Below are 72,089 nucleotides of genomic sequence, written 5' to 3'. Positions count from 1 at the left end.
CCAATAATGAACGGCAGCGAGCAATATCCACATCCAGAGCCTCGACCATCAAGCGACTGTCACTGACTTGTGTGTCGGCCAAGCGCAAATCTTGATCAGCTTCATGAACTCGCTTAATAATTGTCTGAATGATCTTATCGTCGGCCCCAGCCCCTTGGGCAAGTGAAAGGGTGTCCTCATGTTCATCATATTCTCTGCGTGTTTTATTTAGAACTAGCAGACGAGCTAGTTCGTCCTCAATGTAAGGATGAGGTTCAAGCAAAGTGGTCGTTGTTAATACCAAAGTGTGACCGAGGAGTGGACGCATCACTCGGTTGGAAATCCATAGGCGACAATCTGAAATAGCCCGGTATATTGGTGCAGCCACCATCGCCAGGGAATCTGCATACAACTGATTAGACGCGCCATGTGCAGTAGCATCATCATCGAGAGCGCGTTGAGTCTCTGACGACACACGACCCGAAGATTCCGTGTTTATCGCGGTTTGATAAGCTTCAGACACTTCCTTAAACTTAGTATTCGCGCAATGTATGTTAGTAATTCTCCGCTCCCGTAGCGCTTCAATTTCAGCCTTCACGAGCATCAAACGCTTCACTTCATCATGCTTGAACATCACAGAGGTTAATGCAGGGATAGGCGCTAAGACTAGCACGTACCCATGAAGAGAGTCAGCCATGCGAGTCGAGTAGCTCACAAAAGGAAAAGGGAAGAAGAAAAAATCAATAAATAAGATGAGAAGATACCAGTTGTACATATATACATATATATATAGTACATATATAAGAGAGACACCATTCACGAGGCAGTAACCGACGATCTTCTCCATGCGCATAGAAATGCGTATGCTGACTCGACCGTATAAGTATGACTATAAGGTTATCTTACGACTAACCTCATAGTCAGGGGACTAATGTTGATACATGAAAAATATTTTCCCTTAACCAGGTTAGGGTGCCCAAAATAAGGGAAAGGTCACACATGGAACATGGGGGCTTGGGGACTAAGGCCCAAGTCCACCAAAGAAGTATCCATGAGGTGGAAGGGACAATGAAGAAATTAACAAGGAAGAAGGAGGTTATATTAGACAAGGGATGGCATTAGTAGTAATTAAGGAGGTTTAGGACACATGGAAAGATGCCATAAAAAGAAGGGGCTTTTGGAAAGTCTATATAAGGGAGGAGAAGGTACAATGGAAGAAAAACTCTCTCTCATACTATTCTAAGAAAAGTGAGGTCATCTTGGTACACTAGGAAGGGTAGAACCTAATGAGAATTCCGGTATTAACAATTACGACCCAAAGTCGAAGACTTGATAAACAAATCTGCATCACACAAAAAAGTCTATTAAATATATAAGTCCGTCTCACACAGAAATACCTACGAGTTTTGTTCCGTATTTTGATAAATCAAGGTGAACAGGAACCAATTGATAAACCGGACTTATATTCCCGAATAACAGCCTAGTATTATCAATCACCTCACAATAATATTAATCGATTAATGAAACAAGATATTGTGGAATCACAAACGATGAGACGAAGGTGTTTGTGACTACTTTTTAATCTTTCCCAGCTGAGATAAAATCTCGAGCAAATCTTAAAGAAGATAGTACTCAATCACGATAGAAAACAGCAAGATCAGAACACGCAGCTACAAAGAAAATAGTTGGGTCTGGCTTCACAATCCCAATGAAGTCTTCAAGTCGTTAACCTAAAGGGTTTCGTGAAAAACCTAAGGTTAAAGGAGAACCGACTCTAGCTTATGCAACTAGTATCACACATGAGGTGTGGGAATTAGGTTTCCCAGTTGCTAGAGTTCTCCTTTATATAAATTTCAAATCAAGGTTTGCAATCTAGGTTACCTTGGTAACAAAGCATTCAATATTCGTCGTTAGATGAAAACCTGATTAGATCCAAGCTAATATCTTTCAACCGTTAGATCGAACTTAACTTGTTATACACAAATGAAATTTACCTTTATTTGGGTTTGAGTAACCGTACCTAAACTTGTACACTTAGTCGGTTCAACAATAGTTAACCAATGGTTAGCCATATGAGCACTTTCATATCAACCTTATTCATCTTCACCATAACTAGTTCAAATGACTCAAATGAAACTAGTTATAGAGTTGTTCAATTACTTAGATCTTATAGAAATATACAAGACATAATTGAAGCAAAATCGATTTTGATTCACTCGAATCAATTCATGAACATCATAGCCAGGGTTTGCAAAAGATTGCATTCCTTATTATATAAATGTTTTAGTTCATGAATAAACCGATTTTAGAACATAACCTACTTAAGTATGCAAACAGGTACGCATACCTAAGTAGCCGGACCGAGTTTGGTTACGCCAGTACGCGTACGTGTACGCATACCAATTCACAGTTCCAAACTCCAGGAGAAATTCACGGAACCCAAACTTCCGCCAGTACGCGTACGGGTACGCATACCTTTGTTCCGGACTTCCAACAACTAACCAGTACGCGTTCGGGTACGCATACTCAGGTTCGCGGTTTTGGATTTTACACAAATGTGAATACACACTATGTTTATATCCAATCATGTTTTATTATTCTAAACTCTCATTTCAATCATTAAAACTTTCTTAGAGGATGGAAATAGTTGTTATCCACAAAATATTAGCATAAAAGCGATTTTAAAGTTATTGAAATAATCAATATGACTTTCGTCAAGAGTAAAGATGAACTTGGTTAAAGCGAAAGCTTACCAACACATATTTCGAGAAATAGATAAGTGAGTTAAATTCAGCTCGAAATAACAAATGTGTATAATTGAAGTCTATATAGCAATACGATTTTTGTCTAAAAATAAGAGATAGAATAAATAGACTTTTGAGTGATAGATAAGTTCAAGTCTCCACATACCTTTTGTTGATGAAGTTCCATAAGTTCACTTGAGTAGTTCTTTGTCTTTATTTGATGAACTCCGTGGAGTCTAAAGCTCAACTACACTTACTATCCTAATCCGAGACTTAGCTATAAGTATACTAGAAATCAAAACTTATAATTTTGGAAACTAAACTTGGCAAACAAGCTTGAGATAACAACGCTTGCGAGTTCGACCGAGCAGTGCTCTAACAGCTTTAACCATGTTCATCATTATTCTTGACGGAAGTCAAAATATGATCATGTGAAAATCACCTGGTAACATCTTACATTATTTTTGTGAGACAGTCATTTGATGTAGGCTCAGAATGTTTCGTATTGATCATTTGATCACTTGAAAATTGCTTATAAGCTAATAATTTGTGTGAGACAATTATTTTCATTTTCTAAGAAAGTTTCAGTGATTGAAATGGGAGTTAAGATCTAAAACTCATGTCTGGATACATTAGGGTTTGTGTACTTAGTATACGAACTGTTTTGACGGAATTCAGGACCGTAAGTTTGCATACTCGTTCGTGAGTTTCCTTAGTTTGTGCCCTGTCAATCCGCTTGTCGAGGTCATTCCGATAAGTTGCATGAGTTTCCTCGGTTTGTGCCCCACTATTCAAATAAACATACACTTGTTTATAAAATTATATTATCATACATCATATATCATAATATTCCCAACATCATCAACAAATTGTGACTTTATAACAATTCTCAATTGAGCAATCATACTATCATTTCACATAAGAAACTATAAATTCGTATAATACAATGTACAAACCTGATTAAGGTTTAACATACAAAAGTTTATCATACAAAACCAGTGGCTCAAACCATAGTTATTCAATTTACAATGGAATCCTTAAAACTGGGCAGCTTACATCATATTACCAAAATATTCACCTTAAATTCATATTAACCTGGAATTGATCAAATTCAAAGCACAGTGAAAGCTATTATACATATTTACAACCTTTGTTTAAATTATAAATCATTTTAACATCATTAAAGTTATCAAAATCAAACAAAAACATGTCAAAATGAAATTGTCCAGAAATTTCATAAATATCACCCAGACTAAAACAAACATTCAACGGTGAAATTTACGATGGATTGTTCTCAAATTTTGAACAAGATTTCTTAAGCACCTTATCTATCAATATTACAAGGCTGATCATCAATCAAATACATATAATTATACGGATAAGTTTGAGAAACCTAACTATATAAGATTAACGAAATCAAAATCAAATATAACAAGGTATGATGGAGGACTGTCTCTTTCATGTGACTTTGTCCGTCTAGTTTTGACTGGTGATTTTCATACTTCACAATGAATTCTCTTCGTCTCTTTTTGTTTGAGTTCTGAAAACAAAAAGAAGAACTAAAGGTTTTGGAAAGGTTCAGGGGATTCTCAAATTGGATCTTGTTTCTTATTATGTCAGTAGAGTGATTATCATATAAGATTGTTTATGCAGTGGAGGGTTTATCTAATCCAATACAAAAGTGATCCAGAAGATTCTATCAAGCTATTTTTCTTGTTGAGGTTTTATCAAACAATAATGGAATTTTTATGAAGATTTCGAAGACTGAACCTTCTAAAGATTCGAGATCCCGTTTTGTTTGTGTTTCCTGTGGTGATAGGGGTTCAATTTGGAAGATGTTTCACAGTTTTTGAATACATCAAATTGGCATAATGAGAAAATAGAGTTTCAGGGCTCGGATTTTCCACCTTTACCATCTATGCAAATTAAGGTTTCTGATTCACCCAAGATAAAACTTGTCTTCTTCTTCATATTATTTACTCAAGAGGGGTTGATGTTGAAGTTATAAATTTTCACAATGGTTGGTTTGGAATTGCAAAAGCAATATTGAAACACTTCAATTGGCCTAGTGAGTTAGGGCTTCGACCAATTAATGGTAAAAAAAACTTTTTCTGAGTCCCGGTGGATGGAGAAGTATAGTTTTTTGCATCAACCATTGATCTTAAAAGTAGGTAAATCAAAAGTTTTATTACGGCAATGGAAGGAATCTGATTCCTGTTATGATCAGTTGTTGGATAACAAAGCTAGTCACTGGATTGGTATTTGTGGATTGCCTCTACACTTATGAAGGAAGGATATCCTTCAAAGGATTTATGCATCTTGGGGTGTTCTTGTGGAAGTTCATTTTGATACAGAGAATCTTTTAAAACTGAATAGATGTAAGATTAGGGTTGAATGTGATTTGTTGAATGTGCCGACAGTGACTCGGTATTTAAACTGGTGGCTTTCAGTGGAATGGATATCTGAGTTATATCCAAGCAGGAAAGTGCATTTTGATCAAGTCCGTAAGAAAGTGTCTTATTGAAAACGCGGGGGTACCAAAATACACCACTAGCTTAATTAATCTCAATCAAGGAATAATATTCAGAGTTATATCTCTTTCTCTCACAATCAGAAAGTTTACAGAGACAAGTCTGTGAACCTGATTTGCAGGTGAGAGTACTTGGTGATTCCAAATATCAATTTCCAAGTATCAATCGAAGTCTAAGACGAAGACATAAGTTTTATCTTGATTCTTCCAAAGCTATCTTAGCTTTGAATATTATTCCTTGATTGAGAAAATTCTTCAAGGAATATTACAGGTGGAAAAGGTGTCAATATTTTTCCTTGATTTGCATACAGGTGGAAAAGCTATCTTAGCTTTTGAATACATCAAATTGGCACAAGAATGATATTCCTTGATTGGATATTATTCCTTGACATAAGTTTTATCTTGATTCTTCCAAAGCTATCTTAGCTTTGAATATTATTCCTTGATTGAGAAAATTCTTCAAGGAATATCACAGGTGGAAAAGGTGTCAATATTTTTCCTTGATTTGCACACAGGTGGAAAAGCTATCTTAGATTTTGAATACATCAAATTGGCACAGGAATAATATTCCTTGATTGGATATTATTCCTTGACATAAGTTTTATCTTGATTTTTCCAAAGCTATCTTATTTTATCTTGTCTGTGTTATTTCTTTTTCCGCATTAAATTATTTATCTTTATAACTGAAATATCACAAGTTGTACGTTAATCAATCAACGTAGATACATCCATTTTTGTTTGTTGGATACGACTTGATTGATACTTGGAAATTGATCTTTGGAATCACGAAGTACTCTCACCCGCAAATCAGGTTCACGGACTTGTCTTTGTAAACTTTCCGATTGTGAGAGAAAGAGATATAACTCTGAATATTATTCCTTGATTGATATTCATTAAGTTGAACTGCCGAAATTATATTTAAGTTTGTTAATACATGTTTCCTAAGAAAAAGTTGGTGGTGTATTATGCTATCCCCGCATTTTCAATTGGTATCAGAGCATGAAAACACGTTTGAAAAAGCGTGGGTCTAAAAACCACATCCAATATTTCACTTAGCAATCTGTATGGACTAACTCCAATATACTTTCAAGAGAATCAACTAGACATTTAGACTCAATCTTAAGAAAATTATATCCAAGAGTTATATCTCTATTTCTCAATTCAATCTGCAATCAAACAAATAGGAATTTGCGAGCCCGATTGAATATAAGAATAACTTGGACGGTATCAAAAATCAATATCCAAGTGTCAGTCAATTTAATCAACAACCAAAGGTTGGATTCACAATTGATTGAACTTACGCACAACCTGTGATATTTCAATTATATAGAAAATATAATGCGGAAAAGAAATTACACAGACTCCAGAAATTTTGTTAACGAGGAAACTACAAATGTGGGAAAACCCCGGGACCTAGTCCATATTTGAACGCCACATTGTATTAAGCCGCTACAGACACTAGCCTACTCCAAGTTAACTTCGTACTGGAATGTAGTTGTGCCCTAACCAATCTCACACTGATCAAGGTACAATCAAATTTCTTATGCCTCTAGAACCATGCCGGATTCTGCGCACTTGATTATCTTAGTTGATCTCACCCACAACTAAGAGTTGCTACGACCCAAAGTCGAAGACTTGATAAACCAATCTGTCTCACACAGAAAAGTCTATTGAATAGATAAATCTATCTCCCACAGATATACCTATAATTTTTATTCCGTATTTTGATAAATCAAGGTGAAAATGACCAATTGATAAACCAGACTTAAATTCCCGAAGAACAACCTAGTAATATTAATAACCTCACAATAATATTAATCGTATGGTAGCGAAACAAGATATTGTGGAATCACAAACGATGAAACGAAGATGTTTGTGACTACTTTTTATCGTGCCTATCGGAGATTAAATCTCGAGCAAATCTTAGAGAAGATAGTACTCAATCACGATAGAAACAACAAGATCAACACACGCAACTACAGAGAAAATAGTTGGGTCTGGCTTCACAATCCCAATGAAGTCTTCAAGTCGTTAACCTACTCGGTTTTGGAAAAACCTAAGGTTAAAGGAGAATCGACTCTAGTTGCAACTAGTATCACACAGGAGGTGTGGGGATTAGGTTTCCCAGTTGCTATAGTTCTCCCTTATATAGTCTTCAAATCATGCTTTGCAATCAATGTTACCTTGGTGACAAAGCATTCAATATTCAGCGTTAGATGAAACTTGATTAGACTCAAGCTAATATCTATCAACCGTTAGATCGAACTTAGCTTGTTATACACAAATGAAAAGTGACTTCATTTATATATGGATAACTGTACCTAAACGTGTACGCCTTTGTTGGCTCAACAATAGTTAACCGAAGTTATCCATATGAACACTTTCATATCAATCATATTCATCTTAACCATAACTAGTTCAAATAACTTGCAACAGTTTGACCGAATTCTATTAAAGCTAAAATTTGTCCGAACATTCGATGAGCAAATTGAACTGACCTCCCTGAAAGAATTCATAGGGTGAGTACTAAAACCAATAGGTTTAGACATCCGAATGTCAGTTACACCTTTGAGTATTAAATCTAAGGTGTGTTGAAGATGAAAAATATAATTGTCATTCAACCTAGATTTGCTTTTTCGTTCAACATTTCCTTTTGAATCACAAAAGAGACACACTTTCTTATCAACTGAGTGATTAGAGTGAACAGACTTAACATCATAGTTATGAGATTTCTTCCTTCCAAGCGATGTAAATTTTCCTTTATTAGAGGAAGATACAAGCACATCTTTTCAAATCGGAAGGGATTGCGATTTAGCTTCTGGAGCCGAATTTACAGTTGGGTCAGAAGCGATTGGTATAGTGGACTATTTAGAACATCCTCGAATAGAGAGTTTACTCAAAAAATGTTCAATTTCCAAGGCATCCTTTTTGAGTTTCGCCTCGAGTAAGGTTCGTGAGGAGTAGACTTCGGCGTTTTCCTCGCTAAGAGCCTTTAATTTAGAGTCACGATCTTTTATTATACCGATAAGAGCATTGACGTTGTGTTTCAACCGATTGATTCTATCAGTTTGGAATCTAACAAGATTTAGAATCACTTCACTTTCTTTGGAAGCTTCCCTTTCTTCAACAGAGTCAGACTCGTTCGAAAGGTAATCGGGGTAACACTTATCAGTGCAATCCTGTTTCGTTGGAACATAATGTTCATCTAAATTCGAGATAAACGAATATTTCTCTTTAATAGATTTCATGAAAACAGAACTTTTATTTTTGATGATGCGTTTATCTGAGATAGCACTACTGTCCATAGAGTCAGATTGCTACAAACACAGACCTATGAGGTCTTAAACGTATTTTCCTACTCTGATACCAATTGAAAAGGCGGGGGTCTAACAACCACACCCAATATTTCTCTTAGCAATCTGTATGGACCAACTCCAATATACTTTCAAGAGAATCAACTAGACAGTTAGACTCAATCTTAAGAAAAGTATATCCAATAGTTGTATCTCTATTTTTTAATTCAATATGTAATCAAACAAATAGGAATTTACGAGCCCGATTGAATATAAGAAATAACTTGGACGATATCAAAAACCAATATCCAAGTGTCAATCAATTTAATAAACAACCAGAGGTTGGATCCACAATTGATTGAACTTACGCAAAACCTGTGATATTTCAATTATATAGAAAATATAATGCGGAAAAGAAATAACACCGACTCCAGAAATTTTGTTAACGAGGAAATTACAAATGTGGGAAAACCCCGGGACCTAGTCCATATTTGAACACCACACTGTATTAAGCCTCTACATACACTAGCCTACACCAAGTTAACTTTGGATTGGAATATAGTTGAGACCTAACCAATCTCACACTGATCAAGGTACAGTCGAATTCATTATGCCTCTAGAACCATGCCGGATTCTGCGCACTTGATTCTCTTAGCTAATCTCACCCACAACTAAGAGTTGCTTCGACCCAAAGTCGAAGACTTGATAAACCAATCTGTCTCACACAGAAAAGCCTACTGAATAGATAAATCTATCTCCTACAGATATACCTATAATTTTTGTTCCGTCTTTTGATTAATCAAGGTGAAAATGACCAATTGATAAATCAGACTTAAATTCCCGAAGAACAACATAGTAATATTGATAACCTCACAATAATATTAATCGTATGGTAGCGAAACAAGATATTGTGGAATCACAAACGATGAGACGAAGATGTTTGTGACTACTTTTTATCGTGCCTATCAGAGATTAAATCTCGAGAAAATCTTAGAGAAGATAGTACTCAATCAAGATAGAAAACAACAAGATTAGAACACGCAACTACAGAGAAAATAGTTGGGTCTGGCTTCACAATCCTAATGAAGTCTTCAAGTCGTTAACCTACTCGGTTTTGGAAAAACCTAAGGTTAAAGGAGAATCGACTCTAGTCGCAACTAGTATCACACAGGAGGTGTGGGAATTAGGTTTCCCAGTTGCTAGAGTTCTCCCTTATATAGTCTTCAAATCATGGTTTGCAATCAATGTTACCTTGGGAACAAAGCATTCAATATTCAGCGTTAGATGAAAACTTGATTAGACTCAAGCTAGTATCTTTCAACCGTTAGATCGAACTTAGATTGTTACACACAAATGAAAAGTGACTTCATTTAGATATGGATAACCGTACCTAAACATGTATTCCTTTGTTGGCTCAACAATAGTTAACCAAAGTTATCCATATGAACACTTTCATATCAACCATATTCATCATAACCATAACTAGTTCAAATAACTCAAATGAAACTAGTTCTAGAGTTTTTCAATTGTTTATATTCTCATGGAAGTATATAAGACACAATTGAAGCAAAATCTATTTTGATTCACTCGAATCAATTCATGAACATCATAGACACGGTTTACAAGATATTGCATTCCTTATTATATAAATGTATTAGTTCATGAATAAACTGATTTTAAAACATAACATACTCAAGTATGCAAACGGGTACGCATACCTAAGTGGCCAGACTAAGTTTGGGTTCGCTAGTATGCAAACGGGTACGCATACCTTCCAAACTCGGTTGAATATCTGGAACTTGAAACTCACGCCAGTACGCATACCAGTATGCATACTAAGTTCCCAGACTTTCATTAACCAACCAGTACGCGTACGTGTATGCATACTATGGTTCCCGGACTTGGAATAACTTGCAACAGTTTAGCATACAAGTACGGATACTGTGTTATATCCAATCATGGTTAATTTTTCTAAAATCCCATTTCAATCATTCAAACATTCTTAGAAGACGACAATAGCTGTCTCGTAAAAACTATTAGCTTCAAAGCAATTTTCAAGTGATCGAATGATCAATACGAAACATTCCGAATCTACATCAAATGATTGTCTCATACAAATCATGTAAGATGTTGCAAGGCGATTTTCACATGATCATCTTTTGACTTTCGTCAAGAATATAAGATGAACTTAGTTAAAGCGAAAGCTTACTAACACATATTTCAAGAAATATGTAAGCGAGTTAAACTCAGCTCGAAATATCAAATGTGTATAATCAAAGTCTCTATAGTTATACGACTTTTGTCTCAAATAGGAGATAGAGTAGATAGACTTTGATAGATGAGTTCAAGTCTCCACATACCTTTTGTTGATGAAGTTCCACAAGCTCTCTTTTCGTATTCAATAGATGAACGCCGCGAAGTCTAATGCTCAAATACACTTACTATCCTAATCTAAGATTTATCTATAAGTAGACTAGAAATCAAGACTTATAGTTTTGACAACTAAACTTGACAAACAAGCTTGAGATAACAACGCTTGAGAGTTCGACCGAGCAGTGCTCTAACAATCTCCCCCCTTTTCAATTTTACTGACAAAACTATCAATGCATATGGATTACAAAATAAATAAACTTTGTAGATTCTCATCCAAATGCTTGATTTCCTTGGTTCTTCAACATTACTCGAAATCTTCGTCACTTCCAAATACTCCAGTGATTATGAACGTGTTCAACTTAGCATCATAGTTGTTGAAGATCCGTAGCTATAAAAATAAGAAAACAATAGCTCCTAATCATTGTTATACAGTGTCATCGTATTATTACACAACATCAAAGTCCAATTGTACCACAACTTTGTCAACAATACTATGGTGATATGTATTACTCTCCCTTAGTCAATACTTTATCTCACAATGAAAACCACTCCCCCTTACATAATGATCCGTAAACCATATGTATTTGTATTATAAATTACACATTAATTCTCCCTCTTTTTGTCAATATAAATTGGCAAATGTACAAAAACTAGTGGGATCATAATGAAATTCTCATAGAGATACTTCATGAGTAAAAAAGAACATATCAACTTTGTTTCGATGATTTCACATAGTCGTAACTTAGTGTATTCATCAAGGAGTTCATAAATATACAAGAAAACTCCTACAATATTCCACAACCGCACTCCCCACAAATATTGGCAATTAAGCACAAGTTAAAAAGAACTTTCCCCTATAAAATGTCATTCCCGAAAGAACAACAAGAGCGACCTTACTTTTGCAAGAAAAGAATGATTTCTTTGGACATTAATAAATTATATGAATTTGTATCCAGAAAACTCAATTAAATTAATCACAAGAGAACTCGTGACTAATTTAATCGGAAATGCTCAACATACGAGAACTTACGGAGCCACGCAGTACTTTCACATAGAAGTGGATCAGGGAAAGATCAATACTATGGAATATACAAATATTCATTCTATTTTTCATTAATATTTGCATAAAGACATATAATAGTATTTGCATAATGACACAATAGGCATAACTTTTGACATATATGGGACAATCATAGTTTATGGACGTGAACACACATATCCCATAACAATTTTTGCAATATATAAAACCAAGAAAGATTAATGCTGCAAAATCTTCTTCCGAATAAACTTTAATATTTAAATAAATAAACCTAAAAACATTGCAAGATGAAAAACATTGGCAATAGCTATGTGTACTCACACTAATTGTTATTCCAAACCCTAGTTATCCTTCTTAAAATACAATAATTAATTCTCATAAGAAGTTTTCTAGACATTAAGAAAGACAACAAACAAAAATCAAAAGAATCCTAAACCAACAACACCGATCATGAACGAAAATCAGAGATTACTTCCTGAACCCCCACGAGTCTTGAGTCCTTTGAGCTTGTGATGACAGCAGCAGAAACCATATCCTCATTCTCAACATCCTAATGAGTATAGGCATAGTATCATGAGGCATCAAGATTTTGATCTTCATCTTCTACTAGGGTTCTTTTCTTCCCCCTTTGGACTCGAAACCAATACCTTTATCAAGAAAACCTCTGATGAGTGCTAAAAAGTGCATATTTCTATATCTTTTTCTTGGAAATTAACTCATCTTTTGTGCTCTAATTCTCCATTTTAACCCATATTCTGTATTTTCATTGTTTTCAAGAATAAATACTTTTCTTAATTAATTTTGCATTTTTAGGTTCTAAATAAAGCTTGGATGGAATTGCGGAGCGAAAAGAGCTGGAAAGTGGTGGAAAGTCGATAGGAATCCCGCAAGAAGGCCGCGAAGAATGTTGTGCACAAGACTCAAAGGCTAGAAATGGGCTTGGAAGGAAGAATTTGTTCTTAAAGAAGAAGTGGACTTAGAATTGTCTAAGCCCAAACCCTAACCTAAGTCCAAGACCAAGCCCAAATCCTTCCTAAGCTCGTAGCCGTCAGATTGGATCCACAGATGCATCCAACGGTCGCTTCATCACAGTGCATCAAACTCTGAAGCTCCTGTCAAACATCATAGCACCTAACTCTCATCTGGATCGTCAGAATTGTTGTATCAAGAATCTAACGGTCGCTCAAGATCTGCCTCCGTCTCGCCGTTAGATCGATCCATCATCTTCGCATCCAACGTCTCATCCTTGCTGTGCATCAACATTTGCTACACCCGCTCAACACCCGAGTACCAAACACCTATACCCCGCACCAAACAACCCCTTCTCCTATTCTCCATCGAACCCATCTTCTTCTCCGTCTGCAACTCCACTGCCTCTTCTCAACCACCACCACAACCACCATCTCTTCGTCGCCAACCACCACCAAAATCCATCATGGCTATCACCTACTAATGCCTACCTATTTCCCCCTTCTTTCTAGCCAGCTATCATACCAATTTCTCTCCTAGGGTTTCAGAGACAGGAAAGAAGAGAAATTGATAAAATAGCTCGAGCTAGAGGAGCAGTTGGAACAGGAGATGGAGAAGGAAGAGCAGAGGAATGATGGGTCGAAGACATGGGAACGAATCATCCCATCAAATTAGGTAAATCAGTAACCCTAATTTCTGCTGATTTGGGGATTTGGGGAAAAACATTGTATGAACCCTAATTGGGATTCTGGGTATAAATAGAATGTGGGTGTGATGTTGTGGGTATGCCTGGGCTAGCCAGTGCTTCACCCAAGAGGACTGGAATAGCCAGTGCCTCAAGGGTTAGTTCTTAGTTTAAATTGTTTTGTAAATTTCAGTTCATTTTAGAATTTAATTTCAGTTCAAGTTTAGTTCAATGTTTTAAACAATTTCAATTCCATTGTCATTTAATTTCATTATGTTCTAACTCCATTTGCTAGGGGTTAGATGATACTCTTGAATTGTAAGCTAGGATAGTCCTTGTTCATGTCACTGTTCTTGTAGTGCTGAAACTAAGTAGGATTGATAATTGGCTAGTTGAGTGAATGCACCTGTGATCAGCTGTGCTGTAAGAAGACATCTGATTCTAGGGGTGTAAGAGTGAGAGTAGCTAAGGATTCAGTCCATTTGAAGGACTGTGCTTAATTGAAGTAGGGAAGTTAGTAAACTTAGTGATCAAATGCACCTGTGATTGAGTGTGCTGTAAGAAGACACTCAATGCTAGGGGTGAACTAGAGAACTTAGGGGATTAACCTTCCACTAATGCGGATTGCTAGATAACTGGTTGAGCAAACAAGCCTGTGATCAGCTGTACTGTGAGAAGACAGTTGATGCTAGGGGTAAGTTAGTAAGGTTAGTTAAATCATCCATAATCTTCCCTGAGATGAAACAAGAACATGATTTGATTAGGATCTGCCTTAGTTTAGGATCAAGATGTGGATTCAAAAGCCCTACCATGTTCCTGTTTACTTGCTTTACATGCTACTGTTTTTCAGTTCTGTCACTGCCCTTGGCTTACAGCCTTGGTTTGTTTGTCTTTGTTTCACTGTTTCTTATTCACTACCACTGATTTTTCTTGTTCACTGTCACCTGTTTCATCACTTCAATTCACACCCAAGTCTCTGTGGTTCGACCCTGCACTGCACACTCACTACAACAGACCATGTGCACTTGCAGGTATCAGTTTGTGACTCTTTTAGAGAGCCACCAACCTCTTGCAAAACCACCAGTGCGAAAAGATGAAGACATTCTTGACAAAAATACAATAACCTAGAGCATGCGTACGTGACTCAATAGGTTTGGTATTTAAATGGTTTCTTAGGGACGATAACTTTTAGGGTTTCTAAAGACAGTTCGTAACAAGTAAGTCATGGGTACCAGTACGAACACAATCCGAACCCAAAAGAAAAAAACAAAACAAAACGAAACGTACCTTTTTACAAGGTAAGACAAAACAATATAATTTTGCTAGGTGAAGATTTTCTTCCACAAATTTTTGGCTCAATAAATTTTATATATCCACAGAGAAAAAATTTAGAGCACAAGAGTAGCAAGCAACATAGTTGCAATAAAACCTTTTTTGAAACTAAAACAAGAAAGAAAAACAAATAGATTCTTGAGACACAAACAATACTTAGGAAGTGATGTCTGTAGACAATAGTTTAGCTATGGACGATAAGAAAATAACTCAACTAATCAGAAAGCATTTTGCCAAAAGTAAACCTGATTATTGACAAATCTTACTCAACAAGAATTTGTATGAATAAGCATTCAACCCTTGTGATTAATTAGCACAAGTATGGGCCCTAAGCTCATTAAATGAATGATGTTCACGGTTGAGTCTCTCTTCTTATTTTTTTTTCCAATTCTAGGAAAATCCTTTTTGATGTGAAAAATTATTATAAAACTTGTTGTCATCAAAATACGAGACTAAGTTCGAGTCCTTACCAGAAGAAGTTTGTTTGAAGGATTTTGATATCCTGTTGATGAGATCCTTGAATCCTTCAATTATCAGATTAAGGTTGTCCTTCCTAACTCCACTGTTGCTTCAATTTACATGAACCTTTTTCACATCTTGAACATCATTCTTCTCATTAGGTTAAGAGGAACCTTTCTGAAATCTCCTTGACTGAATTGTATTAAAGCTACAATTTGTCCGAACATTCGATGAGCAAAAACTGACCTCCCTGAAAAAATTCACAGGATGAGTACTAAAACCACAGGTTCAGACATCCGAATGTCAGTTACACCTTTGAGTATTAAATCAAAGGTGTGTTGAAGACGAACAATATAATTGTCATTCAACCTAGATTTGCTTTTTCGTTCAAAATGTCCTTTTGAATCACAAAAGAGACACACTTTCTTATCAACTGAGTGATTAGAGTGAACGGACTTAACATCATAGTTAGGAGATTTCTTCCTTCCAAGCGATGTGAAGTTTCCTTGATTAGAGGAAGATACAAGCACATCTTTACAAATCGTAAGGGATTATGATTTAGCTTCTGGAACCGAATTTACAGTTGGGTCAGAAGCGATTGGTACAATGGACTCTTTAGAACATCCTCGAATAGAGAGTTTACTCAAAAAATGTTCAATTTCCAAGGCATCCTTTTTGAGTTTCGCCTCGAGTAAGGTTCGTGAGGAGTAGACTTCGGCGTTTTCCTCGTTAAGAGCCTTTAATTTAGAGTCACGATATTTTACTATACCGATAAGAGCATTGACGTTGTGTTTCAACCGATTGATTCTATCAGTTTGGATTCTAAGAAGATTTAGAATCATTTCACTTTCTTTGGCTGCTTCCCTTTCTTCAACAGAGTCAGACTCGTTCGAAAGGTAATCGGGGTAACACTTATCAGTGCAATCCTGTTTCGTTGGAACACAATGTTCATCTAAATTCGAGATAAATTAATCTTTCTCTTTAATAGATTTCATGGAAACAAAACTTTTATTTCTGATGATGCGTTTATCTGAGATAACACTACTGTCCATAGAGTCAGATTGCTACAAACACAAACTTATGAGGTTTTAAACGTGTTTGCCTGATCTGACACCAATTGAAAAGGTGGGGGTCTAACAACCACACCCAATATTTCGCTTAGCAATCTATATGGACGAACTCCAATATACTTTCAAGAGAATCAACTAGACAGTCAGACTCAATCTTAAGAAAAGTATATCCAATAGTTATATCTCTATTTCTTAATTAAATCTGCAATCAAACAAATAGGAATTTGCGAGCCCGATTGAATATAAGAAATAACTTGGACGGTATCAAAAACCAATATCTATGTGTCAATCAATTTAATCAACAACCAAAGATTGAATTCACAATTGATTGAACTTACGCACAACCTGTGATATTTCAATTATATAGAAAATATAATGCGGAAAAGAAATAACACAGACACCATAAATTTTGTTAACGAGGAAACCACAAATGCAGAAAAACCCAGGGACCTAGTCCAGATTTGAACACCACACTGTATTAAGCCGCTACAGATACTAGCCTACTCCAAGTCAACTTCGGACTGGAATGTAGTTGAGCCATAACCAATCTCATACTGATCAAGGTACAATCGCGTTCCTTACGCCTATAGAACCACGCCGGATTCTGCGCACTTGATTCCCTTAACTGATAAGAGTTGCTACGAGCCAAAGTCAAAGACTTGATAAACCAAGCCGTCTCACACAGAAAAATCTATTGAATAGATAAATTTGTCTCCCACAGATATACCTATGAGTTGTGTTCCGTCTATTGATAAATCAAGGTGAACATGAACCAATTGATAAACCGGATATATATTCCCGAAGAACAACCTAGTAATATCAATCACCTCACAATAATCTTAATCATATGGTAGCGAAACAAGATATCGTAGAATCACAAATGATAAGATATGTTTGTGACTACTTTTTATCTTGCCAATCGGAGATTAAATCTCGAGAAAATCTTAGAGAAGATAGTACTCTATCACGATAGAAAATAGCAAGATCAAAACACGCAACTACAGAGAAAATAGTTGGGTCTGGATTCACAATCCCAATGAAATCTTCAAGTCGTTAACCTACTGGGTTTTGGAAAAACCTAAGGTTAAAGGAGAATCGACTCTAGTCGCAACTAGTATCACACAGGAGGTGTGGGGATTAGGTTTCCCAGTTTATAGAGTTTTCCCTTATATAGTCTTTAAATCAGGGTTTGTAATCAATGCTACCTTGGTAACAAAGCATCCAAAATTCACCGTTAGATGAAAACGTGATTAGACTCAAACTAATATCTTTCAACCGTCAGATCGAACTTAGCTTGTTACACACAAATGAAAAGTGACTTCATTTATATATGAATAACTGTACCTAAATATGTGCACCTTGGTGGCTCAATAATAGTTAACCGAAGTTAGCTATATGAACACTTACATATCAACCTTATTCATCTTAACCATAATTAGTTCAAATGACTCAAATGAAACTAGTTCTAGAGTTGTTCAATTGTTTATATTCTCATATAAGTATACAAGACACAACTGAAGCAAAATCTATTTTTGATTCACTCGAATCTGTTTATGGAAATTATAGTCATGGTTTGCAAAAGATTGCATTCCTTAATATATAAATGTATTAGTTCATGGATAAACCTATTTTAGAACACAATCTACTCAAGTATGCAAACGGGTATGCGTATCTAAGTGGCCAGACTAAGTTTGGGTTCGCTAGTATGCGAACGGGTACGCATACCTTCCAAACTCAGTTGGCCGGAACTTGAAACTTATGCCAGTACGCATACGAGTGTGCATACTAAGTTCCCAGACTTTCATTAACCAACCAGTACGCATACGGGTATGCATACTATGGTTCCCGAACTTGGAATAACTTGCAACAGCTTAGCATACAAGTACGCATACTGTGTTATATCCAATCATGGTTAATTGTTCTAAACTCCCATTTCAATCATTGAAACATTCTTAGAAGACGACAGTAGCTGTCTCACACAAACTATTAGCTTCAAAGAAATTTTCAAGTGATCGAATGATCAATACGAAACATTCCGAGTCTACATCAAATGATTGTCTCACACAAATCATGTAAGATGTTACAAGGAGATTTTCACATGGTCATCTTTTGACTTTCGTCAAGAATATAAGATGAACTTGGTTAAAGCGAACGCTTACCAACACATATTTCGAGAAATATGTAAGCGAGTTAAACTCAGATCGAAATATAAAATGTGTATAATTGAAGTCTATATAGCTATACGACTTTTGTCTCAAATATGAGATAGAGTAGATAGACTTTTGAGTGATAGATGATTTCAAGTCTCCACATACCTTTTTTTGATGAAGTTCCACAAGCTCCCCTTAGTAGTTCTTCGTTTTCAATCGATGAACGCCGTGAAGTCTAATGCTCAACTACACTTACTATCCTAATCGGACACTTAGCTATAAGTATACTAGAAATCAAGACTATAGTTTTGGCAACTAAACTTAACAAACAAGCTTGAGATAACAATGCTTGCGATTTCGACCGAGCAGTGCTCTAACTGCAGGAACTAACTCTTTCATTGATGGACCATATGTTCCTATGCCAGTCGTTGATAAGAATTTTGGAGATGATAATTTTTTTTTAAAGATTTTAAATACTAGGAAACTTCTTGTTTTTACTTTTGAGAAGGATAACTAGGGATTGGTATAACAAAAATTGTGATTACACAAGCTATTTCCAACGATTTTCATCTTGCATGTTTTTAGATTTATTTATTTAAACTCTAGAGTTGTTGGAAGAAGAACTTGCAGTATGTAATCATTATTGGTTTAATTATTGCAAAAGTCTTATGAAATATTTATGCCTTTACGTTTTTCGTGAATCGAGCTAATATTTCATATATGCTCAGAAGTTAAATCTATTATGTTTTTATAAACGGAAAATAGAACAAACTCTTTGAGATTTTTCTCGCAGTCTTGATCTATTCGTGATCACACTTTTGTGTTTTTACTGCTTGACACACTGTGTAAGATTTTCTTATGTTGAGTCATATCGATCAAAATTATCTTTTTGTCCGTAACTGGCGTTAAGATTATTTTAAATCGATTTTCAGACACGGGTCCATGTGGTTTGTTAATGTCCAACAAAATCTTTCTTTTTAAATAAAGGTCACTCATGTTGTTCTCTTTGGAATGACATCAAATGGGAGAGAGTTCCTAAATGAATTTGTGCTTAATTGTTATATTCTCGTAGGGAGTGTGGCTGTATAATTTGAAAGGGGATGCTTGTATCTTAAATCTCCTAGATAAGCGCTAAGTAATTCTTACTATGTGATATCATCTAAAAACTTGATATTAGGAGTTGCATTTTAACTATGTTATAATGTGGAATCTCAAAACTTCCTTAAAACTTGACATATCTTTTGATTGTATTCATTATGATCCCACGATTTTCGTACCTTTGTTAATTTTATTGACAAAAAGGGGGAGAATCATTTAGTAGTTTCATACTACATATATATGGTTTACATATCATTATGTAAGGGGGAGTGAATCTATAATCTACAGGTTTCACCTATTATGCAAAAGATGTAAGTATTGATTAAGGGGGGGGGGGGGACATATCACTGTAGTATTACTTCAGAGTTGGGATACAATTGAACTTTGGAGAACTAAAATAGTATTATGTTTCTGTATAATGACGATTGAGAATATTTGTTTTCAAAAATTGTTATCGTCGTGGATACAGTTCTTCAACAACAACGATGATGAGTTGAACACGTTCAAAATCACTGCATCTTGAAATTACGAAGAGTTCAAGGAGTTGAAGAAGCCAAGAAATCAAGATATGATGGATTCGAGAAGTTGTCAAAGATTTATTTTTTATCCATATGTATTGATAGTTGTCACTAAAATTGACAAATGGGGAGATTGTTAGAGCATTGCTGTGTCGAACTCACAAGTGTTGCTATCTCAAGCTTGTTGTCAAATTTAGTTTCCAAAACTATATCTTGATTTCTAGTCTACAATCGGAGTAGGATAAAAATGTAGTTGAGAAATAGATAATCACGACAGTCATCATTGTGTTCTACCATTTGAAGGCGAAGATCAACCGAAGCATTTGGAGTCCTTCATCAACAAAAGGTAAGTGAAGACCCTATTTCTCAATTTATATTCATTTTTCTATCACTGAGACGATGTCGGATAAATAATTAAACTATTATGCATAAACAAGAATTTAGAGTCAAGTTTATCTTGATAATTATCTCTCGAAATATAATGACTAAGCTTAATGAATATTTGTTCATACTTGATGAATTTCGGTTAAGGACAATTTAATGTTCGGAATCAAAATCATGATTCAAGTTTTATTATTCGAAAAGAGCCCGGAACAGTGATATGTGTCATTGATGTTATTCGGGAATGTTTCAAATTGATTTAGAGAGAAATATAGAATTACTATAGATTTGGATACAAGACAGTGTTATCAGTCTTACAAACTGGAAAAGCTGTTATAAGTCTAAACCCGTATTACATGTATTCGTACACGTACCGGGGTACCTATTGCAAATTTGTGGTGCGCATATTCTTATGTATATCATGTGAAAATATGTTCAGCTCGTGAACCGGATCGGTATGCATACTCGTATGAAAAATATTTAGGAACTGTGGTTACAGAACCAGGTTAGTTTACAAACCGGTACACACACCAAAATAGTTATGTGTTCCCGAAATCGGTTTAGTACGCAAACTGGTACGCAAACCAAGATAGTTCTGTGTGCTCCGGAACCGTCCATAGTCTTAAGGTGTCCAAACCGGTACGCATACATTGACTCCGGAACTTGGTTTGGTTAAATATTTACAAACCAGTACACGTACTATGACTGACCTGAGTCACGAACGGCTATGTATTTGTACTTCGTGCATTTACTAACTATGTCGATTATTCTCAAGTGCAATTAAATTATTTCTACGAGATAATTAACATTTTATTAATTCTATAAAAACACTAGACTTATTTGATCACATGATTGTGATTCAAGTTTAATGTCTTGAGTGTTCATGAAAATGAGTATTAAGCTTTTAAGTTCAAATCGGCTAGTTTCGGCTAACCACGTTGAACATAGTCTTTGTACACGGTTAGGTTACGGTTTCACCTAACCAGAGTGTATATCTTGCTTATGTAAATCATATTCAAAGATTCATCTAACGGTGTATATTGATTGCTTGGTTCCAAAGCTATCTTAGCTTGTTAGAGCATTGCTCGGTTAAACCCACTAGCGTTGGTATGTCATGTTAGTTGTCTATTTTAGTTTCCAAAATGCATTCTTGATTAAGTATACTAAAGATAGTTTCAGACTAGATTAAGTCTAAGAAGTAGAATCGAAGCTATCCTTGAAGGATGAAGTTTGAAGACTACAAGAAGACATCAACAAGGAATTCATCAACAAAGGTATGTGGTAATTGATTTCATTTGGATTCTTGTTCAATTCTACCTTTCTAATCTATCGAAATAAATGCTCACTCTATGAAACAATTCCTATAACGGTAAATATACATTTATGTATATATACTCGAGGTTATTTGAGCCACGACTTTTGTGACAATAACCTTTATCTCTGGAAAGGTTCTCATTATAGTGAATGAGTTACGATTTCAACGAGCCAAAAATCACTCAATTCCGAGTTATAACGATGAAGTTATGAGTGATTTATTAAAGTAACAATTATAAGTGTTGCTGTAATTGTTACAGTTCGTTAGTAGGAAACAATCCATGAACTGTTTGTAACGGTTTACGGACTTGAGCCCAATTACGTGACTAGAATCCGTTTTTGGTCATGTTTTTGATGTTTCCTTATCTAGGCAAGATAGCTATTACTCCAAACATATTTGATTACCATATTAAAGTGTTTGTGATTCTTTCCTAAGTTAAAATGTGATTTATTCACATAAATACAATATTTGCTAATTAATTATTTATTTATTTAATTATTTTGGCAAGAGTTGTAACTTAGGAAAGACTCCCAAAATTAGGAGAGTTGGAAAAGGAAATAGCTTTGCGTATCTTTCAAGTTACCTTTCACTATAAATAAAGGGTTCGTGAGTGCTACAGGTTTTCATCTCTTTTGAAAAAATTGTGTAAGCTTCATAAGGTTGTTTTCCATGTCTTCTGTTCTTCGTGAACAAGAATGATATAAAAGTCTTTGTATTGGGGATCACAAAGCCGAGTTGAATTTAATCTTCGTGATTGATTTTACAACTAGTAATCTAGGTTTTCCACCTCTTGTCTATTCTAAGGTTTTCTCCTCTGATATAAAACCATTAAAGAGTTGTTGATCATAAACTCTAGGTTTTGATAGATTTCAGTTTCCGATCGTATACCAACACTTGTTAGTCGAAATCGGAAGCTAGAAATAAAACTTCGATTAAGGTATCTCATAAAAATCCTTAAGAAGTTTTAAACAAGATATCTCTAGATTTATTCTAGTTTTTCTTGTTGTAGAATTATTAGGATTTTCTTAACTTGGAAATTGATCTTTGGAATCGCCCAAGTTCACTTACAAAAATCAGGTTCACGGACTCCTTGTGTGTACACATACTGATTGTAAGTTAAAACCCTAATCTACAAGTTTGTTTCGGTATCTCTATTTTTATCTGGTAGTTGTTCGAAACAAACACAAGATTTCCAAAACCTTGATTTACATCTAAAGGGAAATCAAATCGGTGTTTTGTGAAAACAAAAGATCGAAAAATATCAACCGTGTTGTTGTATCTTTTGAAGAGAACTTTGTCCTGCCAAAATATTTTCGGGAATAACTTCTAAAGAGAATTTGTGTTTGTTTGAGGGTGAAAACAGTTTCTGCTGGTTTCGGTAATTTCGTGTAATGTGGGTGAGAAACAAATCTAAACCCTAAACAATGTACTGCAAGGGAGTACTTTAGATTCGAGAGATCAATCTGTACAAGTCCGGCCTAAACCAAGAAATGGTTGTTCCAGACTTGCTTCGGTCACAAAGTGGAGGAGAAGGGTTGGTTTTGGGGAGGGAAGCGAAGAGACTGTTGAGACCATAATAGTTGATTCCAGAAGAGAAGTTGTTTTGTGACTTGTATCAGAAAGTGCGAAACTAACAGATGGGAAAGCTAGCAAACATTTTCTGATTGTTGTATGCTCCTGACCAGAACTTGTTGTTCGGTGGAAATAGGTAATGCCTATTTATACAAGTCGAAGTGGAACGTACTCTAGTCTCATTAAGAAATGGAAAACGGGTGAGTAAATGGGAGGAGATGGTAATCGGTAACGCTTGGAATTGAAGTTCCATAAAAGAAAGCGTTTCACCATTACTCCCTGTATTTACTGACCGCCTCATCCTTATGACACTTTATAATAACGAGCGTAGTGTACGCCGCACGCTGTAAACTGCCAAACCAATACCCAATGAGCATCCCCCAGTTTGTGACATGTGTTGATGTCTCGAGTGTTTTCATGGAAAACATGTAGCATGTTGTTGTTGTCTGTCAAGTTGAGATTGGGAGACTTGCCGGCTCGGTGGTGACCTTCAACAGTCGAGATTTTGCATCTTAAGAGGAAGGTAGCCATTGATTATTGAACCTTTCGTTTGGTAGCCAGTGGCATGAAAGTATGATTAATATGGATTTAATATGTCCCAGTTTAGGCACGGCCAAAAGTCAGGGTTTTGGATTTATTTAGGCGCGACCAAACTAGGGCCAAAGTTTTCCATGCGTTAGCTGGTAACCTTGGACGGCTAAGATCTGCATCTTAGATGAAAAAATGGTCGTTGATTGTTGCAGCCCTTCGTTTTGGTATCCGCATAGGGAAGACCGGCATGGTATGGCGCGAAAGGTGGTTGGCATGCCATTGGCACATGTGGCATGGCATGCCTTGGCGCGGTTTGGCGTGGCCAAAACTAGGGTTTTGGGCCAAAAGTTACCATGCTTTTTTTTGGCGACCTTGGACGACTAGGATTTGCATCTAGGATGGAAGGGTGGCCGCTGATCGTCGCACGCCTTCGTTTTGATAGCCGTATCGGGAAGGACGGCATGGTATGGCGAGACAAGGTGGTTGGCATGCCATTGGCACATGTATCATGGCATGCCTTGGCGCGGTTTGGCGTGGCCAAAACTAGGGTTTTGGGAAAAAGGTTACCATGCGTTGTTTGGCGACCTTGGACTCTAGGATTTGCATCTAGGATGGAAGGATGGCCGTTGATCGTCGCACGCCTTCGTTTTGGTAGCCGCATAAGGAAGGCCGGCATGGTGGGGCCAAGGCCAATGACGCGGATGGCTTGGCATAATGGGGACAAGGGTTTGGTACGGACGGCTTGGCATGGCGGGGCCAAGGCAAGGTGCGGTTGGCTTGGCATGGTGGGGCCAAGAGTTTGGCATGCCATTGGCGCATGGTGCGGCTAGCATGGTTGGGGCCAAGGCAAGGCGCGGTTGGCTTGGCATGCCATTAGCGCATGGTGCGGCTAGCATGGTTGGGGCCAAGGCAAGGTGTGGTTGGCTTGGCATGGTGGGGCCAAGGGTTTGGCATGCTTTTGCGCATGGTGCGGATAGCATGGTTGGGGCCAAGGAAAGGGGTTGGCTTGACATGGTGGGGACAAGGGTTTGGCATTCCATTGGCGCATGGTGTGGCTAGCATGGTTGGCATGCCTTGGCGCGGTAGACGTGGCTGGTATGGTTTGCCATTGGCACAGTGGTGCGGTTGGCATGGTTGGCATGCCTTGGCGCGAAGATGTGTCTGGCATGGTTTGCCATTGACACAGTGGTGCGGATGGCATGGTTAGCATGCCTTGGCGTGGAGATGTGGCTGACATGGTTTGCCATTGGCACAGTGGTGTGGATGGCATGGTTGTCATGCCTTGGCGTGGTAGCATGAGAATTAGGGTTTGGTATGTACGAAGATGATGTCGGTCAATACTAAGGGTTATGTCGTGGAACATGACACATGTATATAAAAAAGGTACCCTGGTAATTCTTACGTAGGTATGTTGAATGATTCAATAAATGTGCTAGTTGTTGTAGTGACGTCATGTCAGATGTAAGGTTTTACGATTTTAACCCTAAGATAAAAACCACCATCAACATTAAGTCCCCTGCTTAGCTCGGAACAGGAGCATTGTTGCGAGGTAAGCATAAGATGGTGACATTCCAGGACAAAATCGAAATGGAAAATCATGAAAAGATGGTCAGGAAGACCCGACTAACCTTTTTCGAGAGGTAAAGAGAATTCGTGATTCTTTTGTTGGCGGCCTTGCGTAAATTCTACTCGTGGTGTTGCAGACTAGACCTTGAAATGGTAGAGGCGGTTGCTGGTTGAGATGCAGACTGTCGGCCTGGTTTGGTCACGCGTCATATTGGCTGGGCTAGGGAACGCGGAGGTGCTGGATTAACGAGTTGTCGGTGTTGGTGCGGCTTGAGCGGAGCCGCTGGCGTTAGTCGGCTTGGAATGGGAGCCACAAGCATTGGTGGATTGGAATGGGAGACGCAGGCGTTGGTCGTCTTGGAATGGGAGCCGCAGGCGTTGGTCGGTTTAGAAAAGAGCCGCAGGCATTGGTCGGCTTGGAATGAGAGCCGCAGGCGTTGGTCGGCTTGGAATTGGAGACGCAAGCATTGGTCGTCTTGAAATGGAGCTGCTTGCGTTGCTCGGCTTGGAGTGGAGATAGCTTGAGTTCCTTGGAAGGATGACTACTGGCTTCAGTTCCGTGGAAGGATGACGACCGACTTTAGTTTCATGGGATGATGACAACTTTGTCTGAATTAGGGTTTGGCATCCCGAAACCCTAATTAGCACCCTTTACTAGAATCGATGTAGAATTCTCGTATGAACACGGATTTTGACGGCCCGTCCCTCCATTCTGAACAGAAAAGAATTTCCTATCTCCCATTTCGGGAATATTTAGGTTTTGAGCTCGTTCGGGAGGTGAAAACAGCTCGACAATAAAATTCAGGAAGAATTGCGGACCCGTGGAATGATGGCAGCTTACTTTAGTTCCGTGGTAAGATGATGACTTGCTTTGGGAAGATAACAACTTGCTTCAGTTCCCTTGGAAGGTGATGACTGGCTTCGGGAAGATAACAACTTGCTTCAGTTCCCTGGGAAGGTGATGACAGGCTTCGGGAAGGTAACAACTTGCTTCAGTTCCCTGGGAAGGTGACGACTGGCTTCGGGAAGGTAACAACTTGCTTCAGTTTTTAGCATGCTACAACCCTAATTAGCGCCCCTTACTAGAATCGCTGTAGAATTCTCGTACGAACTCGGATTTTGACGATCCGGATTTTGACGGTCCCCCCTCCATTCTGAACGGAAAAGAATTTCCTATCTCCCCACGAGGAAATATTTAGGTTTTGAGCTCCTTCGGGAGGTGAAACAGCTCGACATTAAAATTCAGGAAGAACTCATCAGGGATGTTGCGGGCCCAAGGTGGCATAGTCGCGCCCAGTCATCCGTTTCATGGAGCAAGAAGGAATCTTTATTTTGTTCAAACTCTAGAAACTCCGTCCACATGAAAAAAGATATTGAACTTCTTCTGTTTTCTGTTGCTCGTCCGGTTACGTGCTTTCGTCTGCAGTGTCTCTCAAGTGGATTCCAAAATTTATCAAACTCCATTGCATTCTTGGGACAGATGGATGTGGTTTCGTTTTCGATCCATCCTTGATTTTAGGTTGTTCAGTGCCTGGACCCTTTGATCGCGATGACAATATGTTGTGGATACTTGTATTGGTCGAAATCTTTCGGAGACACTGGATGAAATAGATGAGTTGGGAGACGTTTCGTTGACGATGTGCTACTATCAAGTCTTTAAGGACTTGGTTCCAAGTGGCATCCTTCGAACCATCTTCCGAATATTGGACTATCGTGTGGAATGGGATGTGGTGAGCAGTCCCCAGTTATGCTTCTGTTAGATCCGACGACTTGGCCGAATATGTGAATGTATCTTTGGGGCGTGCATTTGGAGTCTTCGGTGCACATGTACGGCTTCATGTTGAGAAATTCTTGCGGCTCGTAAAACTTCGACAATGATGATGTTGAAATCAGAAATAACCTGGTTGAGGGGAGTGAAAGAGTCCCATGTTGTTAGTCCCCATGTGTAGCCTACTTTCATTGCATCGCCTTGAATCCACGTCCACGGGATTTGATATAAGCTTATCATACTCTTCTGGATGTGACGTTGGGGTGATCAGAATATCACATGATGAAATATCCTGGATAGTGAAGTGGTAGGAATGAGAGAGTTATGTTGTTTATCATGGCTCCCTCTATTTCTTCAAGAAAGTGTTTCAGCCGCGTCTCTGGAGTTATCTCATGAGTCTTTGATGGTCGTCGGGATGGACTGCGATGAGCAGTCCCCAGTCGCATTTTTCTTCAGTTTCTGAAGTTATTTTCCTCTGAGAAGGCTTGGGATCTTCCACGGCCTTGTAAAGTGTTGAAGGCATCTTCTGGACAGATATGTGATGATTTTCTTGCGCTGCACCCTTGAAGAGTAGCTGACCTTGTTGTGGCTATGAACTTTTGGTTGAACGTGTCTTCTGAGCTTTGACAATGAAGGGATTACGTGTATATCCTCAGTCCCCAAGTATGGTTTACATGTTTCCATCTTGTATGGTCAGTGGGTTGACCATGATAAAGACATCACCATCGTCCGTTTGTACTGGTGATTTTTTTACTTCTTCCATGTGGAACTTAAAATATGGAGGAGTACAGGTTACTTTTGTAGTGATTACTGCTGTGGTGAAGCTCTGGATGGTATCAACAAATGAGCGTCAACAGTTCTTGGTAGCAGAATCAGAAGAGACTACATTGTCGTGGCAACAAAGTAGGTTGGCTGGAATTGTATGGTCATCCATGGAAGTAAAAGGATTGGCTGGACGTATAAGTGAGAAAACTGTCCATGATCACGAGTTTTGGCGAGATGGATCAAAAGGCGGTCATGACTACGAAGGTTGGCTGGCTGTGATCATGATCCTTGACATGGGGAGCGTAGTGGTATGACCCTTTGCAGGAAGAAACGGCGTTGAAGCAGCTTTGGCTCTTGGAAAGGATGTTGAAACTTAAGGAGCCAAACGTTGAAGCTTCAGCTTCGGATTCTGGAGTAGCTTATGGAGAGAACGCTGAAGCGGAGCGGCTTTCCGAGCGAACGTTGAAGCGGAGCCGCTGATGGAGGACGTTGAAGTGAAGCGGATGTTGGAGAAAACATTGAAGCGGAGCGGCTACGTTAATCAGTATACTGTCAAAATGGACACCCTTCAAGCGAACAATGATTAGGAGTCCCCAGTTCCATCTATCAATCGTGCTTTCCAGGAGAGGTTGGGGTTTGGGAACAACTTCTCTGGTTGGAAACAGCTGCTTCCCTGATGCAGTGCGGTTGAGGGATGCGAATATGTCTTGACGCTGCGCCTACAGAATCTCACATAAGTGTTTCATCATAGACTGCACGATTTTGTGGGCGAAGTCCCCAGAAATCATGCAGCTCCTGACAGGAAGAGAGTCTTTGTGAACTCAGGGGGTTGCTGATTTTCTTTGCTTCGATTTTGGAGAAGTCGTTCCTGATCTTTACGTGTGATGAAATGAGATTGCAGATTCCCTTATACTGGGCGTTCAAAAGGAAACTCTGGAAGGATGCAAGATGCTAGTGCTGGAAAGATGCAAGCTGTTAGCGCTGGATCGGCTTGGAATGGCCGCTGGCTTGGCATGGACGCTGGCTTGGATTTGGTATGGTGCGGGCTGTTGGCTGGGCATGGCGCGGACTGTTGGCTTGGCACGGCGTTGGCTTGGCGTGGCGCGAACTTGTTCTTGTGGGCTCAGTTGCCTCTTTCCATACGTAGCTCAAACAGGAAATCATTTCCTTATTCAAATTCCAAAAATGTTATGCGTATGAAAGGGGTTGGCTCTCCTTTTTATCTCGTATCTTTGTTCTCACGTCCTGGTGTTAGCGGCAGCGCAGTAGCAATAAAGTGGGCAAGCGTATTCCAGCTATGTACTCTAGCGTTTCTCTTTCAATTTGTTTTCTTGTTTTGGGGCAAATCCTAGCCATGGGTATGCCTTCCATGAATCTGTAGAAATATTGTTCTTCTCTTCGAATATCACCGTAGTTGCGTCGGCTACCTCATGAATAGTGACTGGAAATCGTTATTATGAAAAGTAGGTACGCACGGGCAGGTGACTGATTCCACGAGGAACTGGGAGTTAGGGTTTCTCTAAGATCCAAAAGTTGCAGGCCAAGGTGACCGAAGGTCCTTCTGCGGACGTGGTCAAACAACAAGAAGCGGAGGTCGAAAGGTTGTCCAAAGAGTTGGAGATAAACAGGCGGTCCTCCAAATGACGAAGGATGCCTTCTTCGAGAAGAGCAAAACACTGTTGAATGACTTCCTTTGAATGCACTTCTGTCTTCTGAAATTCTTCTATTTCGTTTTTTTTTTCGAAAGAAAAATGAAACACCTGGCTTTATGGTTTTGATTTTCTGGATTTTTGGGTTGATAAACAAGTGTTACCTATGAGATTTTTGGATTATTATTCGGGATGAACTGTTTTAGGATGATGCCGTTTTTGGTTATGATTGTAAGTGACACAAACATCCAAGGGAAGATATGGAACCGTGAACTTTGCGTGTCAGTAGATGACATGGGATGAAACATAACATGGCTATCGGTTTTATCATTCCCGTGAAAACTTGAAATAGTAAACCATGTATTTTGTCTAGGCAAGAATTACTCGGTTTTTTGGATCTGCTAACGAAAAATGAGTCAGGTGCAAGTCCGAGTTTTGTGAGAAACACTGCAATCGTGGAAAGTCCCCAGTCGTCCTTGAGTCACTTGATAATCGATTCGTCAAACCCTGGGCGGATCGTTTGCTTTTAACCTCTGGGAAGTCCTCAGTCGCCCCTTGTCGTGTCATGACTGGTAATCGGGTCATCTAGTAACTGAATCGTCGATCCCTGAGCGGACCGTATCGGGCCGTCTGGTAGCTGAGTCGTCGATCCATGAGCAGATTGTTTGCCTCAACCGTCCTGACGCCTGGGTCGAAGTATGAGATCGAGGATTGAAAATTGACATCGTAACAGAAAGACCAATCTCCAACTGTGGTCGCCAATTGTTTGAGGGTGAAAACAGTTTCTGCTGGTTTCGGTAATTTCGCGTGATGTGGGTGAGAAACAAATCTAAACCCTAAACAATAAACTGCAAAGGAGTACTTTAGATTCGAGAGATCAATCTGTACAAGTCCGTCCTAAACCAAGAAATGGCCGTTCCACACTTGCTTCAGTCACAAAGTGGAGGAGAAGGGTTGGTTTTGAGGAGGGAAGCGAAGAGAGTGTTGAGACCAGAATAGTTGATTCCGGAAGAGTAGTTGTTTTGTGACTTGTATCAGAAAGTGGGAAGCTAACAGATGGGAAAGCTAGCAAACGTTTTCTGATTGTTGTATGCTCCTGACCAGAACTTGTTGTTCGATGGAAATAGGTAATGCCTATTTATACAAGTCGAAGTGAAACGTACTCCGGTCTCATTAAGAAATGGAAAACGGGTGAGTAAATTGGAGGAGATGGTAACCGGTAACGCTTGGAATTGATGTTCCATAAAAGAAAGCGTTTCACCATTACTCCCTGTATTTACTAACCACCTCATTCTTATGACACTTTCTAATAACGAGCGTAGTGTACGACGCACGCTGTAAACCGCCAAACAAATACCCAATGAGCATCCTCCAGTTTGTGACATGTGTTAATGTCTCGAGTGTTTTCGTGGAAAACATGTAGCATGTTGTTGTTGTCTGGAAAGTTGAGCTTGGGAGACTTGCCGGCTCGGTGGTGACCTTCAATGGTCGAGATTTTGCATCTTAAGAGGAAGGTAGCCATTGATTATTGTAACCTTTCGTTTGGTAGCCAGTGGCATGAAAGTAGATCGGTATGGCTTTAATATGTCCCAGTTTAGGAGAGGCCAAAAGTTAGGGTTTTGGCTTTGTTTAGGCGCGAACAAACTAGGGCCAAAGGTTGCCATGCGTTAGCTGGTAACCTTGGACGGCTAAGATCTGTATCTTAGATGAAAAAGTGGTCGTTGATTGTTGCAGGCCTTCGTTTTGGTAACCGCATAGGGAAGGCCGGTATGGTATGGTGCGGAAAGGTGGTTAGCATGCCATTGGCACAAGTGGCATGGCATGCCTTGGCGCGGTTTGGCGTGGACAAAACTAGGGTTTTTGGGCCAAAGGTTACCATGTGTTGTTTGGCGACCTTGGACGGCTAGGATTTGCATCTAGGATGGAAGGGTGGTCGTTGGTCGTCGCACGCCTTCGTTTTGGTAGCCGCATGGGGAAGGCCGGCATGGTACGACACGACAACGTGGTTGGCATGCCATTGGCACATGTGGCATGGCATTCCTTGGCGCGGTTTGGCGTGGTCAAAACTAAGGTTTTGGGCCAAAGGTTACCATGCGTTGTTTGGCGACCTTGGACGGCTAGGATTTGCATCTAGGATGGAAGAGTGGTCGTTGATTGTCGCACACCTTCGTTTTGTTAGCCGCATGGGGAAGACCGGCATGGTATGGCGCGGCAAGGTGGTCGGCATGCCATTGGCACATGTGGCATGGTATGCCTTGGCGTGGTTTGGCGCGGCCAAAACTAGGGTTTGGGGCCAAAGGTTACCATGCGTTGTTTGGCGACCTTGGACGGCTAGGATTTGCATCTAGGATGGAAGGGTGGTCGTTGACCGTCGCACGCCTTAGTTTTGGTAGCCGCATAGGGAAGGCCAACATGGTGTGGCGCGACAAGGTGGTTGGCATGCCATGCCTTGGCGCGGTTTGGCGTGGCCAAAACTAGGGTTTTGGGCCAAAGGTTAACATGCGTTGTTTGGCAACCTTGGACGGCAAGGATTTGCATCCAGGATGGAAGGGTGGCCGTGGATCATCGCATGCCTTCGTTTTGGTAGCTGCATGGGGAAGGCCGACATGGTATGGCGCGGCAAGGTGGTTGGCATGCCACTGGCACATGTGGCATGACATGCCTTGGCGCGGTTTGGCGTGGCCAAAACTAGGGTTTTGGGCCAAAAGTTACCATGCGCTGTTTGGCGACCTTGGACGACTAGGATTTGCATCTAGGATGGAAGGGTGGCCGTTGATCGTCGCACGCCTTCGTTTTGGTAGCCGCATAGGGCATGCCGGCATGGTGGGGCCAAGGCCAATGTCGCGGATGGCTTGGGATAGTGGGGCCAAGGGTTTGGTACGGACGGCTTGGCATGGTGGGTCCAAGGCAAGGTGCGGTTGGCTTGGCATGGTGGGTCCAAGGGTTTTGCATGCCATTGGCGCATGGTGCGGCTAGCATGGTTGGGGCCAAGGCAAGGCGCGGTTGGCTTGGGATGGTGGGGCCAAGGGTTTGGCATGCCATTGGCGCATGGTGCGGCTAGCATGGTTGGGGCCAAGGCAAGGTGCGGTTGGCTTGGCATGGTGGGGCCAAGGGTTTGGCATGCCATTGGCGAATGTGGCGGATAGCATGGTTGGGGCCAAGGCAAGGAGCGGTTGTCTTGGCATGGTGGGGCCAAGGGTTTGGCATGCCATTGGCGCATGGTGCTGCTATCATGGTTGGCATGCCTTGGCGCGGTAGACGTGGTTGGCATGGTTTGCCATTGGCACAGTGGTGCGGCTGGCATGGTTGGCATGCCTTGGCGCGGAGATGTGGCTGGCATGGTTTGCCATTGGCACAGTGGTTCGGCTGGCATGGTTGACATGCCTTGGCGCGGAGATGTGGCTGGCATGGTTTGCCGTTGGCACAGTGGTGCGTCTGTCATGGTTGGCATGCCTTGGCGCGGAGATGTGGCTGGCATGGTTGGCATGCCTTGGCGCGGAGATATGGCTGGCATGGTTTTCCATTGGCACAGTTGTGCGGCTGGCATTCCTTGGCGCGACAGCATGAGAATTAGGGTTTGGTATGTAAGAAGATGATGTCGATCAATACTAAGGGTTCTGCCGTGGAATATGACACATGTATATAAAAAAAAGGTACCCTGGTAATTCTTACGTAGGTATGTTGAATGATTCAATAAATGCGCTAGTGGTTGTAGTGACGTCATGTCAGATGTAAGGTTTTACGATTTTAACCCTAAGCTAAAAACCACCATCAACAGTGTTCTGCTAGAATTTATATGAGAAGAATTCCTAAAGAGAATCGGTGTTCTACTAGGAGTTCTATAAGTGCTTGAATACAACTGCAGCATGTATTACATCTAGTCTGAATAGGTAGTAGGAAACTGGTGTAACATCTTATAATCAGTGTGTGTTTATTCTGGACTAGGTCTCTGGGTTTTTCTGCATTTGCGGTTTCCTCGTTAACAACATTTCTGGTGTATGTGTTATTTCTTTTCCACATTATATTGTTTATCTTTATAATTGAAATATCAAAGGTTGTGGGTAAGTTCAATCAATTGGGAATCGAACCTTTGTTTGTTGATTAAATTGATTGACACTTGGATATTGGTTTTTGATATCGTACAAGTTATTTCTTATATTCAATCGAGATCACAAATTCCTATTTGTTTGATTGCGGATTGAATTGAGAAATAAAGGTATAACTCTTTGATATACTTTTTTTTTAAAGATTGAGTCTGACTGTCTAGTTGATTCTCTTGAAAGTATATTGGAGTTAGTCCATACAGATTTCCAAACGAATTATTGGGTGTGGTTGTTATACCCCCACTTTTTCATAGCTTAAACCTAAAACAACCTATGCTTTGAATGACTATGAAAGGGGAACTTCAAGCAATTGGGATCTTTGAATCCCGTCACTACTTTTTGGTGTGTCCTAGTTGTATCTGAAGCCGTCATCTACATAAACCTTTTAGGGTTTAGCGACTACAAAGTCTTCATACGGATTTGTGAAGCCAGGTCCAGTTATCCTTCCTTGATAACTTGTGTATCCTGATCTTGATCGATTGTTGATCTGTCGATCAAGATAGATAGAAATCATCAAAGTTCTCTTCGTCTCAAACTTTGTTGATTCCACAAGTTTTATACTTGTGAGGTGAATAATAATCTAGGCTGCACTTCGGGTTGCATAAGTCCGGATTTTGAGATTAGCTAGACTTTGTCTATTGCTATCTATTTCCATCACCTTTGATCAAACTATTTGATTGAAAAAGGAAATCATATATAAGATTAATCTGTGGGAGGAAAATTGGTTCAAGTCTTCAATTGAATTGAAGCGACTCTTAGTTGGTGTGACGTCATCTAAGAGAATCAATTGCACAGAGTCTTGCAGGGATTCAAGAGGCGTAAAGAGCGCGACTGTACCTTAATCGGTGGGATATATTTTAGGGCTCAACTACATTCCAGTCCGAAGTTAATTGGTAGTAGACTAGTGTCTGTAGCGGCTTAATACAGTTTGATGTTCAATCTGGACTAGGCCCCGGGATTTTTCTGCATTTGCGGTTTACTCGTTAACAAAACTTCTGGTATCTGTGTTATTTATTTTTCCGCATTATATTGTTTATCTTCATAATTGAAATATATATCACAGGTTGTGCTTCGGTCAATCATAGTAGATACATCCAACCTAGTTCGTTGGATACGACTTTATTGACTCTTGGACATTGGTCTTTGGTACCGTCCAAGTTATCTCTTTGTGATTAGATTCGAGGATTTGATTCTGTAAACGTTCTAATCGCAAGAGAGAGAGAGATAGAGATATAAATCTAGATATTATTTCTTGATTGAGTTTATCTCTCAGAGTTGTATTGATTTTTTCCATACAGATTCCTAAGAAAAAAGTGGTGGTGTATTTTGGTACCCCGCATTTTCAGAAACAGTTATTAGTCTATTTAATGGAGCCAATTTTTCCTTGTAAAGCATTCACAACATTCAAACTATGTCCTTTCAACTGCAGGTATTCAATTTGCATTCTTCTTGCCATGTTTTCTATTGGATAAACTGATTTCACCTTTTCAGTCTCCTTTCCTTTCCTCTAGACAGATATCGAACAACATAATAACATCTCACAAGATGATTCATGAATTTTTCTTTTTTTAAAAAAAGGAAGTCCGGATAACTTGGAATTAATATTGACATGTATAAAGCCTTCGATAGAGTGAGTTCGAACTTCCTCCTAAAAACTCTATCAAAATTTGGATTTATTGAAAAATGCATCTCTACAACTAATATTAGTGTCTCTTAAATAGGCATCCCATGGAGTCTTTTAAACCTACTAGAGTGCTTAGATAGGGGGATCCTTTATCCCCTATATTTTTTTATAATATGTATGAAAGTTTTTTTATAATATCTTAGACGAAAAAAAAATTATTCATAGAGCCAAAATTTCTAGTGCCAGTACACCAGTTTCTCATCTTTTATTTGCTGACGACTTCTTTTGTTTACAAAAGCAGATCTTAGAGAATGCAAAAATATTTTAAATTACATAGACCTCTTTAGTAAAGATTCTGGTCAGGTTATTAACTTTGACAAATCTGGTCTTTTTTTAGTAAAAATATTCATCATAGGCGTCAGAAGATGATGACTAGACTTTTAAAGACTAATGGTGGGATTGAATGTAGAATTTTGAAGGTGGGCTTTATGGGTCCATGGGATTTGGTGGAACTACATTTTCTTCGGAATGTTTGGTTGCCCAAATCCCTGGAATCACGTTTCCCACGAGAATCAGTTTTCCAGCAAATCCTCCATATAAAGTCCGGCCTCTCCCCTTTAAGATTTGTTGGGAAACTTATCAAGGATTTATGGACTCACTTTTTTTTTAACTTTAAATCTCATATATATATACAATTTTAAGACTCTAAGGGTATACCAAACAACATATGGACTTTCAAACAAGATAATTCTATGAATCCTAGGAATTTTAAATGAGTTACCAAACACATGAGGGATTTACATGAATCCCAGAATTTATAATTTCTTGGTTTAAAAGATGTATTTTTTGTGAAACAGAGGATGAAATTATGGAACATCTATTCTTTAAATGTCATTTTGCTTAATCTATTAGGATGTTGCTTCCTAGTCCTTCTCTTCTTTCGGTTCATTCAGATACCTCTTTTAAGGACAATTTCTGCTCTTGGATGAATGGAGTTGTTCAAGGAATTTCTGTAAAATATGCAGCAAAAAAATGCTGGTTTATTTGAAAGGAGATGTATAATACAATGCTTAATTATAATGTTAACTCCTCAATTACGACCTCTCTTAATATTCAGAGGCATATTCAGTTCTGGACGCTTAGAACTGAAGTTCTTAACCCAAATATTTTATCTCCAAGGGTGGTAAACACACATTCAACCTCAATGGACTGCTCCAAATCTAAATGAGTTGAAAGTTAATGTGGATGATGCTCGGAATTTGGATGATAATTCTAATACATGTGTTGCTATTGTTGTTCGTAATCATGTAGGTACTAAGGAAGGAGCTAAAGAAGGACCCAAAACTACATCCAGTGCAGAAGAGGCAGAAGCAGTAACAATTCTAGAAGAAGTCAGTTGGCAGAAAAAGCAAGGATATCGACTTTTAGTATTGAAGGAGATTGTAAGAGAGGGGTGGAATACTTGAATGTCACAAGTAACAAAACTTTATAGCAGTGTGGATCTATTCTAAACGAAGCTATGGAGCTTGCTACTCAATGCTATAATTTTTTGGATTTTAAGTATGCTCCAAGGGAAACTAATCGAGTTGCGGATATTCTAGCCAAAGAAGCCAGAAGATATGTGCATAGTGTTAATTGGAGAATTGTTACTCCTTATTGTATTCATCAGTCTTTATTAGTTGATAAATTCAAGGCTGGGATGTTACAACACCCAGTTTTACACAACTCTAACACAGATATTGTAACAGACTGTTTGTTTGCAGCTGACTCGGCGTCTGAATCTGAGTCAACCCCTGACTCGGACCGAGTCAGCAGTCAGACCGTTTGTTTTCCATTTTGAGTCAGATCTGACTCGACCTCTGACTCAGACATAACCCCTGACTCGGACTCATTTGAGTCAGGTAACAAAATACCCCTGACTCATGGGACCAAACCACTGACTCACTTATTTCCGAGTCAGATGAGTCAGATCTGACTCAAAACAAACATATCGACTCAGATCCAGATGAGTCAGGTGATTTCACTCAGATCCAGATGATTCAGATCCAGACGACTCAGATGAGTCAGGAGTAAACAAACATGGTGTAAGATTCTCATGTGACCAAGTTTTGGTTTACTGCTTTTAATACATTTTCACTCTAAAAAAAAGCACTCGCTGAAATGAAACTGATGAGAATGCCACTTTTTTTCTCAATTCTTCGTTATTCACATCTCTCCTTTTCTTTGTTGTTGTTTAGATCTTTAGAGCTCTTACTTTTAAGTACTTTAATTACCATTATTATCTTATGGATACACCAGATTCATAAATTGGAATATATCAAACGGAGCAATGCGACTCTCTTTTCCTAATAACCAAGTTAGGGAATCCTCACTTATGTGTATTGATAACAAGCCGAGAGTAGAATGTATTTCGAGTTGAGAAGGATGCGTTACATCTCCTGCAACAAATTCATTCACAACTCCATCAACCTCAACCACGCTACAACCAGGTGTTCTCTTGATTCCTTTATCACTAATCATTTTTCGGATTCTATGTGCATCATCACTTCTACGTGCACCCAAATAGATGTTCGATAATTGAACATAAGTTCCATCTTCCTTGACGCCGTTCTCATTTTCGAGTTTTACAAGTTCTTCAACTGCAAGTTCTGCTAGTTCGACATTACCATGGCCTCTGCAAGCACTTAGTAAAGCACCCCAGACAGATGCAAGAGGTTTCATTGGCATTTTACGAATGAGCTTAACTGCTTCATCCAAATGACCTGATCGACAAAGTAAATCTACCATGCAACTATAACGTTCGTGTTTGGGTACAATTTTATATTTCGCTTCCATATTTTCCAGCAGGAACCAACCTTGTTTTTCAAGTCCTGCATGGGTACAAGCCGTTAAAATTCCAAGAAGAACAACTCCATCTGGCTTTATTCCATCTTCGTTCACCATTCTCTCTAAACAATGAATAGCAACCTCCGCAAATCCATGCACTGCAAATCCACCGATCATGGCAGCCCAAGAAAAGACATTTCTATTTTGAATCTTCTCAAATACTTCTACAGCTTTATCAATGCAACCACATTTTGCATACATATCAACTAAAGCAGTACCCACAAAAACATCTTCGATGAATTCTTCTTTCCTGTGAATATATTCATGAATCCAAATTCCTTGTTGAAGTGCTCCTAAATGAGCACAAGCTGTAAGACTCGTCGCAACGCAAAACTCATCAGGTTCGACTCCAGATATAAACATTTCTCGGAACAGAGTCAATGCTTTAGAATCGTTGCCTAATCGAAGATACCCATTTATGAGCACATTCCATTGAATGACATCCCGTAGAGGAATTTCGTCAAACACCATTTGAGCTTGAATTAAACCACTACATTCGAGGTAAAACCTAAGAAGAGCTGTTTGAAGATGACGATCCGATGAAGCTAAACCATTTTTAAGAATCCATGCATGGATTTTCTTACCATCAGACAATAAATTAAGCTTTGCACAAGCGATGAGAATGAAAGGGAAAGTGTGATAATCAGGTACAACAAGGTTATTGTTATTACTCTTATCATTCTTGCTGTCATTAAGCATGAGATGAAAGTAATGAATAGAGAGGTGGGGTTGAGAGGAACTAGAGTAAGCTCTAATGAGTGTGTTGTAGATGAAAGCATTAGGGGCATGAGTTTGCTGGAAGAGGAGAGAAGCATAAGATAGGTTACCATGGGAATAGAGAGAAAGAAAGGAAATGAGTTTGCTGATTGCATAAGTGTTTTGATGAAAGCCATTGGTTATGAAAATGGCATGGATGGATTTGAATTGCTTATAATTCTTGCATGAACTGATGAGTGACATGCACCATTTCCATGCTCCAACACTGCCCATGAGACAATTGGTGTTCCATCCAATGCACCCCAACGGCCAAACCGCTTTTACAGACGGCAAGTGATGTTTAATAATATTTTCGCGTGAATCATGTCATATAGCAAGCCACATACAAGATACACTAATTTTTCCTTCTGGGAAATCTAATTCGCTCTACTCGAGCATTTTTGATATCATGAACAACATTTAATCAATTTAGTAATTTTGGTCTGAGATTTAAATGAAAATATCTTAACCTGTTTCATTCATCAAAGTTTATATAGCCCCAAAAAAACACCCATACACAGCATCAGAAATCATGTTGGGCCTAATAAAACAGGGATATGGCCTTCCCCTAGTGTCTTCATCCAAAATATTAGTAACAAGTTCTTTTGGTGGTAAACCAACCAAAGACTTTACCTACAGCTGCCTTTGCCAAATATTTTTGCAGCATAATTAGCTTCCGTATATCAATGGCTATACAAAACTCACAATAAGAGCCATTCAAAACTTTGATATCTATAAACCAGCGAGGATCAGCTTTGCCTGTACACAGTTGGATGGCAACTTGAAAGTCACTTTAGGAATAACTTAATTCTACAGCTTCATCTACCTCTTCATCTATCATTTCATCTACAGCTTCAAAGAAAAGAATATGAGGTTGTAAATGTGCTCTTTCACACATGAGAATTACGTCATCCCATCCGCCGATTACCTGAACAAATTGTACTAGATGATGAAATTGTTACCTGGAAACCCCAATCTGATTTTTAGAAGAATTTTTTTTGAAGACAGAGCGGTACCTTGACAGTTTCGTCATCATACATTGTCCATCGATCTTGCTCACAATTGTACGCAAAGCAGCCATAATGTTGTCCATAATAGCAGGCCTACAAAATACATGGCAAATTTAAGGGCCAAAACGTTGAAACTGTGTCTAAAAATGTGTGGAGATAAGTCATACGAAAGGACACAAACTTTTCTTTAATGAGGAGATACAAAATCATAATGCAGAAAATAATTATGAATTTGCAAGGACACAGATTTTTTCATATTTTTGATAAAAAGTATTATGTCATTCATACCATTGAAACTAGGCGGTGTTTGTTCCCTGGAAGCAGCCCCCGATATAGGACAGCAAAATCTAATTCAGTGGCCAGGGAAGCCAGTGTTGCTGATATGTCACTCGCGCACTCATGTGTATTCTGCCAACCAAGAACTGGAATGTGGAAAAAATAAAACTTAGGGGTTACAAACAATAAACCTGAACTAACATTTTGCTGAGCAACTGATCAGTTCACCATTTTGATTTACTAACCTGCTATGAACACATGTGGTGGAGTTGATAGAAACTGATGAATGTAATTGAGTTTTCCACACCCACCAGACTCTGGGTCACATGCTAATTGCTGATTCATCTGAACGTTATACAAAAGCTCGCCAAAAGAGATATCCGCATCCAGACCCTGCTGACATTGACCGAATAAATTAATGAAGAAATAATCTCAATCAACTAAGCAATCAACATTTCTACCTCTTCGCCAGTGAAATGACAAGTTTTAAACAAAACGGCAATGCCATTTGAGATACCTTCGCTGTTCTGAGTGCAGTAGCATTGATGTTCTGAAAGAATAAAGTGTACTTCAGATGTTTCGACTCCAAACCACAACCGTGGCAATGCATTTTCTCAAAGATGTTCATTCCAAAAAGAGAATGTGCTACACAATCTTTACTTTCACAGTCCCAGGACCCATTGCAATTATCATCTTCGTATTCCTCATCAAATCCACTTGAAACAGAAGTAAATGATCTATGAAGGCAGTAAAAGATTACTGCCATTATTTCTGAAGCATCATCCATCTGGGCCTGCCAGTCGTCACCATGCGTATCAGTTCAATTGTGATGATAATGGTTCAGTGATCTTCAATTATAAATTCTAATTTCTGAGTTCCTAGTGCCAGAGTTGTGGATACAAACTGAACATAAACCTTGATAAAATGGTATGAAATACATTATTCCAAACTATTCGAGATTTACCTGTTGAAAGAAATTACTATCTGGATACAAGTTACTAAGAGCAACTCTCAGAGAGGTAGGAGCAACTGCTTCAGTCTGCATATCTGTAGATGCCGCTCTTAAAGCCATGAGTATGTCATATAATGCACATACAGCACAAGGATCCCCAACATGCAGATGCGAAGATATCTTTTTCCCCAAAAACTCTTCGCGGAAGCGTTTTAAATGCCACAAGGTCTGTATATTCACAATAAATGAGTCTAAGTGAAAGATTAAAAGCTGAATGAAAAAAGAATATGAAAGATAGTCGAAAGGGTAACTGTTAGAATGTGCTAACCTGTATAATGACATTCAAAAAACAATTATAATCACCAGCTTCATTTTTTAACCCTGTTCCCAATACCTCGGTCCCGCTCTTGTTGTCAAAAATGATTTCACCTTGTGAAACTCTAAGGCAATCTGATTCTGAAGAAGTCATTTGAGGCAACCAACAATTGTATTTGCCAGCTTCATTTTTAAACCGTGTTTCTAAAATCTCCATTCCATTAATGCTGCCAAAAGTGGTTTCACCGTGTGAAACTCTAAGCTCATCTGATTCTGAGGACATCTCTGGAGGCAACATTCTTGGACCAGGAATTACTGATGAAATTTTACGTGCTTGTGACGTGTCTGGAATCGAACATCGAAAAAGTGCCAAAATTAGAATGTGAAAGGAACTGCTTAGCAATGTTAATTATATCTTCTAACCATTCCAGAAAGGTATAAGATTAAAAACTAATCTAGAAGGTAACGCCTTAGATTATACCGAGTTCGTAAAAAGGCATTAAAGGAAAGGTAATGCCTAAAATTTTGCGTGCTTGATGACCAGCTTTCTTAAGGTCAGCTCATAGGTAGTGCTTCGGAGCCACATATAAACATTGGCAGAAAAAACAGAACCAACATCAATTAGCCCTATCATCAACTTCCAATATATTAAACACAACCATTTTAACAATATTGAATTGGAATAAGCTAGTGTAGGAAGTATATCTAGACTCATGAGGGCATGGTTCCAGTTTCCAATATCAATTAGCCCTATCATCAACTTCCAACATATTAAACACAAAACCATTTTAACAATATTGAATTGGAATAAGCTAGTGTAGGAAGTAAATACACTCATGAGGGCATGGTTCCAGTTCTTCTCAACTTTTCAGATAATAGAGATTGGATTTAAACTTCCGGTTGTAGAATGTAATGTGTTTTTAGATGATGCATAAATAACTCAAGTATATGACACCAAAGGCCAATGTTACTTACTGTTGCCAACATGAGGAGTCCTCCAATCTCCTACACTGGCATGCTCTTTGACCAAATCTTCATTTGGAAAAACCCCAACTTCATGAATATCATTTTCAGAATTTAAGAATCGGGAACTCCCTTTTACAACAGTGGAAGAGCTGTTGTGCCTTTTGTGTTGTCTTCCTATCCATCCCTCAGAAGGCACAAAGCAATTTTCTAGTGCTTCACCGTCAACGGCTGCAAAAATGAAATCAACCAAATGAACACTTCAACTAAAGAATTTACATAACTAACACAATATACTCTGTATAACTTATAACATTACAGAATTCGAACAAATCATGAACGTCATTCCCAGAGCCTATATATAGTTGGGGGGTTGTTAACCTTGCTCAACTTTGCTTTGAAATTGATTATTTATTCTTAATTGAGGTTGGAAAGTCGACTAATATATTCAGGTTTGTGACTAAAGACAGCGCCATTTTCAGAAGTTGACCACAGAGAAGGCACCAGAAGAAATGCCCCATGGTTACAGTTTTTCCGCTCAAACGCATCTGGATAAAACTGATGCGGTTTAATTCAACCTGGAATCCATCTTGCAGCTGCCACACAATCCAACATTCTTTTACTTCTTACTTAACTCACCAAGATGCTTCTGCTTGCCCTCATTCTCGATGCTCCTCTGATACTCCAGAATCTCTTCAAGCTTTCTTTCCTCCGCTTCAAGCTCAATTTTATGTCTATATTCTTCTTCTTGTTGTGTCAAGTCATTAACGTTAACGCCACCTACAATCTCTGAATCTGGATGAATTTCAGACTTAATAGAGAAGTGGCTGCATCAATATAACAAACAGTAAATAAGGAGATACAATACCATTAAAAAGTAAAGGAGGAAAAAACTCGGCAGTTATTTGAGATGGTAAAAAAAAAAACTGGCGCACATTTCTTCTGTAGTTATTTTCTGGAGATGCTGCTCACTACCACCATTCACCTGCAAAGTACAAAGCAATGAGCCCCCATCATAAGACTTGATATAACAGGTAAGTATGAGCCCCTAAAAAAGGATAGACCCAATAGTTATAACCTTGAAATTCTTAGCTTTTCTATGATCCCTTATCTTTTTCTTATCCTTCATTTTCCCCTGATTATGTTTAGAATCGCCACCTTTGTGAATTCCCTTTTTAGCTTCCAGTTCAAGTTCAGCTAAGAGTGCTTCTCTTGCAGCATCAGATTTCTCTTTCGCATCTTTGGCAACTAGTTCCTCTAAGTGTGCCTGGAAAAGAGAACATCCACAAAAATAAAGTAAGTTACATCAAAAAATATTGGCTGATGGTTATAACCTAAAAGTACAAACCCGTATGAACGACTGAATAAGAGGCAGTATAATCTCCCGAAAACTGTAGGAAGATAAAGGCGCAATCTTCAGCTCTAATTTTTCCATGTCCGTGACAGTTTGATGCATGATCCCATCAATTCTTTCGACCTGCAGAACAGGACACATGAGATTAAAACATTGAATATAGCTGAAACGATACAAGTAGTTGCACACCCACCTTTTCTGATAGCTGAACCTTCAGTCTGTTGATTGGTACTTCAAAGCAATTATCTTCTTGATGGAGGACATCAAGCATTCTCCGCTTGTCTTTTACGCCATAATCTGTGTCAGATAAACGTCTAGTGACATCAGCCGAGGTTCCTTCACATCCAAATGGTGCATCCTTCAAAGCCTGTGCTTCTCTGAGAACAGCTGATATAGCCTCTAACTCAAACTCACTACCATTCAATATCGCATCACTTTTCCTTTCAGTAAGTTCTTGCCATCGCTTGCTAAAAACTGCCTCAAAACTCTGAGAGGCATTTCTAGTATCATGCTCCCTCTTTTTAAGCTCTTCAACACATAGTCTCTCAACTGCCAGTAAACCTTCTTGAATGCGTAGGACCTAGCATTTCTCCTTACACATGCATCGTAAGAGGTTGTACTTCTGCTCACGCTTCTGAAGCAATTCTAATCCCTTAAGGGTGTTTTGTTTCTTGAGATGGTTCCATGAATTCAGTTGTTCCCTGCTCGAAGGGCCTGCAAAAATCCAGGATAGAAGAGCATTGCTATCAGGTGGTGGACCATCTTTACAAGTAATGTCACCTCTAATTGAATGCTCGTCCAAAAGAAGATATGATGAATCCCTGCTCAAAGTAACCTTCCCTTTGATCTCAGGCTTCTGAGGCATTTTAAAAGCAACGGAATCCCTACTAACTTTACAAGGAAGGATCGACTGCATATTTGGAGAGAAGCTACTCATGTGCTCCCTCACCACATGTTGCACAAGTAAATCGCCGTCAGTGAACTTCTCACTGCAGCGGCAGCATACCCAGAACCTCCATGTCCTCTTATCCTGCACAAACAACAGGGCTTCTAACAGAGTCTCCAACATCCACCTATCCTTTGATGAACTGAAATGGGACTTGAGATCCTCAATACTCACTTGGAGCAAACTTTGCTTCTTCTCAAGGGCCATTGAATCCCAAACAGATCTAACGTGATTCAACCCATCTGACATGGATGCAGTCTTCTGCAAACTTGAATGTTTACATTGTGCGCTCACAGTGGGAAGCAAATCAGACTTTTCTTGCAGTAGCCTAGCAGCAGCTACACTTTCCTCAATTTCCTTTCTTCTCTCTTCAGGTGTCTTAGTTGCTTTCTTAATCTCATTAGGGCGTCTAGCGTGACATAAGCTAACTTCCACGGGACCTTGAAACCACTGAAAATTGTGGGCAGTTCCATTATTAGGACTCCTCGTCCCATTTGAAATCAAGGCTAGTTTGGCTTTCTGGGAAAGAGATCGACGCTTTTGTTGAACATTGCCTATTGTTAATACATTGTGGCAACACCTGCATTGCCAACTCTCCTCACCTGGGTCAATCGGATTCTGAATAGCGAGTGCCCTCTCACATTCATAAACAATCTCATCATACCCAACCTCAGCATCATTTGTGGATTCAAAGAGTAAGTTGACATAGAAATGAGCAAACTCAATAGAATTTGGCGCTAATAAAACAGCTCTTTTGGCTGATTCAATGGCATTCTTAGTATGCATCTGTTTCTCATTTGGGTCCTCAACTAGGGAACCAGCAAAATTCCATATATTCGCCAAAGCACGATGAACAAGACCAACACTCTCATACTGAAGACTTAGCTCTTTCATAAATTTTAAAGCCTTTGCACGATTCCCTTTTCTAATTTCATTTAGGGCTTTATCGTATTCAACTTTAACACTAGATATCAGCTTCTTCTCATCATTAACACTTAGATTGCCATCTTTAGCTACCACCTCTGCTGAAGCTGCAGTTACAGTAGCGGCAGAGGCACTAATTGGAGTAGGTTTGTTTCGAAATCCAGGGTTTTGTTTTTTATACCCCATTCTTGATGGCAACTGCAAGATGAAACTTAGCTTATATAAAGACAACTCTCTTTATTGATGTTTAGAAAATCTCTCAAAACTAAACAAGCTCTAATCTTGCTCATATGATCAACCACAACTTTGGTGATCATATATATATAGAACTATGAATTCCTTTTCCTAGTCCTATTACCTTATTACATGTCTTTCCTTTTCTTAGAACTAGATGACTTCTAATTCCCTTAGGATTACATCAATTTTCTAATCTTGTCCTAACCAGCTTGTTAGTGACTTCTATGTTGAAGTTTAACCAACATTCTCCCCGTTAAGCTTCAACCTTACCCGTGACATATCTTGTACTCCAATCAATTGTCTCATTTCTTCAAACTTGATCCGAGCTAATGCCTTTGTTAATATGTCTGCTTTCTGCTCAGTTCCTGGTATATGTTCTACGTTAATGACCTCCTTCTCGATGCATTCTCGTATGAAATGATACCTTTTGTGAATGTGTTTCGTCTTCCCATGAAACACTGGATTTTTAGTAAGTGCAATTGCAGACTTATTATCAATCTTGATGAGAACTTTTTCAGGTTCTCTTCCTTTGATTTCACCCAACAGTTCTTGAAGCCATATTGATTGTTTAGCTGCTTCTTTTGCGGCCATAAACTCAGCTTCGCATGATGACAGAGCTACTGTGTCTTGCTTCTGTGAACACCATGTAATAGGTGCTTCTCCTAGATAAAATATATGACCAGTTGTACCTTTTCCATCATCTTGGTCAATATTATGACTGCTGTCACTATACCCAACAATTCCTTTTTATCCTCCTCGACCATACTTCAATCCACAGCTGATTGTTCCTCTTAGATATCTTAATATCTGTTTTATTACATCACCATGAGACTTGCGTGGACTCTGCATATAACGGCTTGCTACTCCCACAGAGAAAGCCAAATCTGGTCTTGTGTGTAATAAGTATCTAAGGCATCCAACATTTCTTCTATAACTTGTTGGATCAATATCTGCTTCTTCTTGTGCCTTTGAAACTTTAAGTCCAAACTCCATTGGTATCTTAGTTGGATTACAAGTTTCAAGTCCTGCTTCTTTTAGAATTCTCCTTGCATAAGCTTCTTGTTTAATTTGAATCCAATCTACTCCTTGATGGACTTCTATGCCGAGGTAATAAGTGAGTTTTCCGAGGTCTGACATCTCAAACTTTGATGACATTTCTCTCTTGAATTCATTGATCACCTTAAGGGAGTTGCCAGTCAAAAATAGATCATCTACATAGACTGCAATCACAAGAAGCGTTCCCTTTTCTTCTCTTCTGTATACTGATGTTTCTTTAGAGCACTTAACAAATCTGATTTCTCTTAAGATTTGATCTAACTTTGTATTCCAGGCTCGAGGGGCTTGTCTTAGACCATATAGAGCTTTTGATAACTTATAAACCTTATGCTCTTGTCCTTTTACTTCAAAACCTTCTGGTTGTTCAACATACACATCTTCTCGCAATTCACCATGTAAGAATGTTGTCTTAACGTCTAAGTGGTGAATTTCCCATGAGTTTGATGCTGCTTCTGCTATTAAGAGACGAATTGTCTCTAGTCTAGCAACTGGTGCGAAAACTTCATCAAAGTCTATGCCTGATTCTTGAACGTATCCCTTAGCTACAAGTCTTGCCTTATATTTGTTGACAGTACCATCAGCATTCCGTTTTATTTTGAAGATCCACTTAAGACCAATCACTTTTACCCCACCTGGCTTATCAACTAGAAACCAAGTCTTGTTTCTGTTGATTGAAATAATTTCTTCTCTACATGCTTGTATCCATTTATGCGAAAGCTTTGCTTCCTTAAAATTCCTTGGTTCATCATTAACAGAAAGTAGCATAATCTCACATTCTTCTGCAGCTTGAAGAACATAATCCTCCAGGTACTGTGGCTTTTCTATCTGTCTTGTTGATTTTCGCAGTGGAATGGGTTGAGTTATTTCATCGATCTCTTCTTCTTCTTCTTCTTCTTCTTCTTCTACTTCTTCGTTATTCTCAGTGTTTTCATTATTATCTTCTTCTTCTTGATTAACATCATTGTTTCCATTGGTATTGATGATTATGGGTCCTTCCCCTTCATCAATTACTTGACCCCATCTCATGTGAAACATTCCTGGATCCCTACTTGGTCCATCATTAGTTTCTTTCCAGTTCTAGTTTGCTTTTTCATCGAATACCACATCTCGACTCACTATCACTCTTTTCGTTGTTGGATTGAATAATCTGTAAGCTTTGGATCCAGGCTCAATTCCTAGATTCACAAAAGTCTGAGATCGATCACAAGAGTCTTATATAAGTGGAGTGGTGGTTGTGGTGGAGTTGGTGAATAGTGGAGATGGCAAAAAACGCTATGGCATTATGAACAATAGTGGCGGAAGCTGTTTTGGTAGCAAGAGTGGCGATGGTAACTATTGGCGAACAATGGTGGCCAGTGAAAAGTAAAATGCACTCAAGTCCTTCAACCATAATAGCAGGTATTTGACTAATTGGTGTCACTTTTTTGCTTGATCTCGGGTCATTTTTGCTTATTTTTCTTATTTTTATATGAATTTCAATATCAATGAGAACAAATGACTAAAAAAGAAAATTATGGTTATTTCATCGAACATGGTATGATTTATTTTAGATGTTCCAAGGGGCTTTCGACAAGCACAATTGGGATCTGATGGCTTTGTCTCAATTCTTTAAGGGATTATGTTATCTTTATGAAGTTCACTTCCCCAAATATTATTATCCTTGGTTATCTATCGTATTTATTTTTACTTTTTTTTTGTTTAGCTTTGAAAAATTGGAACCCATTAATTTTTTTTTAGCGTGATCGTTTTTCTTATTTTTTTTACTCATATTCCTTCCATTAGTGATTCTAATTATTTTCTCCATATTGTTTTTCCATCTTCATTTTTCAGATTACTTGAAACATAGTTCCTTAATGCTGGTGGAATTAAATATTGAGAATCTATATCCTATATCAAATGAGCAACTCATATTAAGGTTAACCACTTATATATTTTTTTATATATAATTTATAATGTGTTGTATGTTTTGCAAATCATCCGTTTCATTAGTGTTATGTCAATGTTCCTGTGTTCCTAAAAGCGTTTAATGTAGGGAAAGCAACAACGAACACTATAACACTTTAAGATGCTTTATTATTTTGTCCTAGCAATCATATAGGGGACTCATCATCTTTAGATAACAAATTTGTTAGTGCTACTCTGTCAGCTTTCTCCTTTATATCAAACGTACGATGTTAATTTAATTCGTTGCGTCCAAAAGATTTTACCAGAAAAAAACTTCCAATATTCCTGTGTTTAGAAACATCTCTTTCTTCATTCGACTCTGTATAATTTAGATGTCTTAATAGTTCAGTTTTATACTCACCTGCTAAGTTACATGGCTTGGTCAAATAACCACCCTGATATAATCTATGACTCATAATTTTTCTTTCTATTTGATTTCATTTCACCATGCAAATCACAAGCTAACCTTCTCATACTTAGTCTATATCCTATTACTAATTGCTATACTTGAATGAGTTGTGCTTTATTCGTTATATTCTCAAACTTTGATCACACTGCTAAATATTTTATCTCAACTTTGTTGTCATGGATTTTTAGAATATTAGTCTTTTGTGGATCAACGACAACGATATTGTGGTTTTAAAACAGTACTATTATAAATATAACCTATATTTCTTTTGCACACATGTTTACCACTATAAGATAGTGCAAAGAAGATATTGATAACGTACACATGTCTACCGCTATAATTTTGTCATCGAGACTGTTTTCCTACCTTATTAAGAATTTTTCTTGGGCACGCTTATATGATTTCAAACTTTCAGGTAACAAACGCAAAAATAATACCAATTGATGAGTCATAATATTATAGTCAATAGAAGTTAAGAGCTAACAACATTTGATTGTATATGAATTATTGCATCCAAGAGATTCCATAAGGCATTTCACGCAAAAAATACTCCTTACTAAATGTTTTAACATCATTTTTACTCAATGATGGATAACTGAGTCTACTGTTATCAGGTTAAGTGGTTAACCGTTTGACTTACTAGCTAACCATGGTTTCATCATTTTTATGCAGCGAAGAACCACACATAAATTTGGAAGGACAATGTCCTAGAATGTGTAGGAGTTTTGATGTACTAGAGATCTTATCGTGTTATTGAATTCGTATGAACATAGAAAGTGATATTTATTGTTGAGTCCATACTGAGTTTTAATGTTTTTGGACTATTCTTAAAGGGAAAAAAGTCAACAAGGATCTGGATATTTTTAAGGCCTAGCCAACTATCCAGGACGGATGAACTCAGATGACATAATTATTTAATAACTGACATAGTTCAATGTTTTGGTTTTGCACGGTCACTAAAATAGGGATTCAGAAGTGCAGTATCATTTCAAAAGACCCGTAAGATACCTTTGTGAATTATAAAACACTATAAAAAAAAATTTGTTAATTGGGAAAGAGAGTGCGAAGATTAATTATGATAATTCGTGGCTTGAGGATACAACTCTAACATATTTGTGAAGAGGTGAAAGTTTCAAACATAGAAATGAATCATACATGGGTACATGAGAAACGATTTGTAGACTGAAGGCCAGAAATATCAATCAAATTTTATCTTCACTTTTAATATGGAGAGTAACACGACAGATAATAAGTTTTTTTTTTTGATGAAAAATCATATCACATTTCATTCAATCCAAAAAGGTGAATTCATGATTGTTCACAAGAAAAAGAACATCAAAATACAAGAAAAATGAAATCCAAATACAAATAAAGATACCAATCACATATAAAGAGAAAGAGCAAAATATTGCAAAGGAACCCACTTTTTGTTTGAATTGGGTACAAATAAAAATAATAAAATATTACATCTAATATTCAAACACCGGAAAATGCACATTAAATAAAAATTATGCTCGTGCCGTAATGGCACGGGTTAAGCCCTAGTTATCTTTTAAAGAGTACATGAATTTAAAATTTATACGGTAGTACATCAAAATTAAAATATCAAATATTATAAATTGACATGAATCGAATTTAGATTACTTGTATTGATAAAATAAATAAATAATAAATGAAAATAGAATACATTTTGACGACTAAATTGCTTATAATGATGTGAACTATTTAAATATTTTATGAAGTAAATTTATAAGACTTACACCAATTACGATAAAAGTTTAGGGACTAATTAATTCTAATAAACTAATACTTAGTTAATCCAGTATTGGGGAATAGTGAGGTTGGTAATTCTTGTGTGTTCCTGTGATTGTCAGGCATCGCGAACTTAGACAGGGCAGCTGCATTCTTGTATCACTAGGCATAGAATGAGAACTTGCTTCTGATAGTGACAAAGTTTATTGAGAAACTTTATTATAGAACATTTTCTCTCGTAATTAGAACCATCATCTTATTGAAATAGAAGTTAGTCTATTAAACTTAGAGCCACAAATGTTAGTTATAGAAAGCCATATAGGTTTGTGCTTTGCTTCTTGTTGTTTGCGCTTAAATAAGAGATAAGATTTTTCAGTAAGGTGGGGAATTTTTGAAGACCAGAAGGTTGATTTGATTTTCGAGGACAAAATGTATAAGGTGGGGAGAATGTAAAGACCCTCAAGCTCGTCAACGCTATTAGACTAGTCAAGAGACGTATTAACCGATATTAATTCGATTAGTTTAACACGAACAATAATTAATATAAATTAATCTAACAACGATCTAGATACGAAACTAGTATTGCTCGATAGATCTCGAAAATTTAGGCGAAATGGACTACTTGAACGTGTCATTCGGATTCCGTACGAAAAAGACATCACCAGATTTGTTGAAGGGAAAAATAGTTTAGCCGCCTTTGCAGCCCTTATCCAATTCTTGGGTGCCTCAGTAATTCTCGTCAACCTTATCCCTAACCAATCAGAGAGTATAAAATTAGGGGTGTCAACGGGTCCGGGTCCTCCCGGGTATCACTAGACCCGTACCCTACTTATAAAGGTCGGGTCCGGTTCCTAACGGTTCCGGGTCCGGTTCCTAAATTTGTGGACCTAGAACCGGACCCGTTTAAATCCGGGTACCCGTCGGTTCCGGGTACCCATTGGGTCTAAAGAAAACTATTTAAAAAATCTCAAAAACTTAATATATTTCTCTTTTTAGCTTGGATTTAAGTAATTTTTATAAAAAATTATCATTATTTCTTATGAATGTACTAAATAAAGATTAAATGTAAGAGAAAAAATTTAAATGAGTAAAATATCAAAGTTAAAGCTAGAAAAAATACTTATAATTTTGCTAAAAACATGAATAAACGGGTACCCGATACCCGCGGGAACCCAATGGGTATTACCCGTTTGGACTCGTTTAAATTCGGGTCCAATTGGGTAATTACCCGCCGGGTCCTAAATAGCTAATGGGTCCAACTTTAGGACCCGGAACCGGACCCTAATATATCGGTTCCCGTGTCCGGTTCCGGATCCGGATAATGGGTACCCATTGACAGCCCTGATAAAATAGTTCTCATGTTCTCTTCTTCTTTATTCTCTCCTCTTATTATTTTTTCTTCTTCTTTCCTCTTCTTCTTCTAGCGAACCCGAGAGATGAAATTGAGATTTGATTTCGGGAGAACAATTGATTAAACTTTGTAGATAAAGAAGGAGTTTGTGTTTCTGTGTTTATGAAGAAGAAGATTGTGATGCTGTTAAATCAAATATAGGGTTCTGTAAGAAGTTTGTAAAGAAGGATTAGAAGCTGGGGTTTCTTATATATAGTACTGATTCGAGGTTGATTTCCTGACGTAAAAGAAGAATTGAGAACCGGGTTTAGTTGATTGAGGAAGGAGTGAAGTTAATTGGATTTTACAGAGCTGTTCATGAAGAAATGAAGAGTTAGGGTTTGTAAAACTGGTTAATTAAATTCGTATGGAATGAATTGTTTTATTAGGTTGTTGACAGATGAAGAAGAAAAGGTCTACCGTTTAATTGATGTTTTGAAGTGGTTCTGATGATGAATTGAAGAATTAGGGTTTTGAGATTGATGTTGAGTGCATGTGAAAATTGATAAGTGATTCGGGTTGTTGTTAGATGGATATGGAGAGGGTTTTTGTCTGATTGATCCAGCAGAGTTGTGTTAGTGAAGAATCATGAGTTAGGATTTGATTATGTTTAATGAAGGTGGTTGGATGTTGGCGATGGTGAACTGACAAATAAGGGAGGACATTGTAGTGATTTGTTTGTCTGAAAATCTTCTTAAGGTAATTGTTCTCAGTTAATTAGTGAAATTATTCATTGATGATTTATGAGATGATGAATCCCAGATGGATTTACTTAGATTTAATTTGAAATGGATTGTATGAGTTTCTAGTGACTGTGTTGTTGCAATTTGATGATAGTTGAAGTTGATCGAATTCTGGGAATGAAATTGAGAAAATTCAGAGAAGCTGGGTGAGGTATTTACACTGTTGAGCCTATGGGTTTATTCATGAATTATGGTCCGAGATAGCTATGGTGGTTTGCTGAGTGTTACATGGATTTTAGATGAATGTTAAGGAGATACAGTTACATATAGGTATGTGATGTTGATTGAAGTTATGTGATTGTTAAAGGACTCACAGTTGAGTTAGATGAACGGGGTATGTGATAGAGATGAAATTGTTTATCCAGTGATGTTGTATTGAGGTGCAACTGAAATTAATTGGTATTGCAGGGAATTAGTATAAGTTGAGATTAGTGATTGTGTTTTGAATGGTTGTAAGTGAATGTAATGGTGCAGAGCTGTAAAAAGGCTTAAAAGTATGCAGGGAAAAGTCTTGATATGGATGTTCTGTCATGAGAATGTGTTGATGTTGTGAGAATTGTACAGGGTTTGTGTTGAGGTTTAGATGAGTTGGTTGTTTGTACCAGGGTTATGGTGTAGCTGCAAACAGTGATAATGCTATTGGGTTATGACAGTTGGTTGAATTGGAATTGAATTACAGTTGAGGGTTATATATGTGAAATGTAGAAATTAGATGTTCAGTGTGGAGTTGAATGTAAGATAAGAACTTCCCATAGAGGAAAGGTGTTGCTTAGAGGTGCAATTTGCAGGTAATCTTAATTTGTAGTTGTAAGTAAATTATGAAGTTTGCTTAAGAATATATAAATTAGTTGCATTTGAGTTTTGATTTGAGCAAGAGTCTTAACTTGAGTTCCTTCAGCTTAGCTGACTAGACTTAGTGTTTCTGACTCAGTCTATCTGACTGAGTAAATCTGAATCTGATTTAACTGAATCAGTCTTCTGACTGAATTGACTCAATAACCAGGATTAACCCGTTTTGACTCAGTTGACCGATTTAGACTTTAGACTTGACTATTTGACCCTTGACTTTGTCCCGACCTTGGATATTGACTTTTAGTTGACCCTTGACCGTTAAGTTCGATCGTTAGTGACTGTTAGTTGATTTTGGTGGACTTGGGCTTAGGGAAGCATTAGATAAACTTGTATGATTATTGTGTGAGCCATTTGGGCGATTTCTTAGAGTAATTGTGTGATTAACAATTAGTCTATATTAACAACAGTCGATTCAAAAGGACGAACCAGTGGATCGTGGATCTTGAGGTAGGCGTGGCTTGTCGTCAAAAGAGGTGGGAATACATTTAACTCTTTTGAAACCATTGTTGTTCCTTTTATAAAAGTTTGTATTTAACAACTCATGCATTGTCCGCTTGTTCATTCCATACATTGTTTAGTTTGCATTACGATTGTTCTGTTGATTCTTTGAATCTTTCCACGATTTGGAAAGGACTTATAATGTTTGCTGTCACTATGAATTGTTATGGGAAATGAGAATTTCCACATGTGGTATATAAGATACGCTCCTTCACATTTATACCTAGAGATTTTATGATATATTGGTCGGCAGTTTGCGTGTGCGGAACTGTCGACATCCATACATACGATTAGGTGTGGATTTGCGAGTTCGAAATTGCACAACCATAGTATACATTGTTTGACGAAGGAGTTTGTCCATATACATGTTTGAGTATTACTAGTGACTTAGTCACTTTGTTGTTTGGGAAAACATGTATTGTTTTCCAAATCTTGCTCATGATTTCTTTAAAGTTGAATGTTATTCCTGCTGGGCAGCCCTTCTAGGGATGATGTGCTCACCCTTTCCCATTTTCAGTTTCAGAAAAAGATCAGAGTTGCGCAGCGAAAGCTTCGAGGAGTTGACTCCGTTAATTAGTTAACTTCTGTTATGTTTATTATGTTATTTATTCTATCTGCAAACCAAATGATTATTGTATATGTATCATTTGAGAGGAATTCTTATATATAATTCAGAGAAGGGTTAGTTTTTGGGTTAAGTTTTGTAGCAGTTTTCTTAATTGATTGTTTAAATAAATGATTTAGATTCTTAGTGCCTCTTTATTTAATTAATCTCTTGGATTAGTCAGCTGCTAGCTTTGAGGGTGCTACATAATTAGTCTAAATCTGTTGTAGATTTAAGACTGTTTATAGACTATATATAAAAGGTGCATGTAGACTTGCATGTTTCGTTGTAGTTATGAGCCATGATAGAGTAGTCCTGGTCGGTTGTCATCATCAATGGAATAACTATCAGGACAACACCAACTCGTCGACCCGCAACCACAGATGAAGCACATCTTATTCCTTGAAGCTAGCAGCGGAAGTATGGACATGCATTGAGCGACAACAACAGTATGAGATGATGACTCGAGTCATAGCAGGTAACACCAAGGTAAGGAATAAGAGATGCACGGAAAAGCTGATGATGAAGTCGGAAGTAATCTTGATGTAGACTGAAGCATGCAAGACTCTGTTGTAAAAATTTGTTAACCTCTTCTTGTGGTATTGATCAAACAACAGAGATCGGTATAAAAATTGAGTGATACAGTTAGTAGCAGCGAGCTAGAGCGGTGATAGTATCCTTTTTTTAATACTCGTGAGAATCATCATTCCCTCATTGATCTAGTATTGCAAGTGCTACCAAGTGGCGTTCTTGCTTCCGACACGTAGACCTTTGGCTAGTGCTTGTCTTTATTTGTGAGTTTTTTTCTTTTTTGTTAAGAAATATTGCTCGGAGTCCTGCTTGTCTATGAACATCTTGCCAATAGGGAGAACGACACCAAAAGCCTCAAAGGACTGGGATGATACTATCCTCAATGATAAAGCAGCAATTTCTGAGACATTGTTGAAGTGTCCAACCTTGAGATGAGATGGTAAGGTAGTGATAAAGTTTATGAACGGTCGTATCTCAGTAGTAGTAACAACTTTATCAAAACTCTACTCCTCGTTGTAATTTCTTTGGATGAGACCAACGGTTGCTAGTAACAACCATATATATTCTTCAACACAACGACGCCAACGTCTCTCCATGACACCTATATCAGCAATACCAACTCCCCTTTGACGAAGACATCAACAACAATGACGACACTGCTTGTAACGGTAAGGAGTTAAAGATTGAGCTAACGACAGCAAAACATGGTAGCAGTTTCTCCTTTTATCTCTAGTTTCAGTGTAGGCGTAGTTCCAAGATGAGCAGTCAATATAAATATAGGTAAAGAAGATGCCGTTAACCACAAAGAAGGAATTATAAGTGATGGTCAGTTCCCTGCCTGTAGGTGTCCGTATTTTGATGTTGAAGGTGACATGGAGCCTTCAACTTTCTCACCAAGTGATAAACATGAATGAGACAATACCATAGGAGTTGGGAGAGTATACCTTGCACCTGTTGTGACTGCTGATGTTCTCATTCTGGTAGCTGCTAATGAATTTTTTATAAGAAGATCTAAGAGTTGAAGTCCGGGTACAACTTGTTGATGTGAAACATGAGGTTATCTTCATTTCATAAGGTGGTAAGAGTAACGCTAACAAAAGAAGTCTCGGGGCCGACATCATCATAAATATTGAGGCTGAATATGGTTGTGGCTTCCTTTTTATCATTGATAGTCAGAACTTCAAATTTAGTTTAACATGTCTTTAACAACATATCGGTATTGCCAGAGCGGAGTAGGCATCATGGGCGCAGTCCCCACTCTAGATGGTACGCAAGAGGATGAGACCTCTTGATTAGATGAGGGTCCTGATATAAAGAGATTTTGTAGATTATGCTTGCAACCTTAGTATTGGTATTGTCGACTATGAAGACGTTCAGCTAGAATTGGCAAGTGTTCTTTTACCAATGAATCTCTTCAGTGTTCTTCTAGTATCTCTGATCATGGGGAGAGGAAAGTCTGGGAGCGTCTCTCTTGTTGATGTTGTTGGCTTTGAGCCAGATATGGTGTATCTTGGACATGATTTTCTCTTCGCGGCAGTCGTGCCCGTGGTACATGTGTTGGAGCTGGTGGGGGTGCACGTGCAAGATATTGCATCTTTGAGGCGGTGGCTTTTCTCTTACTCCTTCATTGCTACAGAAGGTCGAAGGTTGTATTTCTTGTTGATTCTTTGATGACGAACGATCAGCCACATCAACCGGTGCTTCATCGTCTTCTAGCATAAGAGCTTTGGAAGTTCCAGGATCATCAGTGGACTGTTGAAGCATTCTTGGCTGGATTTGGCGTTGCTTGGTCAGAGAATTGAGAAAATTGAGTAGCTCCGGTGTCGATACCTCCTTGATTCTTAGCAAGGATCTCTTGCGTCTGCATCAAATCGGCTATGATAGGCATCATGAGTGGCACCGTTGTTGGTATTGAAAATATGGTTGGTAGTTGAACCTGACCTAAGAACGATAATTTTTTTGTGAAATTGGAAAAAATTGAATCGTGAGAAATTGACTTTGCAACCGAGAGATTAATCTCCCACTGTGGTCGCCAATTAGTAGTAAGGTAAAAACTGAATATGCCGAAAATGGTAAAATGGGCTAGGTTGATGAGAAACGAGTCTAAACCCTAAACAAATATACTGCACAGGAGTACTTTATATTTGAGAGATCAATCTGTATAATTCTGTCCTAAACCAAGAAATGGTCGTTCCAGTCTTGCTTCGATCATAAAGGAAGGAGAAGGGTTGGTCTTAGGGAGGGAAGCAGGGGAAGTGTTGAGATCAGAGTGGTAGACTTTGTGAGCGAAGATGGTGTATGAGTGCGTATCAGAAGATAGAACTCTCTTGTTGACAATAAGCGGTGTATCCTCTCTATCTTTCTGGATACTTGCGTAATGGATATGACTGCATATTCAGAAATAAACCAGAAAATCTATTTATGTGTAATCATGCATGTACATCCCGATCTCATAGGAAGTGGAAATTGTGGAGGAGTGAGAAGGTGGAGATTGTGTGAAAGAGATGAAATCGTGTCCCTATCATTGAGGGAAGACTGGATGGTTGTATATTCACTACTCCTTAACTTGTTATCTGTCTGCATTTCCCGACACTTTCTCATAATGGGTGCATCACACACACATTTTCGTAGACCACCAGACCAATACCCTGATGAACTCCCTGATAGGTGTCTAAAACACCTAATTTTATATCTAGTATTTATGCTTTCTTTGCTATTTTTCTTGTAAATTATATATCTTATGTTTGTTTTTGAGTGTTTAGGTACTTTGGAGTCATTTGGAACAAAAGAAGAAGAAACGGCCTAAAAGTCTCATCTCAAGTGCAAAAGTGTTGGAGGCGGATTATTTCTCATTATTTGCTTTTATTTCTTCATGTCTGTCTGAAAAGTATGTCGGTTTTAGTGATGCAAGTTTCTGTTTGAAAAGCATGACAACTTTAGTGATGTCAAGAAATTGAAGAGAGAAAGTGGGTCTGAGAAATGAGAGGCGGTTGTTGTTGGCGTAAGAATGCAAAAGAATAAAGCACTCTTTTAGAGCATAAGGGCAAAATCGTCAATTCACAGGCGAGTGGTAGCTGGATCTATGCGACAGAGAAGGGGAAGAATGAACCGTCAGTTCTGCGCAACTGACATGCCAAATAAATGGGGTTACCCCTTATCTATGAGACCTGGGTGGCTATATCCAGTCTCAATTCTTACACTTACCCTAGAATTCAGAGAGAAATCAATTCTCTCATCACTTTCTCTTCTTCCCACTCACCTGAAAAGGAACCATGGCGGCTCCCTTTAGAGGAAGAGAGATTCTAAGTTTAGAGAAAGGAAGAAATCAAGAAGGAATTCAGTTCAGAGGGACAAGATTCAGAGATGAATTAAGGTGCTATTTAAATCGAGAAGTTGATGCTGAATTGGGGTGAATTTGAGTCTCTGCTGCTGTTGATATTCATGGGAAGTTAGGGTTTGTTTAGAAATAATGATACTGTGAATTCGGTGGAGTTAAGAGCTATATCTGTACGATTTGAGTAGGGAAGAAAATGGGTTTTGCTATAATTAGGGTTTGGTCGATTCTGTTACAAGGTGATGGCTGGAAGAAAATTGAGTGGAGAATTTGGCATCTGTTGATAACAATGATCGATCTGAGAAGGAATAGAAGCTGGGGTTTTGAATCTGAAACAGGAAAGGTTGAGAAGATGGTGCTGCCATGGAGATGAAGATGGGTTTGTGGAAATTGCAGTTAGAAGTGATGTTGTTGATGCTGTGGTGTTGAGACAGAAAGAGTTGCAGTTGGATTGAAATTCAAGGGTTTTGAGCAAATGGGTTTTGCAACTGATGATGAAATTGAACTGTGACTGAGATGGGATTGCAGGTGATAATGTAATGGCTAGGGAGTCAATACATGGCAGTGGTGATATAACTGAGTTTGTAACTCAGATGGAGGTTTGCTGATGCTAATGGCTCAAGGGTTGGATGAAATTTAGGTTGCTGTGAGTGTGAAGCTCAAGAAATGGACTGATGGGGTTTACAAGGAAGAAACACAGATTGAACAAAATGGGCTGTGTTGGTGCTGTGTTTGGTAATATGATGATGTTGGTGGATGTTTACAATAAGTTCTGTGTTGGTGATGATTCTGTTGTTACTGGGATAGATTTGAGGGTTCCTGAAGTTGTATTGAAGAAGCAGAATTGCAGCTGAATTGAAGTCAAGTGTTGTTTGCGATGAACTTGAGCTGGTAAGGCTGGCGTGGCTGCTAATGGAATGAGGAAGTTAAGATGATACTGAGGCTGAAGTTCTGGTGATGTTGCTCTGCACCTGAGATGGATAAAAGAGACTGACAAGAAGAGGTGGTTGTCAATGTTGGTTTTAATTAGTAAGTTATATGGGTTGCTGCTTTTGGAGTTTGTTGGTGGCATTGAGAATGAGCTGCTACAAAGCTCAAATGGAGATCGTCAGGTGGACTGGTTGGTATTGCAGAGTTGTGAAGCTGCAGAAGGTTTAGGAGCTGAAACTGAGAAGCTGAGAAGAAGTGGGATGCGGTCGAGGGTGTCGGCTGAAATGCGCTATGTGCAGTGATAGATTGCAGTTCATAGTGTCTTATGGAATTGGGTTCATTTGAACTGAAATAGTGCAGAGAAGAGAATCAGCGGTGCTGGTCTGGAGTAAGGGAAGATAATGGAGTTGCAGGTGGAATTGAAGCTGAAATGGAGTTGTTGGTGAGATGCTAATGGAAATAGAGATGTGCATGTAATGGCATTGCTGGTGGAGTAGGTACTGGTGGTAATGCTCTGAGTTGGTACTGTTAACCTGATGCAGTTGCGATGGTTGAGATACACTTTGCTACGCAGTGGAGGATTTGAAGCTGCAAATGGTTGAAGTTGAAGTTTAGCTCAAGGATGAAAGAGCTGAGAAGAAGAGTCAGTTACAGAGAAGTGTTGATGGGAATTGAGCAAGTTGATGACATTGGAGAGAAGATGCAGAGTAGTTGAGGCTAGTGCTATTGATGGTTATTGGTATCGTAGGTCTGAGAATGTAGGTGTGTGTTGGAATGCATGAAATACATGGAAGAATGCAATGTCTTTGGCAGTGCTGAGAAATAAAGCAGTTGCAGGTCATGGAGTTCTGTCGAGTTGTGCAGCTGCAGATGGGCAGTTTGGAGTGCAAGTTATGAAGACTGTTGCAGTCAAGAACAGAGATTAAGATGATGGATAATTGCAGAGATTGCAGTGATGGTTCTGGTGTTGTTTTGAGGAGAAATTGAACTGCAATGGGTAGAAGTGATGGAAGACAGGATATGCTGTTGAAGGGTTGCAAGAATGAAGCGCCAAGATGGTGCAGGAATGAACAGTGCAGTGCAAGATGGCTTTGGTAACTAAGTCAGCTGAGTTAGCTTATAAATCAGTACCTGACTCACATAATTCAGAACCTGACTCAGATGTTTGACCGTTAGTCAGCTGTCTACTTTGACGGTTGACCGTTACATGATGAACAGTGACCGGCGATACCACTTCTGGTTACCTGAGACACTTCTCCGGTGACCTTACCGGTCAACTTCCGGCCACATTTTACCAGTTTTCCGGTGACACTTTTTGGACAAAATTCTTCGTGGGTTTTCTCATACATGGGCTTGGAGGACTTCTATCTATTGGACCTTTGAAGCTTGACCTAATATTGAAGACAAGAAAAACTACAAAAAGGAAGACTTCTACAAATTTTGTATCACGTATTATTTTCTACTTGGAGCTTTGGAGAGAATTCTTCTAGGGTTTGCTTTTTTTTTTTTTTCCTCTTCTTTATTTTATTGATTATGATTATGATGAACTCCATTATTATGAATAACTAAATACTACTATTTGGTTATGGGATAAAAGTTGATTTATCAAATATGTTATTTGAATCTATGGATTAGTTTTGTCTCAATATTTTTGTTTATGATTCATGGTCTATATTGTTATAGGATTTGATTGTTTGATTGGTTGAGTCCGGAATCCGATTTGCATTCATCTCTAAAGCTATATTAGGGTTTTCAATACGAAAAAGTTTTTGTCCCTGATTTTAAGTAGCATAATTGTGGGTAGTGCTTGTAGCGATATATCCTACTAGTCACATATGAATCATAACCTTGGTTAAATCGAATTAGTGCTTTTACACGTTTGATTGCTTTGATTAGTCTTATTCCATAAATCTTAAAGCTTTTAGGGAGTTAAACTTAATTGTGCTTTTACACTTTGGGTTACTTTCTAGGAAGAATTCACATATGCATCTTTTAATGTGGTTGTGATGAAATTAGGGAATTAGCGGGATATTCTTGCGATCAAGGTATCCTAGGGATTTTAATAGATGAGAGATTAAAATATCAATTCTAGTCATTGATGAAAATACATGTTTGTGAATGATACTATCCCATGACCAATATCTTCTCCTTATTGATTATTCCAATATTTGCTTTGCTTTACTTTATTTTATTTTTTGCTAAAACAAAAATCCCCCTTGGTTATCTTAGAAACTGAAAATTACATAACAACAAAAGCCTCTCTGTGGATACGAACTCTTTCCTACCACTACTTATTATTTAGTTAAGTAGAAAGTGAATTATTTTGACGGTTGACAACGATCAAATTTTGGCGCCGTGCCGGGGAGGCATACGGCTTGTTATTAAGTTTTTAGTTTCTTATCATTACTTCCGCTTCCATATTTGCTTTTTTTTCTTGTCTTGTTTCTCACTTGTTTGCGAGAATTGTTTTCAGGTACCTAATCCCTGGCTTCTAAAGATTGGAACTATCCAAGGTGGAATAACTCGAAGAGGCACAATACTCCAACCAAGTCAAGGTACAGCGGAAGAACAACAGTTAGAAGTGGAAGAAGAGTTACAACAAGAAGTTCTAGAACAAGAGGAACCGGTTGAACAAGAACCACCTTTTGAAGAAGAAGAAGAAGAAGCAATGGGTGATGCAAATCGTACACTCAAGGACTTGGCATCTCACAAGTTGGATACACAACAAGGGTGTATTCAAACAAACTCTACTTTTGAGATCAAGCCGGGGTTGCTTAGAGAATTACCAAAGTTCCATGGCATGGTGAATGAAGACCCAAACAAGCATCTTATGGACTTCCACACCATTGTCACGGCCATGCTTCCAGCGGATATTGAAGCGGATGGTGCAATGTTGAAAGTTTTTCGATTCTCGTTGATGGATAGTGCTAAGGATTGGTTGTGTTATTTACCTCCCGGAAGTATCACAACATGGAATGGGTTGAAGAAACTTTTTTAGAGAGGTATTTTCCTGCATCAAAGGCTACTCAAATTCGCAAGGAGATTTGCGGGATGAAGCAAAATGTGGGAGAATCTTTATATGAATGTTGGAACGATACAAGAGATTGGTGGCAAGCTGCCCTCACCATCAATTCAGCGACGCGATGATTATCCAATACTTCTATGAAGGACTCCAATCAAGCGATAGGAATCTTCTTGACGCTGCGGGTGGTGGTGCACTAGTGAACAAAAGGTGGCACAAGCTAGAGAGTTGATTGAAAACATGGCAGCAAACTCCCAACATTCTTGAGTCGTGGTTCGGATGTGCTTCTTAGGAGAGTAAATGAAGTGAGCGAGGTGGAGGAACTTCGTCAAAAATGGGTAACATGACAGCTATGATGCAACAAGTTGCAGCCGCGCGGATACCAAGTTCTTCTCAAGGGTATGAAGACTCCAATGAACAAGCTAATGTGATCTTCCCAAATCAGCAAAAGACGGTATGATCCCTACTCCAACACTTACAATCCGGGATGGAGAGATCACCCCAATTTTAGCTATGCGAACAAGCAAGGAGCGGTTCAACAACCTAATTTCAACCATCCGAGTGGATTTCAACCTCAACAACAACAATTCCAGCCGCGTCAACAATTTCACCAACCACAACAACAACAACAACCTCAAAATCAGGGGTCAAGTATGGAAGAGTTGCTGAAATCTTTTATGCAAAGGACGAGAGCACGGTTAAGGAGTTGCAAACTCAAGTTGGTTTATGGATATTGAGTTGAATCAATTAAAGGCACAAAATAGTGGGAAACTCCCTTCTCAACCTATTAACCCAAAAGGGGATGTGAATGCTATTACGTTGAGAAGTGGTACACAACTTGTGCAACCCGAAGTTACTGATTCGGGCAAGGTGGAAACACCAAAGGAACCTGTTTTGGAGAGAAAAATGTGGAGTCTCCCCAAACTTCTGAGGTACCTATTTCTAACTCTAAAACTCCGGTTTCTACTTATGTTCCTCCTTTACCTTTCCCTCGCAGATTCACAAAGTCCAAGATGGAGGAACTAGAAAAGGAGATTTTAGACGTTCTAAGAAATATTTATGTGAACATGCCGCTCGTAGATGCTATAAAGCAAATGCCAAAGTATGCAAAGATGTTGAAGGACTTGTGTACCAACAAGAAAAGGCTCAAAGACAATGAAGTGTTAAGTGTGGGGGAGAATTCTTCGGCAATCTTACAACACAAACTCCCACTGAAATGCAAGGATCCGGGTAGCTTTGACATTCCCGTCACAATTGGTACACTACATTTAACAAAGCTATGTTGGATTTAGGTGCATCCGTTAATGTTATGCCTACGTCCATGTATAATTCACTTGAGTTAGCTCCTCTTAAAAAGTCTGGAATTGTGTTGCAATTAGCCGATCGCTCTAATGTTTACCCAATGGGTATTGTTGAGGATGTTCTTGTGCAGGTTAATCAACTTGTATTTCCAGCTGACTTTTGCGTGTTAGAGATGAATGAAGGTTCACCGGACTCGTCTCTTCCATTGCTACTTGGGCGTCCCTTCATGAAAACGGCGAAAACCATTATTGATGTGGATAAGGGAACGCTAACTATGGAGTTTGATGGAGAAATAATACGTTTCAACATTTTTGAGACGATGAGATATCCTAGTGATGTCCACTCTTGTTTCTCCATTGATTTTGGATACATTAGCACAACAAGTGTTTGAATTGAATGGTGCGATGCTTTGGAAACCGTTTAACTACATCCATGGATAATGGTGTAGAGTGTGGTAATGAAGTCAAGGAAGCCCTTGGTGATCTTAATTCACTACAAGGATGCCCGAAACTCATAATATCTCTTTTATTTCTTTACCATGCAGCGATGAAAAACTTTTACCATCTATTGTTAAATCTCCAAAATTAGAATTGAAACCTCTCCCAAGTCACTTAAAGTACTTGTACTTGGGTGACAAGGAAGAGTTACCTGTGATTGTTTCTAACGAGCTTAGTGAATTACAGAGCAAAAACTTCTAAGGGTGCTAAGGAAGTACAAGACGGCCATTGGATGGACAATCGTGATATCAAGGGTATAAGCCCTGCCGTTTGTATGCATAAGATTCGTTTGGAGGACGATGCAAAGCCTACAAGGGAAGCGCAACGTCGTTTGAATCCTCCCATGATGGAAGTTGTGAAAAGGAGATACTCAAGCTTTTGGAAGTGGGTGTTATATACCCCATATCCGATAGCAAGTGGGTAAGCCCGGTGCAAGTGGTACCAAAGAAATCAGGTGTGACGGTGGTGGAGAATGATAAGAATGAACTTGTCCCAACTCGTGTGCAAACCGGTTGGAGGGTTTGTATTGATTATAGAAAATTGAATGCCACCACTAGGAAAGATCATTTTCCATTACCTTTTATTGATCAAATGCTTGAACGTTTAGCTGGACACTCTTACTATTGCTTCCTTGATGGTATTCAGGTTATAATCAGATTGTGATAGCACCGGAGACCAGAGAAAACCTTTCACTTGTCCTTTTGGTACTTTTGCTTATAGAAGGATGCCTTTTTTGTGCAATGCTCCAGCTACTTTCAAAGGTGTATGGTAGTATCTTTTCAGAATATGTTGAAAACATAATCGAAGTGTTCATGGACGACTTTAGTGTCTTTGGTGATTCATTCGACCTTTGCTTGAACAACTTGTCTTTAATCCTTGAACGATGTGTTGAAACAAACTTGTGCTGAATTGGGAGAAGTGCCATTTTATGGTAACTCATGGCATAGTTTTAGGCCATATAATATCTTCTAAAGGCTTGGAAGTTGATAAATCTAAGATTGACCTTATTCGTGCTCTAACCCCTCCCACTACGGTGAGGGAGATACGCTCTTTTCTTGGACATGCAGGTTTTTATCGTAGGTTTATCAAGGACTTTTCCAAGATAGCGTCACCACTTTGTAATTTATTGCAAAAGATGTGGTTTTTAACTTTGATGAAAAGTGTGTGGAGGCATTCAATCGCTTGAAAGAGCTTTTGATTTCAGCCCCTATCATTAAACCACCGGATTGGAGCAAGCCTTTTGAGCTTATGTGTGATGCAGTGATATGCGGTTGGTGCGGTGCTTGGGAACGTGTGGGGAAGATACCTCATGCTATTTATTATGCTTCTAGAACGTTAAATGAGGCCCAACAAAACTACACAACCACTGAAAAAGAGTTGTTAGCCATTGTTTTTGCTTTGGAAAAGTTTCGCTCTTATCTAATTGGTACAAAAGTTGTTGTCTTTTCTGATCATGCAACACTTAGGTACTTGCTAATGAAGAAAGAAGCGAAACCGAGGCTCATACGATGGATTTTACTCTTGCAAGAGTTTGATCTTGAAATCAAAGACAAGAAAGGAATTGAGAACACCGTTGCGGATCACTTGAGCCGTCTTGCGTGGACAAGGAAGTTATCCCATTGCGTGAAAGCTTCCCGGATGAGCAACTATTTCAATTGCCTTTGGAGAACCATGGTATGCCGATATTGTTAATTACTTGGTGTCTAAACAAATCCAAAGAACTTGTCTCGTGCTGAGAGGGACAAACTTAAGAAGTTGGGAAACCAATACATATGGGATGATCCATACTTGTGGAAACATTGCAGCGACCAAGTAATAAGAAGGTGCGTTCCCGAATGAATTTAATTCTATATTGTCTTTTTGTCACTCTTATGCTTGCGGAGGACATTTTGGGAGTAAGAGAACCGCTCACAAGGTGCTTGAAAGCGGTTTTATGGCCAACCTTGTTTAAGGATGCATATATATTTTGTACAACTTGTGATAGGTGCCAAAGAACAGGCAATCTAGGTGCTCGAAATCAAATGCCACAAACTTTTATTCAATTTATTGAAGTTTTCGATGTATGGGGTATTGATTTTATGGGTCCTTTTGTCAACTCCCATGGGAATTTTTATATCTTACTTTTGTTGATTATGTCTCTAAATGGGTGGAAGCTAAGGCCACCCCAACTAATGATTCTAAAGTGGTTTCAGATTTTGTGCAAGCTAATATTTTTGCAAGGTTTGGAATTCCAAGAGCCATAATTAGCGATGGGGGGTTCTCATTTCAAAAAAACAGGGTCTACAAAACTTGTGAAGTAGTATAATGTGTCGCACAATATTGCATCACCTTATCATCCCCAAACAATAGACAGGCCAAGGTTTCCAACAGAGAGGTGAAATCCATTCTTGAGAAGACGGTGAATCCAACAAGGAAGTATTGGAGCATGCGATAATGATGATTTGTGGGCTTATAGAACCACATACAAGACACCTATTGGGATGTCTCCTTTTAGGCATGTGTATGGTAAAACCTTGTCACTTACCCGTGGAGATTGAGCATAAGGCGTTTTGGACTATTAAGAAATGCAATATGGAGATGGATGGTGCTGGAAAGCAAAGGAAGTTACAACTCCAAGAGCTAGAGGAGCTTCGCAATGATGCATTTGAAATCTCACACATTTACAAGGAGAAAACGAAGGCATTTCATGATACTATGATTTATAGAAAACAATTTGTGTTGGGCAGAAGTGCTTTTGTTTAATTCTCGCTTGCAATTATTTCCGGGTAAATTAAGGTCACGTGTATTGTACCTTCACTGTACTAGGTGTTTTCTCATGGTGCAGTCGAAATTCGTAGCATAGATACATGCAAGGTATTAAAGTTAATGGGCACACGGTTGAAACCATACTATGAGAATTCTCTTCCGAAGTGGTGGAAGGAGTTAATTTGTGGATGAAATCCCTCTGGAGGAGTCATAGAAATCAAGGAGATAGTCAGACTGACGACTTTAAACCAAGCGCTAAGTGGGAGGAAACCCACCGGTTTTGTATCTTTACCTTTATCTTTTTATTTTTTTAAGTATTTTTATCTTTGTTTTTGCATATTATTTACGTAATTTCCCACCTTGAACTTCAATCAATGTTGACATGCTTGGATGAACAGGTGATGCCGAATGTGGCTGTTGAGTAAGTCAAGCACTGTTTTTCATGATATCAACGAGAGGTGAGGTCATGAAAGAGTGAAGAAAATATATATGAGTATGGAAGTAATCACACATATGTAGCAGGACATAAGGTCTCATAATCACATAAACACACCTCTTGAATGAAAGAGTGAAGGGAAATTTCTGTCAATGTATGAAGAAATTCGTGTAATTTCGTAGTCAGAAAATTCAGACTGAGACTCTTTACTAAACTACTGTAGATTCTTCATACGAACTTAGATTTTGATGGTTGACCCTAACATTCTAATCAGAAGAGAACTTCCTATCTTTCTACGCGAGAAAATTTGGGTTTTGAGCTCGTTTAGGAGGTGAAAAGAGCTCAACAGTAAAAACTCAGCAAGAATTCAGGAGAAATTCTGTCAGTTTTCAGCCATGACCTAACTCGCATCTGATTGATATGGTTTTAGTATGTTATACTGGACAACCATACGAAACTTTTGGCATATATCTCATAAATAAATTCTTTACCAATTGCTCCATATGTCCGGTCAGGTTGAAGAAATATGATTGGTCGGCTATTGGGAGCTTGTCAGGTAAGCTTCGAGCATTCTGATTGGTTGGAATAGAAGGGGGTCGACAGGTGAGCTTCGTGAGACATGATTGGTTGGTCATGGGAGGCGCAAGGCTTGTCATATTGGCCGGCCACTGGGAGCTTGTCATGGAATCTATGGAAGACATGATTGGTCAATTAGGAAGAGGGATTACAGGTAGTTATTGTGGGACCTGATTGGTCGATTAGGAAGAGGGATTACAGGTAGCTATTGTGAGACCTGATTGGTCGATTAGGAAGAGAGATGACATGTAGATATTGTGAGACCTGTTTGGTCGATCACAAGAGGCATGAAGCATGTCAAATTGGTTGTCCAAGTAGCACGGCCGGACCCCTTATGTGATTGAGTGTGATTGAGTTACTACAAAAAGAGGGAAAAAAAAAGAAAAAAAAAAGAGACCGACCAATTGACCAAACGGAATGAATTTGACACTTGGATAAAGCAATATGTGTGTGTTCTCCCTGTCTTCGTCGCCTAAGCAAGCATGGAGTGCAGGATCCAAGGGAACTATCATGTAATCTGCTGACAAGAAACATGCGCTTGGATCCACAAGATCCAATCATGATGTCAAAAAAAATATGTCATGGTGCAATAAAATCGACTCCTGGTTCCCGTGTATATGCCAGTGAGTCGATCTAGATTTAAGTTTATTGACTGCTGGTTCCCTTGTATATGCCAGTGTGTTGATATTAGAATTCAGACCAGTAGCTCAATCCAATAGGATTCATAGGTTCATCATTGGCAGCGACCTTTAGACAGATATTGGAAACATCGATCACTTTAGTAAACATTGCAACCATCTATATCTATTTACATCTTCTTTATCTATTCATTTGTGATTGTGGTTTGTTAGTTTCCGAGATTGTGGCTTGTTCGACTTTCTTAACAGAGCTTAATTTATATATATTAATGTGGATTCATAACAAGGTACCTCTTTTTGCAACCATTTTGGATTCATTCATGGATTTGTCACAGGTAGATGGAGTTTGAAAAATAGGTTTTGTAGGAAAACCTCTTGTAAACCTTCACGAGACTATAACTCGTCCACTAGGGACACCTAGGGGTTCAAAGGCTTGTTATTTATGCTAAAAGTGATCGTAGGCTTGGCGAGACGGATTTGTATGTATGTTTTAGAATTCTTTTGTTTGATTTTCTCGAGGACTAGAAAAGTCTAAGTATGGGGGAATTTGATAGGTGTCTAAAACACCTAATTTTATATCTAGTATTTATCCTTTCTTTGCTATTTTTCTTGTAAATTATATATCTTATGTTTGCTTTTGAGTGTTTAGGTACTTTGGAGTCATTTGGAACAAAAGAAGAAGAAACAGCCCAAAAGTCTCATCTCAAGTGCAAAAGTGTTGGAGGCGGATTATTTCTCATTATTTGCTTTTATTTCTTCATGTCTGTCTGAAAAGTATGTCGGTTTTAGTGATGCAAGTTTCTGTTTGAAAAGCATGACAACTTTAGTGATGTCAAGAAATTGAAGAGAGAAAGTGGGTCTGAGAAATGAGAGGCGGTTGTTGTTGGCGTAAGAATGCAAAAGAATAAAGCACTCTTTTAGAGCATAAGGGCAGAATCGTCAATTCACAGGCGAGTGGTAGCTGGATCTATGCGACAAAGAAGGGGAAGAATGAACCGTCAGTTCTGCGCAACTGACATGCCAAATAAATGGGGTTACCCCTTATCTATGAGACTTGGGTGGCTATATCCAGTCTCAATTCTTACACTTACCCTAGAATTCAGAGAGAAATCAATTCTCTCATCACTTTCTCTTCTTCCCACTCACCTGAAAAGGAACCATGGCGGCTCCCTTTAGAGGAAGAGAGATTCTAAGTTTAGAGAAAGGAAGAAATCAAGAAGGAATTCAGTTCAGAGGGACAAGATTCAGAGATGAATTAAGGTGCTATTTAAATCGAGAAGTTGATGCTGAATTGGGATGAATTTGAGTCTCTGCTGCTGTTGATATTCATGGGAAGTTAGGGTTTGTTTAGAAATAATGATACTGTGAATTCGGTGGAGTTAAGAGCTATATCTGTACGATTTGAGTAGGGAAGAAAATGGGTTTTGCTATAATTAGGGTTTGGTCGATTCTGTTACAAGGTGATGGCTGGAAGAAAATTGAGTGGAGGATTTGGCATCTGTTGATAACAATGATCGATCTGAGAAGGAATAGAAGCTGGGGTTTTGAATCTGAAACAGGAAAGGTTGAGAAGATGGTGCTGCCATGGAGATGAAGATGGGTTTGTGGAAATTGCAGTTAGAAGTGATGTTGTTGATGCTGTGGTGTTGAGACAGAAAGAGTTGCAGTTGGATTGAAATTCAAGGGTTTTGAGCAAATGGGTTTTGCAACTGATGATGAAATTGAACTGTGACTGAGATGGGATTGCAGGTGATAATGTAATGGCTAGGGAGTCAATACATGGCAGTGGTGATATAACTGAGTTTGTAACTCAGATGGAGGTTTGCTGATGCTAATGGCTCAAGGGTTGGATGAAATTTAGGTTGCTGTGAGTGTGAAGCTCAAGAAATGGACTGATGGGGTTTACAAGGAAGAAACACAGATTGAACAAAATGGGCTGTGTTGGTGCTGTGTTTGGTAATATGATGATGTTGGTGGATGTTTACAATAAGTTCTGTGTTGGTGATGATTCTGTTGTTACTGGGATAGATTTGAGGGTTCCTGAAGTTGTATTGAAGAAGCAGAATTGCAGCTGAATTGAAGTCAAGTGTTGTTTGCGATGAACTTGAGCTGGTAAGGCTGGCGTGGCTGCTAATGGAATGAGGAAGTTAAGATGATACTGAGGCTGAAGTTCTGGTGATGTTGCTCTGCACCTGAGATGGATAAAAGAGACTGACAAGAAGAGGTGGTTGTCAATGTTGGTTTTAATTAGTAAGTTATATGGGTTGCTGCTTTTGGAGTTTGTTGGTGGCATTGAGAATGAGCTGCTACAAAGCTCAAATGGAGATCGTCAGGTGGACTGGTTGGTATTGCAGAGTTGTGAAGCTGCAGAAGGTTTAGGAGCTGAAACTGAGAAGCTGAGAAGAAGTGGGATGCGGTCGAGGGTGTCGGCTGAAATGCGCTATGTGCAGTGATAGATTGCAGTTCATAGTGTCTTATGGAATTGGGTTCATTTGAACTGAAATAGTGCAGAGAAGAGAATCAGCGGTGCTGGTCTGGAGTAAGGGAAGATAATGGAGTTGCAGGTGGAATTGAAGCTGAAATGGAGTTGTTGGTGAGATGCTAATGGAAATAGAGATGTGCATGTAATGGCATTGCTGGTGGAGTAGGTACTGGTGGTAATGCTCTGAGTTGGTACTGTTAACCTGATGCAGTTGCG

The 72,089-nt window shown here is 38.6% G+C and overlaps 1 protein-coding gene and 2 long non-coding RNA genes across 4 annotated transcripts; 1 reads left to right on the top strand and 2 right to left on the bottom strand.

Moving 5' to 3' along the window:
* Nucleotides 1-37,763: 37,763 nt before the first annotated feature.
* Nucleotides 37,764-39,582, bottom strand: LOC113274047 (putative pentatricopeptide repeat-containing protein At3g28640). The gene has a single exon (XM_026523580.1). The coding sequence runs from the start codon at nucleotides 39,387-39,389 to the stop codon at nucleotides 37,797-37,799; it is 1,593 nt and encodes a 530-aa protein (XP_026379365.1). The 5' UTR covers nucleotides 39,390-39,582; the 3' UTR covers nucleotides 37,764-37,796.
* Nucleotides 39,583-42,836: 3,254 nt separating this feature from the next.
* Nucleotides 42,837-43,662, bottom strand: LOC113274045. The gene is made up of 3 exons (XR_003322734.1): nucleotides 43,607-43,662; nucleotides 43,311-43,498; nucleotides 42,837-42,902 (listed from the first exon to the last, which is right to left on the bottom strand). It is a non-coding gene; the product is annotated as an uncharacterized LOC113274045 (long non-coding RNA).
* A 9,009-nt stretch (nucleotides 43,663-52,671) lies between these two features.
* On the top strand, nucleotides 52,672-55,474 carry LOC113276052. Of its 2 annotated transcripts, XR_003323892.1 has the most exons (3): nucleotides 52,672-54,214; nucleotides 54,686-54,751; nucleotides 55,294-55,474. It is a non-coding gene; the product is annotated as an uncharacterized LOC113276052 (long non-coding RNA). The 2 variants fall into 2 exon arrangements; XR_003323893.1 differs by lacking the exon at nucleotides 54,686-54,751.
* The last annotated feature ends 16,615 nt before the right edge of the window (nucleotides 55,475-72,089 follow it).

Source organism: Papaver somniferum, chromosome 4 (assembly GCF_003573695.1).
Source record: "Papaver somniferum cultivar HN1 chromosome 4, ASM357369v1, whole genome shotgun sequence".
Classification (NCBI taxonomy): Eukaryota; Viridiplantae; Streptophyta; class Magnoliopsida; order Ranunculales; family Papaveraceae; genus Papaver; species Papaver somniferum.
Note: the sequence above shows the minus strand (reverse complement) of the source record. Positions and strands in the feature narration are given on the sequence as shown.

Excerpts from the sequence above, each read along its gene's own strand:
- LOC113274047 (XM_026523580.1), bottom strand. The coding sequence starts at position 39,389 with ATGGGCAGTGTTGGAGCATGGAAATGGTGCATGTCACTCATCAGTTCA.